Below are 53,634 nucleotides of genomic sequence, written 5' to 3' on the forward strand. Positions count from 1 at the left end.
TTACTTCTCCATTTTATGAAAAAAAAAGAAAGCACAAAATAAGCAACAATTGAGTCGTTGAATTGTCCAGAAGTGTTGGTACAATCTGTAAACCTTTCAAATAAAAACTTAGTAAAAAGTAAAAGCTGAGACATTCTTATAACCCGCCTACATACAGTTTTGTCCCGCAAAAAAATCAAGAAGAATTTTTTTAAGATCATGCTTTCCTCATACGACAAATTCAGCTTCGGAGTTATGACCCCTATGATACATATCGAAAGCCCCAAATATACCACCTTTACATCAAGTTGTAAAGAAAAGTTGGACTTGAGAAAAAGGAGGTCATGTCCTTATTTTGTTAGCTTCTGATAAGAAATGAGTAAAATCATTTTCCCCCTAAAGAAATAAAAAAACAATGCGTATTTAATCACCGTTAGTTGGAAAAGGTCGGACCTGACCATTAAGTTACTTACGTTTTTGTTCTTTCCCGAAAAGTGGACTCCATTTTGTAAGGATTGCGATGGAAATTTGACGTGGTTATAAATATAGTTACTGTAGCTTTGTATTTCGACAAAAAAATATACCTTCATAATAATCATTACATGCTTGAATAGTTAACTAATATGTTCCCTGTTGAACAGATTTAAATGGACTATATATTTAAACATAAGATTTTAAAACATTTCCTTCTTTATCATTGTTTAAATACAAGAATATTTCTTTGGGATCGCCATCAGTGGGCAGGGACTATTGAAATTGACAAGAGAGGCCTCGTGTATTTTAAATATATTAGTCTACATTTGTAAATTATAAATCTAAATTTTTTTCACAATGAAATGGAAATACAGGATAAGGAGTCACTGTCTAGTTAGTAGAGTATGCTAGGGACATCAACGTTAGTTTCCTACTATTGTTTATGTCCCTAGCATAATCTACCAACTAGACAGTAATTCCTTAAATAGTTATATACAATACAAAATGTCATTTAAAGTACCACGAAACAGAATGCTGTGTATTGTTTGAATGATGCAGGATAACCTCGTCGGTCTCGAAAGGTTGTTTGAAATACATATAAGAGCCTCGATTTTAAATTTCAAACAACATTTCTGCAACTTTCACAAAAACGTGGACTTTACGAGGGTTGATTCAAAAGCTCGCGGAATATCTTCATATTTTATTTATATTTCAGTGAAAATGGCTGAAAATTAGAAATAAGAATATAGACATTTGTTAATTTTTTTAAATGAAAAAATTTAATTACCTAGCTATTCATGATAGAATCTTTATGGCAGTTACCATAGAAACGGGTGTTTGAAAATCCAGAGGAGATATCTACTCGTTCATTATCATTTTTATTATTAATACCTGAAATGAGAAAAAATCGCGCTAAGTGGCATATGAAACGAAAATAATGTAATTATTACGATTGCTTGACCTCTTCTGAATCTATGTGTGAGAGTTTTCACGATTTAAATGGAAATTTAGTTTATTAGTTGATGATTTATTGATTATATTTAAATTGTTAGACAACGTCAGATTTCAATGAAGTTATGTTTTGTGAAAATCTTGTGAACACTGACTTACACGCGTATATACTACTAATACAGGCTGAAGAAAAATGCATTAGGCAACTGGTTTTCCAATAGCGTGAGAAATTTAAGAAAAAAAAAAAGAAAAATATAACTTCCATGAAGTTGATTAAAGGTTTCTCAACAACTGATACCATATATGTTTCACATACAATGATTACCAGACAATGAATCGTAGAGGTGGAAGACTATAATGCTGTTTTATAGATTGTAAAAAAGAGCATTTGATTTTATAGATAGGAGAAGCTTAAATTTTGGTTAAGTTAGTAAAACAGAGCATTGAAGGAAAACTATTAAAAACAATAAAAGTACTATATACCATTGTTAAATCATGTATTAAGTCAAATGGTGTATTTTCTGATTTTTTTGAAAATAGAATTGGTCTACTACAAGGTGAGATCTTATCACCAATATTGTTTTCTCTTTTTGTTAATGATTGTAAATTACTTTTTATAAGGAACAACTAAACATGTTCTTGCTTATGGATACTAATGACTGAATCTGCTGATGTACATGTACTGCAGAAATTGTTAGACTCTTTACTGTTATATAATCAAAAATGGAAGTTGAAATTTAACACTGAAAAAAAAATTGTTGTGTTTAGAAATCAAGGAAATGTAAAGATATCTGAAAAAATTATGTACGAGGGTAAAGAACTGGGAATTGTTAATGACTTTAATTACCTATGTATGCTGTTTAATTTCAGTGGGAAATTCAGTATCACTCAGAAGCAGATCGCCGATCAAGGTCGGAAAGCATTTTTTGCAATTAACTCAAGAATGAATAATTACTACCTAAATATTGAAACAAAGTGTGCAGGTTTTGATACATATGTGACAAGTGTTTTGTCATATGGAGCTAAGATATGTGGTTTTCACGTGCACAAGGCCAAAGATTGTTGAACAAATTTATAGTAACTTTTGTAAGAGGGTCTTATAGGCCAGGGTGTGCAATTATGCATCCCAAACGATATAGTGTATTATAAATTAGGCAAATTACCTCTGCATCTTTCAAAGAAACTTCAAATTTTGAAATATTGGCTTAAAGTTTTAAAAATACAAAAAACTGTATATTAAAAGCATGTTATGAAAATTCTATTTTTAGTAGCCAAAAGCAATATATTTTCGTCATTTTTTTAAACAAAGAAGACATTGTCTTTAAAGTGCAGATCTACACAATGTATAAAATTCCATCAGAATCGGGCAAGAAAACTGATGAGATACTAGTATATCACTGAAATCCGACTCCCTGTATATATGAGCCGTATAAACTCTGTATAAGAGTGCATATAGTGCGGATCGAAGTGACTGACAATGTGATTATAATTAGATTGCAGTTATTGATTTACGAGTTTTCCTTCCATCTGTTAATTTGTTACATTTCTCTATCTCTGAGTTACGCCTAAGTCATCAAACCATATAAGTTTGTGCGTCTTTGGACAAAGGTGTGTGTTGATACTTAGCTACACTCCTTTGGGGGAGAGGTTTTCTCTTGACAATTAGAGACAACTTTCATTCATTCAAACCTAGTAAGCTTGAGGCATCTTCAGAAATAGGCCTATATAAAAGATATCTCAAATTCAGGATACAGCATACTGTAAAATCACTTATTTTCTCGGGATCAAATTTTCCTGGTTTGAGGAAAAATTTGGACTTGTGTGGATGTAATATTGTGGATGAAGAATTGTTGAGTAGTTATGTATGTGATCATGAAATTTTGCATTTCGTGGTGGACGTAAATTCAGGGGTTTCTTCATAACTCAAAACCAATGAAAATTAAACCCACATGAAAACTGGTGATTTCACAGTTAGTGCCTCTGTGATGCAGTTTGAGAGCTGAAAATATGTGTATGTATTCATAGATCTTGTAGTATACAATTTTTCAAACATAGAGGTGGACATAAGTATATACACTCAGCTTTTAATATTTATAAACCTTGACTAAAACCATTTCCCTCAAAACTGATAACAAATTGCATACAGTTATTGCCATTTTATTTTTAAACAAAACCCGTATCTCTAACATGAAATAACTCTACACATTTTGATGTGATCACTAACTTAAAATTGTTGATGCAACATAAAAACAAGAAAAAAAATGGCATTATTCAGATCATTCCATCACATTAATCATTTGTATACAGTAAAGAAGTATTTTAATACTTCTTGTCAATGAGTGAAACATGATGATTTTTACAACTTTCAAACACATAATGTTGATGCAACCATTCAAAACAAATAAAAACATGTATGTACTTCTCTTTTCAACGTCCATCAATTTACATGTAACATGGCCTCTGAAATATTGACATATACATCTTTGAGGCAGATTTTTTTTTTTTCATTTCCTTCCCAATTAAAATAATTCACCATTAAAATAATTCACCATTTTTTTCTTTTAAACTCTTACAACAGAACACACATCAGCTCATACATTCTAACTGGGATATGCTTTAGATCAACGCTCACTCTAGTCACTACATGTGTCAACAACTTGGACAGAAGATGGTAAAAGATACAATCTTCACACACATCTGACATATATTTTCAGCAGAATGCCTTTTACAACAGTTCTGTTATTGACTCTTCCAACAACATTTTCAGTTCTTCACTCAACCCTTGAGTCACAAGGGGGATAACCCAATTCCTTTGTAGCAGCATTGGATTCATCTCTATAATCACAAGTCTGGCTGGCTTCCAAGAGACCTTTGTGAAAGCACACTGTGAAAGGAGTTATCTTCCCTTTCTTTTTTTTTTTAGGTTTAATACTCTAAATAGGTTGTATCACAGTTCATCACAAATGTAAAATAATTCTTGATGAGGTAAGCCCATTTCTTTGAGTAAACCATAACCACATGAGTAAATGTAATATCTAGTCCTTCAGTCAGTTTTTGTCTTTGGTTGAATTTCATCATACTGTAAAATAAAAAAATATATATATATATGTTTTCAAACTAAATATGACAATGTTCAATACATAAATTCAAATCATCTTTCTATTCAGTAATGGCAATTCTTTTTTTACAGTTTCGGATCAGTCTACATTTTGAGCAAAAATAAAAAAAAAAATGATATGTGCCATCATAAATACTAAAAATTTAGCAGTAGGGAAAAATCTGCTTTATGTTCCAATAAATACAACTTGTTTATATCAAAGTGAATATGTTTTAAAAATTCAACATCTATTTATATCTTTATGGTCTCTGAACAAAAAACAATGAGACATATTTTTCAGAGCTCGTTAAGTCAGATGACAATTTGATATATTTGAAAAATGGTTTTTGTTGCAAAAAAAGCAGGAAATAGTCAGTGGATGTATATACATGTATAACAAATTTACCAGAGCCAGCTGCCTGCCTATATTTCCCATGGTCACTCCACCAGAAAAAAAGATACAAGGCAGCCATGATCTTACAAACAGGAACTCAGCTTTAGAGTAACTGAAAGAAAATATCAGAACAAAGGTTAATCATATGCATATTTCACGAAAAACATGTAAAATAAATTTCCCTCCATCACATGATCATACAAAATTCTTAATAAGCTGTAGAAATAGCCATAACACTGTACTTTTTTAGGGAATGAAAACTAAGACACACATACATGTATACAATACTGTTAAAATTTACTTTTTCAGATAGCTACAGTTCTGCAGCTTCTATTATGTCTATAGAAAAGGTTTTGTTATTTATCAGTGATTGGTCATTTTCATTTAGCATTTTTTCTCTCTATCATCATTTGATCTTCCAACAAGAGGCTAAAAATCAAAATTTTTGAAAAAGTAAAATGGAGGGTAAATGTTATCGATCAAGGAAACATTCCTTTAATATTTGTGAGAAAATTTCGCTATTCATGATCAACAGTCCTCTAGAAATTTTTTTTTCTCATGTTTTGAAATCTTTTAAATACTGTAAACCAACTTTTATTCACGTGCGACAAATTTTCGCGATGTTCACGAGAGCCTCGTCATCGCGAATATTTCTCGCCGCGAACCGGTTCTTAAAGTCTATGTCTCTATTAAAAGAAACCTAAATAGGCTTTATCACGAAAATTAACTGTCACGAACTGGTTTACCCCCGGCAAATCGCGAAATAAAGTCGTGAATAAAAGTTGGTTTACAGTACTTAATTGTTCCACAATATAACTGAGGAATCTACTGTACAATAATGTTTTGTAGAAAGATATTTTTTTTTCTTTTTAACTTACTTGTATACACCATAAAAGACTAAAAGTTGTGTGACTAGAGTTGCTAGGACGGCGATCCCCACCCCCAGGCCGAATCCACAGGGGGACCGGTCAAACAGCCACCACAGACCTATAGACATGGCAGCTAGGGTCATAGAGAGCTGCATATTGTCCACAAAGTCCAGTTTCTTTTATTGTGGTTAAGGATCATTCAAAGCAACATTTTCCCACAATTCTTAATTCTTGTACTAAATGTATTGGCATTTCAAACCCAATCTAATCAAAATTAGATTGCTTCAAACCATGCCTTTTCTGGACATTTTGACTAAAACACCTATTGTATCTGACTATTTTGTCCATATTTAACACACCTTATCAAAGTAACAAACAAGAATTACTAATAGTATTCTGAACATTCTGTGCTTTCTGTTTACCTGTTAGATTAAATTACAGGTGGTGCAGGTGAAATGATTTGTGTACAGGGTAACATAGGTCCTAAGCTTAGATGTATATGATAAATACTGACATTATCAAGATTTTACATTAAACATTCGTACTAATCTGTCTTGGTTAACTGAGCTAAAAATATCCATAGCAGGTACTGATAGTTGATAATCTGGAATGATCGTTATCATAAGTCATAACCTACTGTAAACAAAAATAAATACTATTACATGCATTGCATGTACAAATAAGTCTCTCTTGTATCATCCCGTTTCATTTTTGTAACATACATGGTTGGGCATGTTACAAATGGGTATGTGCTATTTCAGTCCGACGAAAATCAAACCTTCTACTAGCTAGCTCCTTTGATGGTCATGTGGAAAAATGCGACCATCAAAATAAAGGAGCTACTCCAAGCTAGTAGAAAGTTTGATTTTAATGAGACTGGTGCCATTTTCAATAAAATACAGGTCTGCCCTGGTAACAGTGGTACATGTATTACAATATAAACATGTTTGTGTGTGAAGGATACAGCACTGGCATGGTTGATGCCCACAAATACAGCTATACATCTCATGACTTTGGACCACTCCCCCTTCCTGGACTCTGGGTCACTGATCTGTAAATGTCGATCTAGACATGGGTATAGAAGGCCTATCATTGCTGAAAAACAGAGAAAATGCTTATTAGATACATCTCTACATTGGGGATGGATTAAAGCAATATGAGCTGCATTTTTGAAAAATTTATTTTGCTGTTGAAATGTGTCATTATGATTAATTTGTATGTAACTTAAACCTTTATGATCAATTAGACTAAAACAAAGCAGAAGAAAGACTTATATATACAATCCAATATACAGTTTTATATAAGATATCATTATTGTACAGGACGACAATAATGTAATTGTGATTCAATCGAAGCTTATAAATAGGTTTTTTCATCACAAATATGAACAACATAATTTTATAAACGCTATTTTTCTATCACTGAAACAGTTATTTACAATTCGGCAACAAAAAATTCCGACATCAAAGTTGCAGCTATTATTGCTTTAAATGCCCAGGAACCCCATACAATTTTGGTATCTGGAAAATAGATAGATCTAATATACCATAGGTGTGTTTACTTTTCATCACTAGTCAGCTGCATACTAGTATATATCTATTTGACCAGTCACCTCTCAAATTTTCTTTATAATTATCTTTATACTGCTAATTTGCTATAAACTTAAGAAACTGTTTAAAGAGTCAGTATTATTATTCATTTTAGTCTTTGTAAGGCTCTGAATCTAAGTTCCGATTTACCAAGTAAACATGAATGTAACATTCACATGTTAACCTGCTGAGCTCTCAATTTACAATATGTTAATTGTACATAAGGACAGAGCTCAAGACTTCATAGATAACCCAGATATTTCATAATATCTAGGTCACTTCTGTTTATAGACCCAGTCTGATTCAGTTTTCAGGTGACCGTCCCTATCTGCTACTTAGACATGTAGATATATACAAGTAGGACACAAGTACCTGGATAATTATACCTACTCACACAAATACTGACACATGCAGACACGTATTCAAATTGTTGCAGACAATATGTAAACAAGAGAGCTTAACTGGCAATCTGACAAGTATTTTATCAATGACATGGGTTATTATGTGTGTTTAGCTTTATATGCATGGGAATTAGCCACTTTGTTACTAGGAGAAACATTTAATCTTCATGTAAAGTATCCACTGTGTTACATGTAAATAGCAGAAATATTAAGTCTTCATCATGTAAAGATTAGGTAATTTTCTTGGAAGGTGGTTTTTGTAAATGTCTGTAATTTGCAAATTGCATTATGTACAGTCACATTATCTTCTCTGCAGTGCATACAAAACATGTCATTAAATATTGTCTGCATGACTTTATCATTTCTTCTTCAACTATTTAAACAATACATGCAAGTCCATCCATTTTGAAAAAAAAACCCATCAAATATCATAACTGTGTTTCTAAAATATGAGAAATGCATGTCAAAGTCAAACTTTATATTAAAAATCTGGAATAAACCTGGAATATATGTTCATTTGGTGTATTTACAACACTGAGAGTCATTTAAATGAAGAAAAAACCTGAAGGAAAAACAGTGGCATTTCAAATCTACAAAACCCTATTAAGAGCCAGTCCACGAGAAAACCATGCAGAACTGTCCAAATCGAAGGTTGTCATATCTTAATGAAATTTGGTGGGTAGTTAGACTTTATAATATGTTATTAAAAAATGACCAAAAAAATTCCCATCATTCAACATGGCAGCCGTAGGCAGCGCCACCTCCTTTTTGCACATTTAAGTGCAAATGCACTTAAAAAATTCAAGAAAAATGGTAAAATTCACATTTGATTTATTTTACTCAAAATTAAACTTGCATTTGCATTAAGGTATTTTGAATAACATAATACTATGTTCTTTCAAAATTGACATTTATCATAATCAAATATGCAATATATCAAAGGGCAGACAACTCTTGAAAATTGGCATTATGCCAATTTTCAAGAATTGCCAAAAGTATTACAAATTTAATGCCCAAAATCTTCCAAGACCAATCTTTGAAATTAATTTTTTTGATTTTATTGTACAAATATAACTCTAAACATTATCTTTGCCAAATATTGAGCTTGGGAAATAATAAATAATTGAGATATGGGGATTTACAAATTGCCAATTTTCGAAAAAAAATTGCTCAAACTCAAATGGGTTACAAAGTCAAATATGGTACTTTAAATTATAAACAATTGTTTGTTAGATATTGAAACATGTAAAAATTTTCTTTGAAATAATAATTAAGAGTGGAAAATATTAAAATTAAAAATTAAATAAAACTAAATTGTCAGAAAATACCCCTAATATGAGGATTAGCATTTTGCCAATTGTTTAGAAATGAAAAAAAAACATAATAAATTGTATTGGCTTACTTGCAATTTTTCAACAATCATATGAATATATATGTTCCTTACATTTTTAAGTTAGTTTCTTTATAATTAATAAAAGGGAAATTACAAGTATTTAAATTCAAACGGACTCAGTATCATTCATATAAATTTTGAGACTTGAACATATAATATTTGAGCCTTCAGTAAGTTGTTTGCTAGCTGCAAAACTGTAGCTTTCCGAAAAAATATATATTGATAGACCGGAGGGCTACAGTTCCACCTGTATATTTATTGCGCATAAAAAATGTACTTGGTTCTGGATTAATTCTTCCAAATTCTTACCTCAATTGCAAAAACGGCTAGATTTAAATAAAGTCCTTACTCCTTTATCGATTAACGACATGGTTTACATCACAGGTGCTTGAGGACAGGACCCCCCCCCCCCCTCCCCAATATAGACCCCGGGCCTGTTAGACTTTTTTCACATAAATTATGTATGGATGACACATTTGTGATATAATCTATCCTATCAATTCAGAAAATTTGCTTAAACTTACATTTTATAAAAATATCTACTCTCTCTATATGATTTTTATATAGAGAATGTTGGGTAGATTTAATAAAACGTTTGTTTTAGGTAATTTTTCGATTTGCTGGTATAGAACTTATCACAAATATGAAAGATAATTTTTGAGAAACAATTGAAAAAGCCTAGGGGTCTATATCGAAGGGGGGGGGTCCTGTTCTCAAGCACCTGTGAAATTTGAGATGACAGTTTTAAGAACACGGAGAAATAAATCGAGAAACAGCGCATTTTTTATGCGCAATAAATATACAGTTTTTTTCAATGGGTGACACTGTAGCTCTCTGGTCTATCAATATATGTTTTTTTCGGAGAGCTGCAGTTCTGCAGCTAGTTGTTTGCTTTCTGCCAATTTTAAAATGGTACAATCTTATATAAATACTGACAGGGGATATTATACAAAAAGCTCCATAAAGGAGTTTAAGAAAATGAAAGATGCTGGAGTTTACTCTTATCCCACCTCCCGATTCCCGAATCGAACAATTGCCTTCTTTTTTCGCTTGGCAAATTCTTTTCAGGTAAGTTTAATTTTAACCCCCCCCCCCTCCCGACCCTTTCAAAATCGTTTCTACACCACTGCTATGACTGCAATTTTTGTGAATAAGAGATTTTATGAACATGAATAAATCAACTTTATTCAAATAATGGGGGATTGAATTTCTAAAATATATATTGTTTATAAATTTGTTTGTTAAAGGTGATTTAATCTAAAATAAAAAAAAATATAATACATTTTCCGTTCCTCGTTTTAGCAACACCCCTCTAGAACCCTTATCATTTTTCATTATTTTATCCATTTCAATATTAGTATGTAAATTGTGGAGAGGTGGATGGGGTTAAACGATTGGGAACTAGATACACTCGTATATTTAATATCCTGACCTTGATCGACTGACACGCCCCCTCCCCCAACTGTTTTCAGTGGATACATATAACATTTAAAAAAACAATTTATCTCTGTCTGCAATGGTACATGTACCCCCCCCCCCCCAATTTGAATGAATATGAATCCAGTTGTAACGTGAAGCAGTCACCCATCCAAGGGTTAAACAGGTTCGCCGTTGCTTAACTTGCCTGATATAGAGGGAGACTCTACCGCATCACCAGAAAGGCTAGCTCACTGGCGAGACAGTATACGTTCCCTATATACTAACTGTCCGCTACACTTCCCCCGCTCAGGGAAGCTTCGACCCGAAGCTTAGCAGGAGTTCTCTATGAGTATTTGGGCCTCTTCAGCTACGGCAACCAATGCCGTTCCTGGACACGAAGTCCGTACCTGGACACAAAGTCCTAGTCTTAGAGCTTCCTGAAGCAGATCGGAATCTGACTTCAAATACGGCAGCCCCTGTCGTCCACAGACACGAAGTCTGTATATGGACACCAAGTCCTAACTCTAAGACTTCCTGAAGCAGGACACCAGACACCCAGAGTCAGTACGCTGCCACCAAGCGGTCACCCATCCAAGGGTTAAACAGGCTCGCCGTTGCTTACAGGCACGTAGCATCGTTTTTGAAAGTCTAACTTACCTGAAAAAGTTGACAAGCAAAAAAAAAACAAAGTTGAAAAACCTATTTCGTGGGGGTGGGGGGGGGGGGGGGTGGGGGCAGCTTTTTCAAAGCTTTTTCAAAGGCAAGTTACTTTCACTTCCAATTTTTTCCCTACATTTCCCTGATATTATTATACCCTGGTAAAAAGTGTGGGGGCCAAGCAATCTTTCAATGTATATTTACTATAGTAAAGGTAATGTTGGGGAAAAAAGTAGGGGGGGCAGGCCCCCCTGCCCCCCCCCCCCGCCCCGATTGCTACGTCCCTGCCTTAACTTGCCTGGAGGGAGACTCTACCGCATCATCAGAAAAGCTAGCTCACTGGCGAGGCAGTATAAGTTCCCTATATACTGTCCGCTACACAGAGTTTTATCATGTGTATAGCCAGTTTTAAATTTTTACCACTTTGTACTGCAAACTAGCAAAGTTTTGGCTGCAGTAACGACTCATATTTTCTTTGGTGGGGGAGGGGGGTAGTACCCTCCCCCAAATAATTTTGCCAATATTTATCGTGGAGGGTCCTATATCGGTGGGTTACCTAAATTGTTGGCATCTCCTTTTGAGCTGATGATTTTTAATGTGAGGTCTGACTTTATCAATATATGAATGTTACATAACACAGTAGTTTAAAGTATGTAATGTAAAATTAAAAATATTCCTAGGAATGACGGTGTTTGGTTAACTCAAAAACACACTAAATTTATGAAACCTAAACATTTTACATGTAGATTGAAATTACAAATTATTTCTCAATTTGTTTAGAGTATGCAATCGAATACCTGTTTGCATTCTTATATTTTCTCAAATGATGACAAAACAAGTTGCTAAGAAACTAAGAAAACTCCGTGCGTTTATATTGAAAATATATGATTTTAGTTAGTCATTCCTCCATGATTTTTCTATCCCTCGCTTAATTATTTCATTACATTGTATTACATGTTTCATATGTGTTTTTCTTTTCCTATTCCTTTTCTATTCTGATTATGTATATCATATACTTGTCCTCTGACCTGAATTTATATGTTGTAAATATTCTTCATTGTCCTCATGTACCTGAAATGGTTTGAGTGAATAAAATGATCTTCAACTTGAACGGGTCGAGGTGCCTTAAACAAAATATCAAATGTATATTTTGATTAAAAATATGTTATTATTTGATTAATTCCTATTCAATTGTACTTGTTAGGGAAAAAAAAATTGTATCTGTTAATTACCATGAAATAAATGTAGATTCGAATTCCCCGAGGACAGAACCCTATAGAATAGAAAACATACCTACTACATGTATATGCCCCAAATAAAAAACAACTGATGAACTTTTATGTTTTATTTTTACTTTCTATGGAATTCTTGGTATTTTTTTTTATAGTTGATAATGTAGGTTGTCCCCCCTCCCCCACACTGAAATTGCTTCCTATGGGCCTGTTACATGTATTTGTTTATTCAAGCTAAATTGTTCTTTTTTACATTCAAATATCTTAAAATAAGTTTTCCCTCTTTCATAGTGCAATAATGCTCCACAACAACTCCCTAGGTGAAGAAAAAATGATCATACATGACTTTCTTCTTTATTGACATACCTGTCACTTTTTACCCAATAATACAAAAGAGTTCCAACAAGGGGAGATAACAATTTAACTCCAGCAAATTGGTAACAAGGGGGTAAAATAAGCAAAAGAAAGTTATATGAAGTGTCCAAATCAGTTATTCCTCTTCTACAAAATATATTAGATTAAGAATCTTCTCTTTTTCTTTAAATATCATAGAAATAATCCAAAAATATAGTAAAAGACTGTTATTTAAAATATGTGAAATTGTAGCAAAATATGGTATTTCAAAGTTAATTTACAGCATGTAGATGTTATTTCCCAAGCTCGATATTTTAATACAGAGTAGACCTTAGATCATTCTTAAAGTAAGAATTAATTTGATTTAATTTCAACCTTGGTCTTAAGAGAAACGAGCATCTAAAAATGGCTAAAAAATCATACTCATTTATTTAGGATCTATAAATAGATGTGTAAAAAATAAAATATTCATTTGAATTAAGTTTTTCCTCATTAATTGTGTTCAATGGACCATGACTTTGAAAATAAAACAAAATTTGAAAATAAACTGATGACAAAAGGTAACTTTTTGACTTGATCAATTTGTATACATTTTCCATTAAATTTTGTGTGATTTTCGACAAATATGCAAATGAGCTGTTACTAAAAATAGATGCAGGGTTCGACATTTTTTTGTGGATATTCTGACTTCTACCTTTATGTAGAAAATTTTAAGCCACTAAAAATTCCCAAGTTGCAACCTTCCATTTGGACGATTTTTTGAATTTTGCATGGTTTTCTCGCGGACTGGCTCTTAAATGTGGTAATGTGGGGTATAAATGTGGTAAGCTACAATAACTTGTCAAAATGCGTACTAAGTTCTAGCAAGACCCTGTAAAGAACATAAATTGTACGATTTACTAAAGATTTTGTTTAAAATTATACCTGCAGCGGCTCCACACATGGGCGGCACCCACCACTCTTTCAGAAAAAGGTTCTCCAGCAGTTCTGGGGGTAGTTTCACCGAGACGTCACCCTGCCTGTTGATCTGTAGGAGGTTCATGAAGACCGCAAAGAAATTGCCGATCAGAAAGAGAACTGTACCTCGAAGTAACAGACCCATCTTGGGAATACCTACATATGAGAAAATGGGAATACCTACATATGAGAAAATGTTGGTCAGATTTTCTATAAAATTAGCATACAAAGAACTTCACTCAACATTTTTTAACACAGTCAGTCTAAGGCAGACTTATAAACAGCTGTTTTGGCCTATGAAACAAAAATGGACTGCATAAAACGTTGCAAATTCAGTGTGCTTATAATGCAGGCAAGATGTACGCTAATAAATGATTTTGGAAATACAAAAACTGATAAACTACCGTTATATACAACGCACTGACCACCTGCAGTTTACACTAGCTGTGGCAAAAATGTAAACAAAGTTCCTAGGAATAATTTTCCAGCATTCTTCTCTACAATTTTATGTTTTGACACATTAGAAATAAAACCTGAATCTTACCTGAGTGTAACTGTTGTTTACAAATTTTTCTGTCTGTTGATAACGGTTACTTTTCCTATATATACACTGATTTCTGGTGACCGGTGAGTGTTATGAATTCTGACGCCTGATGGTCGTACCATAAAGAAATCTCGGATGATATACAATGAGCCAATCAAAATCAAGGAATTCTTGAATGATTAAAATAATCAACCAATCAATATTTAGATTTTTCTCCCGCCATGACTGTCAAGAAACTGATCGTGGGAAATTCTTCCGGTTCATCTATTTATAATGTAGATCATGTGACTTTCAAAATGGCGTTGAAGGGGAGTGTGTTTGCGACGAGAGCTCGTGCTGGGTCATCGAAATTGGCCACACAGTACGATGCAGACGGCAATGAAATAGAGGTATCTATAGCCATTGCAGATATCCATAATTAATGCGTTTTTCCAAACATAAAGTGAAATTTTGCAAAAGAAACATAAAAAATAGCATTTGCCATTTGGATAGGCCAAAACCAGAAAATTTGGGGGTGTTTGTTTTACGCCCCTACGAGAATTTTCGCTCACATTGAGATACCACCACTTGCTTGTTGAGGAATGCAAATGCAAATAAGGCCGTTGAACCGAGAGGGATTTTTTTTTGTCTCAGCACTAGAGCAAAACATTAGATCTAATGCTTTAACCACTGCACCACACTTGTGACTAAGTCAGCTGGTAAACATAAGCTTATCCATTACAGTATACAGTGGAGTCGCCAATTCCGGGTCGTCTCCAAATTCCGGGTCACTCATTGTATTTTATGCCATATTGTTAAAATGAAAGCGCAAAAAACTTAATGAATACGCTGGTATTGAAGAACTGGTCTTTCTGTGTATGATTAATAAAAAAAATTGAATATCAACCATAAGAGAGCATGCGACATCGAAATTCTGAAATGCACGCATTTAAGACTTGAATGTTTCTGCTGCGGTGATGGCTACTTTCGTTTTTGTTCGCTGCAGAAAGGCTGATATACATGTAAAAGTTCTAGATAAATAATAAGAGCTCGAAAGTATGGCAAATGCATTTAGTTTTAACTCAGAAATAAATCATAATGATCGCTGCTCAAATAAAATTAAAATGATTATTAAATCGAACTGTAGTAGTTTCTCCAATTGCGGGTCACGTACATCATGTACATCTCGTGGCATGAACATGTCAAAATTCTATGTACAAAACCAATCGACAGCCATGTATTTACCTTGATTATCAAAAGTATTCTAACTGGAAAATATTTTTTCTAAAAATTAAAATCGAGTTAACCCTTCAAATATATTTTTTTAAATAAATGAAATTAATTGTATTATTTTTAATCCTAATACATTTTTTTAAATTCTGCATACTGCAATTTCTTTTGTTGTAATTATCAAACATATATCTGTGGTTGTTTTACCTGTTTTCCAAGCTGCATGAATTGTTTTATGTTTAAACATAATAAAAATCGTGTTCCGAAACGTTCCATGAATATTACACGACCGTAAAGTCACATGACCCGGAAACGGAGAAAATGATTCGTAACTGGGGAAGCTAGGCTTTGTTGAAATACCCCTGTAAATATTGTTCCCGTGTAGCTATACTTTGAAAACGAAAAGGTGTTTGGATAACTCACAATTTGTTCTTTGAATACATATATTGCATAAAATATAAATTGAACAGATTTGCAAAATATCAACGAAACACCCTGATGTGACCCGGAATTGGCGACTTCACTGTAGTATTATGTGTTTCATTAATAAAGAAATAATTGTGAAATTGTGCATTTTTGGAAGATCAGCACAAAATTTCAAGTTCAATCAAAGGCACTCGTCACAACATCTTAAATAATGCTATATTATAAGGGCTGATACAGTACAAACCCATTGTGGCCCAATTAAAAAAATATATTTTCACTGCAATTATTATTCCCTTTTTTTAAAAACTATTTTGTAAAAGTTGTTGTTTAGTACCGGTAACTGTTGAATTCATCTTTGCAGTTTGATGTGAGGGAAGATGAAGAGCAGAATGTTAAACTGGGACAAACTATTGACTTGTTGTTGGCTGCTGGATACTTCAGGGCCAGAATCAAGGGACTCTCACCATTCGATAAAGTATTCTATTGTTCTTCTTATCTACATGTATTAATAACATAATGCAGACTTTAGTTAATACAGTGAAACTTCAGATTTTGTGCATTCTGAAATCTTGTCTTATTTGGCGCAAACACAAGTTGGAATGCATTGGCACAAATAAATTTTAGCACTTGAACTTGTCAGTAATATATATAAATGTGATATTTTGTTTTTTTATCCACACCGGTATTTGACTTTTTGGTTAGTCAAGCATGGAAACACATTAGTACTCCCGTATATCAGTAAACATTTGTTACCTTTTCCGCGGTACGTGTAGCTATCATATGGACGTTGTACAATGTTAAAATTTATTTCTATTTTCAATTAAAAGAAATCATTCAAATCACGTTTAAACAATGCATGCATCGACAGAAAATTACTTAGATAAAATGGTAATCCTAATCAGGTATTGTCTGCAACCTCAATCGCCATGCTTGATTGCATTGTTTACCTCGAGGCGATAGATGATTGACACACCGAGAAGCCAAACTTTGAAGGTGCTAATGATAATAATCGGGTAACAACTACCTGGGTAACGATGGTTTAATTAATTTATAATGTGGCAGAATTTTCTGTCTTCCGAACATGTGCAGTGCTAGTGTGTATATAAAATTCCAATGACCCTTCGACATTACATAATCGCGCGTTCTGGTTTACATGTACTTACGTCAAAGATTTGAACACACACAAAAAATGATATTTAGAAATCCTTAAGCGCACAATAATTTTAGCGCTCAGGGGCTCTTGCGCCAAACGCGCTAAAATTAGTAGTGCGCCAAATATTCTCGTTTTACAGTATATTGTAAACTTTAAGTCCCTTTCAGTGAATTCAATAATTTTAAAGAATGCCTAGTTATCCTGCCAATTTCTGCCCAGATTAGACAATTACTATATTCATTAATGACTCAAAAAGGTACCTTTTTAATACTGTAAAATCACAAATTTTCGTGGGGATTTGAATTTGTGGATGAATTTAAGAATTGTTGAGTTGTTATGTATATAACATTTTAAAATTCTTTACATTTTGTTGTGGACATGAATTCATGTGTCTCTTCATACCTTGAAAACAATGAAAATTAAACCCTGGCACAAAAATTTGTGATTTCGCAGTACATGTACTAAAATTTTCCAGTAATTATACGTCTTTGCATCCACTACTCTACAGGTGGTAGGTGGAATGACTTGGTGTATCACTACCTGTAATATAGACATTGATGTCGACCTCTTGTTCCAAGAAAATTCAACCATTGGACAGAAAATGTAAGTAGATCTGCTTAGTCCAGCTTTTGACTTAATGCCAAGAATTATTTGAACTCATGTATTGGTTTGCATAAAATCTGCAGCTAAATGTACAATTTGGAGTGGTTCAATATTACATGTATATAATAATACTGCATGGTAGTTAGCAATATTTATCTCTTTGTCTTGAATTCCAAATTGCATTTCAATAGGTTTAGTGTTAGATGAGCACATATGCTTTATAAACCTTATGAATTGTTTTTCTGAATCAATAATTAGGGCCCCGCAAGAATTTGCGGGTGCCCTATAGTAATCACTCTGTCTGTCCGTCCGTCTGTCCAGCTGTCTGTCTGTCTGTCCGTCTGTCACTCTTCTGTCCACAAATTTTCTGTTTTTTTCTAATAACTTTTTTTATGGTTGCCCAATTATGTTCAAATTTGGTATGTTAGTTCAGTAGGCAGAAATACTTATTTTGATGCTAAGTTTGGTTCTCTATGTCTTCTGGTTTGGAGCTGGGGTGGTGGGGTAGATTCCTTTACTATGCATAAAAATGAATGGACAACATTTTTTATGGTTGCCCAATCAAGTACAAATTTGGTATGGTAGTTCAGTAGGCAGAAATACATATTTTGATGCTAAGTTTGGTTCTCTATGTCCCCTGGATTGGAGCTGGGGTGGTGGGGTAGATTCCTTTATATACCAAAGCATTGGCAAAGAGAGATAACTGCTCAAGATGTTCCCATTGTAAATTGAATGCTGCTATGAGTCCTTTGGGATTAATTAGCTTTCCTCCTGAAGAAAATCCAGAGCATTATCTTTATCTTTCAAATTGAGATGAATTACCACCTCTGTCTACAAATAAGTTTGTTTTGAAGTAAAGTCAATTTGGAATGCTATGAACACTCTGAAATGTGGATTTAAATTTTTATAATTTATTTTTGTTTAATAGTTATGATTTCATTGAATTCTAATAACAAAAAATAGATTAAAGAAGATTTTTTTAATTTGCTTTTTTCACTTTTTGTTAATTTAATTTTTAGGATAGTTGTATAAAAAAACACATTCTATCATTAATACGGAAAAAGTTCTTATTGTAACTTTAGAAGAAAATGATGAGAGAGGTAGTCAATTAATCCCTTGGGATTAATTATCTAGTCTGCTGCAGAAAATTTAGAAGGCTTTCCTTTATCTGTCTTAGATTAATGAAAACCTTTGTCTGCAACTGCTGTTTGTTTGAAGTTAAGGTCAAGCCTTCATGATATCTGCAGTCATTGAAGGCTGGCATTTTATATAACACAAGCTTCATAATTGTTTAAATATACATTCAATGTTAAGTTGCTCTTTACTGTCTAATGTAAATACAAGGATATTATTTTCAGGTTTTTGAATATTCAAGAATTATCTTGAAATTTTAAGAATACAGTTGCTGTTGCTTATTCTTGTACATTTTTTAATCATTCCGTAAGCTGCGACCTATTAATTCTACCCCATGGCGGGGCCCTTGCTGACTGGTCAGTTTTCTAGTTTTAATTTAAGATGAGTATGTAAATCCTATAAATGAATGCTGTATACATTTGCTTCGTATTTTTTTTTTAACAGTGCCTTAACTGAGCGAATCGTGGCAGTCCTTCCTAAGATGAAATGCCCTCACAGAATTGAGCCCCATCAGATTCAGGGGTTAGATTTCATTCACATCTACCCCGTAGTTCAGGTGAGAATGTATAAAGTGTTAAAGCTACTGTATATGCTAGGAAGAGAGTTTTCTTAACTTCCATATTTTATATAGTTACATAACATTTCAGCATTTTGAATTTAGTATTTTAACAGTATTATCAGTATACTCATGTGTATGAATTTACATGTAGTGAAAGCCTGCATTTACCAAAGACTTTATTCCCAAGTACATGTTTAATATGTTTCTCAAAATTCAAAATAATATTATCGACACAATGTATATGTTATCAAACTTATGAAAGTACTTTGGTCATCAAATCTTTTTTCTAAAGAATTTTATAATACATTTAGTTACTGTACATGTACATGTATATGACAGTTTGAAGAAACATTTTGATTAATATTTAAGCATGATATTAAATAATGAGCTGTGATTCCTTTGCTCCAGTGGTTGGTGAAGAAAGCTATTGAGACAAGGGAAGAGATGGGAGATTTTATTCGAGCTTTCTCAATATCTCAGTTCAGCAAAACTCACAAGACTCCGGAGGTTTGACCTTTGTATTTTTTCACACAGATTGTTTATTTATTTTTATGACTAGTTTTTACATGAGGTCATGAGTTGATTATGAAAAGATTACTATAACTTATTGTTAATCAAATGTAGCATATTTATTTTGATCTTTTGATATTGCAAATTTTGGGCTAAAAGTTAAGTCATAAGTCTGGAACATATTTTGATGAGGTCAAAAAATCATAATTTAATTTAGTTGTAATAATTAAACCTGGATTATATAACTAAGTTATATTTCTTTTGCAGGATGTTGTATTTGAAGAATTAAAAGAAAAGTCTACAGCCTCTCTGGCTGATGTTAAGGTTTGTTTACTGAGATACAAATAGCCCTTATACCCTATTTCTCATTTTTCCCATTCCCCACCCTCTTGTTTTTTTAACATCAGATTGCACAAAAACATTTTCTTTCTATTTTTAGTTTACATGTGTGTTTGACTGAAATTAAACTGTTAATTTCAGGGGAAAAAGTTTTCAGCTCACCTGAGCCGAAGGCTCAAGTGAGCTTTTCTGATCACATTTTGTCCAGCGTTTTACATAGACATATATAGGAAAATTCTTTAAAAATTTTCTTCTCAAGAATAGCAGACATGATAGGTCATGGGACTTCGCCTGAATTTAAACTTTTCAATAATAAACCAATATCTACTTTTTCTAGCCACAATGCTCAGGTGAGCGATGTGGCCCATGGGCCTCTTTTTCTCTGTTGAAATTTTTCAGCATTACGTACATGTATTTAACAAAGTCATATTGATTTAAGAAATGAATTTAATTTTTGAAGATTCATGAGGGTATGAACTACGACGCTTCACGCCGGCATATTTCATGAAGCGCGTTAGCGCTTCATGATAAATATGCCGGCGTGAAGCGTTGTAGTTCATATACCTCATGAATCTTCAAAAAATTAAATTCATTTCTTATATTTACATTATTTTTCTGATGACTTGCCATAAATTTACGCCGTTCAATTGTCATTTTTAAAACAAAACAGTGTGCACTATATTTTTTGACTTTTTGACGTCAAGAGCTGTATTATGACGTAACAATGGAGATATTCATGCTTATTCGTGATACATACCTAATTTAGTTCATGAGAAAATATACTGCATTTTATTTTGTAAAGAATCATAGGGGAAATTTATCGGAAATGTAAATATTTATAATTACACAGGATGTTTACAAGCCCCAAAGACGGTACAAAAGACAAAATGTGGATCAACTGAAGGATGAAGAAACTCGAGTTCATTCCACGCTACTGGAATACGGAAGGTCTGATAAAGCTGATGTCTTTGAAATTTAGAATTTTTAAGAAATGGGTAAAAATTAATAGATTTGTGTTAAATTTAAGGACCTTTTTTTTTTTTTATTTCCTCTCAATGAAAAATTCCTCATGTTTATATTCCTAATCTATTTTGCAGGAGATACGGTTTGAGCAAGTCTGACACATCTGAACAGGTAAAGCTAACATTTTATTGCACTGTTAGGTGCTGTAATTCACATTGCATACATATGTATTAGGTGTATAAGTTAATTAGAGCTGTAAACTAATTCACCATATGTTATTATCTAAACTGTAAAGTTCATGAAGTTACAAGTACTGTACATGCAATATATTATAAAATAATTCTGTAATTTATAGTTCTTTTAATCAGGGTACTGAATCTTAACCACTGACACTTCTTTTTGGAGAGTGAATGAAAAGAAATAAGGGACTGTGGTTTGAGAAAGAGTGGGGAGTTTCACTTAGTCTGGAAAAAAAAGAGATACATAAAAAAGTCAGAGAACAAGATAGGAAGAACAGGAGGGAAGTAAGGGAAATGATTGGAAGGAAATAAAAAGAAATGTTGGGTGGGGTTGGGAGAATTGGCATTTCAGGGGAAAAGTTACAATTTATTACATATCAATGTATTACTGAATATTTCAGGATGCTGACAAGAGTGCCAGAAAGAAGGCAGCAGCCAGCAGCTTGGGAGGTCAGAAGGAAATGACCCCAGAGGAACTACAGGCAGAAGAAGAGGTCAGGGTCATCACAGTTTCATCCGGAACACCTCAGGCCTTATCACAGAAAAACACTTTAAAATTTTACTTAAAAGGCCCGAGATGTTCCAGATGATCACAGTTAACTATACAATCAAGCCTTGCTAATATTATTTCAAAGTTTATATAAAAAAAAAGAATATTGACAAGTATTAAATAAGAAATTTATTGTTCATTGAGATTTCTCATTCAAAATGTGAATTTAATATTGGCACATGAAATCAGCAATGAATATTGCATTGAGAATTATCTATCAATTAATTTAATTGTTTATTTATCAATTAAAAAGTGTCTACTTTTTCTGTAGAAGAAAATCCAGAAGCTGATGTCAGGGATGTCTGGATTTCAGGAGGTGAGTTATAATTTATTGTGCAATATGTTTGCCTCAGAACAGCATGGACAGAGTGTCGCATCTTGAATCTTCCTATTGCAAAATTTTAAATGTGGCTACATGTGAAAACTATAGAAAAAGATTCACAATCTATTTTTTAAATTAAAATACATTTAATATTCATGTTCTCCACAAATTTTGTAAAATTTGATTTTGTCACTATAGAGAAATCAAGTAGCAAGAAAGTTTCAGATATTTTGAATACATGTGTGTTAATTTGCAATTAAATGTACATCTACGATACATTTATGTTTCTAAACACTAAAAAGTGAGTATGGTGGTTATCATATAGTCGCTCCCCCTAATTAGGGCCCCGCAAGGATTTGCGGGTGCCCTATAGTAATCACTCTGTCTGTCCGTCTGTCTGTCTGTCTGTCTGTCTGTCCGTCTGTCACTCTTCCGTCCACAAATTTTCTGTTTTTTTCTAATAACTTTTTTTATGGTTGCCCAATCAAGTTCAAATTTGGTATGGTAGTTCAGTAGGCAGAAATACATATTTTGATGCTAAGTTTGGTTCTCTATGTGCCCTGGTTTGGAGCAGGGGTGGTAGGGTAGATTCCCTAACTTTTTATACGAAAGCATTGGCAAAGAGAGATAACTGCTGAAGATGTTCCCATTGTAAAATGAATGCTGCTATGAGTCCCTTGGGATTAATTAGCTTTCCTCCTGAAGAAAATCCAGAGCATTATCTTTATCTGTCAAATTGAGATGAATTACCACCTCTGTCTGCAAATGAAGTTTGTTTTGAAGTTAAGTCAATTTGGAATGCTATGAACACTCTGAAATGTGGATTTAAATATAAATTTTTATAATTTATTTTTGTTTAATAGTTATGATTTCATTGAATTCTAATAACAAGAAATAGATTAAAGAAGATTTTTTGATTTACTTTTTACACTATATGTTAATTCAAGAATATTATTAATTTTTAGGATAGTTGTATAAAAACCCCATTCTATCATTAATACTGAAAAATTTCTTATTGTATCTTAAGAAGAAATTGATGAGAGAGGTACAATTTATCCCTTGGGATTAATTATCTAGCCTGCTGCAGAAAATTTAGTAGGCTTTTCTTTATCTGTCACTTTAAGATTAATGAAAACCTTTGTCTGCAACTGCTGTTTGTTTGAAGTTAAGGTCAAGCCTTCATGATATTTGCATTCATTGAAGGCTGGCATTTTATATAACACAAGCTTCATAATTGTTTAAATATACATTCAATATTAAGTTGTTCTTTACTGCCTAATGTAAATACAAGGATATTATTTTCAGGTTTTTGAATATTCAGGAATTATCTTGAAATTTTAAGAATACAGTTGCTGTTACTTATTCTTCGTACATTTTTTAATCATTCCGTAAGCTGCACCCTTATAATTCTACCCCATGGCGGGGCCCTTGCTGACTGGTCAGTTTTCTAGTTTTAAATGGTATTAAAGATTAATAAAAAATATTTTATGCCCCTCTTTGAGGAAGGGAGGTCAAGTTGCTTTCAAATTGGTGCTTTTGGTTGGTTGGTCCACCAATAGTCTCTGTTCATTATCTTTGCAGTGAATGCACATATTGAAATGAAATTTTGTGTACAGATTAATCATAAGAATATGTAAGTCAAGTTTTGTTTTGGGAACGATCGAGCAATTTTTGACAGATTTATGCCCCTTGGATGTAGACATTTTTTTTTTTTTGCGGTTTGTGTTCATTCTCTTCGCAGAGGTTGCACATACTGTCAACTGAAATGAAATTTGGTATACAGTTTTGTGAATGATTGAATGATTTTTGACAGAGTTATGCTCCAAAGACTTGGAAAACTTTTAGTTATTTGGGGGATGGGACATAAGTGTTTCACAAAGATCTCATGTTTCAAATTGAGTTCTTTTGACGTCTACCAATATGTAGTTTGATAAAATAGAGTGGTCATATTCAGAGTTGTTTTTGAAATTCTTACTACTGAGTGCAATATTGCTAGAATATAATTTTTTTTTTTTTTGGTAATATTTTAATCAAGAGTGGAAAAAGACTGGTAATATTGTTGACCACATATTTTTTTCACTAGAAGCTTGTTCAGCTCAGCAGATTTCCACAAGCACTCATCTCGAGCACCTAAGGATTTTGTAGGGTATATTAATGAGTGCTTATGGGTGCCTGCTCTGCAGAACAGGAGTCAGGTTTTCTATGTTTGTGTTGTAGCATTTTTTTATCCCTCTCTTCAATCTTGAATGATAATAATTTTCCCAAAGAAATCTCAATAATGAATGAAATATGAACAATTTGACTAACTACTGTAAACCAACTTTTATTCTCGTTTGAGAAATTTTCACGAGGTTCGCGAGGTTTGTCTATTAACAATTAGTCGTCATGAACTAGTTTGTCTCCGGTAAATTGCGAAATAAAGTCTACATGAATTAAAGTTGGTTTTCAGTATCTGTGTTGTGATGCAAAATTTGACAATGAATCAAGTAAATTCTAAATATGAAATTTGAGGCCGAGTTATCACTCTTATCAGAGACTCATTAAACATTAAGACTCTTTAAACATTAAGACTGGGTAAAAATGAAGTTTGTTAGTCTTTCCTGCCTGAATTCACAATTAATGAAGGCCAACATTTGTACCATTTATTTTTGTTTGTCAGAGTTTTAGAATTTTGTGTTTGTTGCACAACACTGCATCTTCACACTTTCTAATTTGATTGAATCTTTTTATTTCAGCTTTGAATTGCTTAATAACTTTATATTTTGTAAAAGTATTGAATTGCATACATTGTACTTTTATGTTGCATCATAGTGATTTATTTTGTTTGTTTGTTTGTTTGTGTATGGGTTTGATGTTATTGTTGAGCTATATTACATGCATGCAGGATAAACTAACAGCTAGTGCTGTTGGATCTATAGTGGGCATGCAGTCAGAGGAGATCCAACAAATCGCCTCCCACTACGAAGGAAAAGTAAGTCACATTATAATTCAAGTCAGATATTTAACTTATTTTAATGGAGAATTTTTCTTTCTCTTCTTAGTAATAACATTATGGTGTTTAATAAATAAAACTGAAGAAAATCTTTCAATCTTTTGACAATGATAGCAGAGAAACCTTGGATATTATCTTTAATAAATTATTTATTCAACATTATTTTTTTTAATCTCCACATGAAATACATTGCAAATATTTGCCAAAAGGATAATTTGTGAAAGCGGACAACAAATATCCTTGGACCCAGGGTGGATTCATATATATTTTGAGTGGTTGTGTTGAGGTGCCCTGTCCATGAGCATATGTGTATTTAATTAAGAATGCACAACTGATTTTTTCATTACAGAAATCTGAGATAGAGCAGATAGAAAAATCAGAGAGGGTTGGCGGAACACAACAACACAAGAGAATGACTGCTGCTCTGAATAAACAAATACAACAAAGAACAGACAACTTACAACAGGTAAATACATATAACAGAGAGACAGACATATAGACAAACTATAAAAGGTAAACATTTATAAAAACAGACAAGCTAGGTAAAAAGATACATCAGACAAACCAAATGACTGCAGATACACAGATAAACATCATACAAGCTGTAACAGATGAACAAATACCAGTACATCAGACAAGCAAACTACAATAGGATTGTGCCTGCTACTGTCTTATTTCATCATAATTGTTTCTTTTTCAAAGGTTCAAGCCAAGCATGATGAACTTCATAAAGTCTACCTCGAAACTCAGGAAAAGCTCAAGCAGGTAGGGAGAGTTTATATTTAACAAAAGTTAGATTGAATTCAAACTGGAGAGAGTAGAGCTTGTGTTTAGACATAGTTTTTGTAAGTCAGCTAGCTGTTAACATATTCAGTTCCAAAAGGTTAAGGTCCCTCTGTTCATTCATATAATTTAATACTTTTAGCTGTATACAGGCCAAAAGAAGTCTTATTTAAAATACACAAAATATCAGTATTGTAACTCTTTAGAGCAAAGTTGGACAGAAGTTACCTGTAATTTAAAGTTTCCAAATTAACAAAGGAATAAAAATCATTTATGCAAGTAGGAGTTATCTCTCTTATCAGAGAGTGCAGGAACCTTAAAGATTAATGTTTTACCTGGCTTGATTATCATCTCAGGTGAGAAATCGGAGTGAGAGAATTGACGAGGAGATGGTGAAACTGACCGAGATTGAGACGGAAGACAACCAAGGGTGAGACAAAAGTTTCTCTTTATTCAAGCATTCTGAAACTAGAGTGTAGGATGAAATATTCAGCAGGCATTTATTCGTATTAGATATTTCAGAGTAGGATGTAGAGAATAAGAATTTAATTTTGGTTTTAAATATTGTACATGTGTAATAATGTATCTTACTGTTGAAACAGAAATATGTACCTGATATGTGAAAAATAGAAATTGCTTTACTGTACATGTATTTGTTTTCAAAAATAAATTTTAATATGCCATTTTTGGTTTAGATTTTAAAAAATTTGAATTAAATTTAAAAAATTTTAAAAATGAATTGGATTGGGTCCTTGTAAGTTTTGTTTTGTTTTCTAGAGTTTTACAGACACTGCGGTCCTTGGTGGCTATGAATGAAAACTTGAAGAAGCAGGAACAAGATTTTAAGGCTCACTGTAAGGAAGAGATGTCACGTCTGAAGGCGCAGATTGAGGAATTAAAGGCAGGAACTGAGGAGGAAGACTCTGAAGACAAGGTTAGGGGAGGAGTTAGTCTGGGATCAGCAGAATATGTTTTATTTCCTATCTAGCTTGTAACACAAGATTTGATTGGTTAGCAAACCGGGTGTAAGTTTTTGTACACCCGACTTAAAGTAAATGACATGACATCACTGCAGAGTTTCTTTATCACAAATTGCAAATAACATGATTTTTATCCATTTTATATTTTAAAAAAGCTATTAGAGTCTAGAAAGAATTTTTTTTATGATGCTTCATTCCGATTTTCAGAATTGTTATTAATTACCGATAGATATTTTGCATGAAAATTTGATTTAATTTAATACCTAGATGTGATATATTTTTGTGTTTTGACAGACCCGAGCTAGTCTGATTGACAAGCAGTATGAGGCAGACAGAGAGAAACTCCACAAGATAAGACTGCTCCTGGTAAGAAGAAAAAAGACTAAACTGAACCAGTGTCCTAAGATGTTCAAATTCTATCATTCTGCAGCCATCCTTATTAATCTATTAAAACAACTTTTCGTCACTTTAAATTCTATTATTTTGAAACTTTGAATGAAAAATGAAAATGTATTTGGTTAAAATTATTCATTTTACTTCCACCATAAAACATGACTTTATTTGTTGTCTTCAAAATTTTCGACAATTTTTTTTTTCTATCTGTCCATGAAAAAAAACTTACAGTGTACTTGTATACTTATTATTTAAAAAAATTCGCCTAATGTAGATTTTGATAAAACACACGTAAACTTTGTTGAATTCAGGCGAGGAAGACTCGGGAGATTGCTGTCCTCCAGAGGAAGATTGATGAAGTGCCATCTAGAGCGGAATTAAGTCAGTACCAGCGACGCTTTATAGAGCTCTATGATCAAGGTAGATAACTCCAGCAGAACTTAGTCAGTACCTACAGCAGTTTATTAAAAAGCTGCATGAATAAGAATAATTAAGCAAGCAAGTGAAAAACACATTTTCTGACTTTTTGAAAAAAAAGTATCTACCATCAACAAAGAATCCTGATTTTGCGGGGGCATTTAAATGAGGCGGGGGGCAATTCCAAAACAAACAATAATTTTATTTTGGCCTGAATTCATGTAGTTAACCATTATCAGGGGTCTTCCAGAATTAACATATTTATTTAGAAAATAAAATAATGTTGATGTTTAAAATGTAGCTGGATAATCACCAGCCAATAAATTGTCTACAAAACTTCCTCAGTACAATGAATTCGCAAAAAAAGCAGACCCCTAACGAATCACAAATAGCCACTCCTGGCATTTTCTTTTAATCATGTACTGTATCATTGACATTTAAAGCTTTAATTAGCAGCTTGCCTTCCTTAAGAGAAAAATTAAAGGGAATGAATATTTTTTGCATATCTGATTACAGCATTTTTTATTTGTGCGTGGGTTCTAGTGCTTATTATACATGTATTATGTTGTGAACATTGTTGATATGAGAGATACTTTCCTCATATTAAGGTTCATAAACCCTCTGCTCACTCATAAAATTTTGCTTGAACTGTAATGATTTTCCAAAAGATATGTGTTTTAAAAGTAAAATACAAACAATTATAGCATAGATTTTGGGGCAAAATTGGACAAAAAAGACACTTCACCTTGGCAAATATATAAAAGAATAACAGGCATTGATGTCATTTAGAGTATCTCTCTTATCAGAGTATCAATGTACATGTACCTTAAAAGCCTTTTTCTGCTCAGTAAAAGTCTACATGATACATGTAACTCACACAGATGGTGTAATTTTCTAGTGGCTGCCACTCATAAAGAAACCAAACAGTTCTATACATTGTACAACACACTGGACGACACGAAACTGTATCTGAACAAAGAGATCAGCCTCCTTAACTCAATCCACGATAACTTCAGGCAGTAAGTACATGTGTACCTAACCAAATAACTCAATCCACGATAACTTCAGGCAGTAAGTACATGTGTACCTAACCAAATAAGTCAATCCAGATAACTTCAGGCAGTAAGTACATGTGTACCGACCTTAATCACTCAATTTATGATAGCTTTAGGCAGTGAGTACATTTTTTGTACAATGTACTAACACTCTTAAAAACTCAATTCATTAGAACTTCAGGTAGTAAGTACATATGTACTGACTTTAAAAAACTCAATCCACCATAGCTAAGGCATATAGTACTGACCTCATGGTTACATGCCAATTTTCAATATCTGTACATATAATTATTAATAAACAATAAAATAGACCTGAAGAAAGTATCTGTAAATTAATAAAACTCAATATCTAAACTGTGGTTGAATTAGATTTAATATATATATATTTTTTTAAATGTTTTAATCTATAGTGTATATTAAAGAACTCACTTATGAACAGTAGTTTTAGTTGAAAAGACAGTATTAAAGCTGGCATATGTGACAGGAGATGTTTATCTTTCTGTTTTTGTTTTAGAGCCATGGCCAGCCCAGCCTCCAGGGACCAGTTCCTGAAACAGTTTGAGAACATAGTGGAGGGAATCAAACAGAACAAGGCAAAGGTCAGGGGTCAATGTGTAGTTATTCATAGAATGTAGTATTGTATAACTATCCAAAATCAAGGCAAGCAGTGTTTTTGATGGTCTCAATTTTAGTAGGAGGGCTATAATAGCAATTGTTTATGGAATATGTTTTGGTATGGAAGTACTGTAGTAAAACAATTATGTCAGGAACACTCTGCTTGTAATATTTTGAAGAAAGCAGCTTAAGTATAAAAAAAATAATATTATAAATTTTAAAAAATGACCCTTTTTTGTGCACAATGAATAATCACTTTTCAGAGGGTGGCGCTGTAGTTGTCTAGTGGTTCCATCCCTCATTATTTCAGACCAGGAAGCTTCAGACCTGCAGCTAGCATTTCTTAAGTCCATTGGTTGTCGGGAACCTGACCCTGCAAAAAACAAAGGGGTCCTTAACTGAAGTCTTTGGGCAGTCCATTGTGTAACCCTAAATGCCAAGCACTGGCAGTCCAAACCCTTCATTTTAAATACTGTATGCAGAGGAAATTTTATCCCTGTTTTATTTTCACCCATTTTATTTTGCCCCTTTGCCCTACTCACAGGTGGGCGAATTTAAAACTCGGCAACATTATTTGCAAGCTTGAAAGAGGGAAAATGACACAGGCGCAAAATTAACCCTGAATACAGTGCCCACTCTTCAATTTTTTCTCTGACAGGCAGACTGATTAATAGTTCCTTGTTTTTCTTTGTTTTTGTATAGCTTGAAAAGCGTAAACAGGAAGAGAAGATGAAGAGAGACCAGTTGAATGATCAGTATTTAGACTTGGTGGAAAAACAGCGACTATACTTCAAAACAGTCAAGGACTTTAAGGAGGTACGTCTCAGTAATCAACAGTGTTTACAGTCCCAGCATGAATAATAACAATGTCAAAGTTAGATTACTTTTGGTTTTGAACAGATTTTATTGACAACTTGTCAAAGGGATTGGACACAAGTTCCTAAAACTTACCATATATACTCGCCTATAAGTCGGTCCTCCTATAAGTCGGTCATATTTTTGAAGCTTATGTTAAAAAGATTGATCTTCTAAAATACCAATCTTTTTATATCTCACCTGTAAGTCGGACATAGGGTTTTGGACCAAAGTTTAACTCCCAAAAAGCCGACTTATAGGCGAGTATATACGGTAGATAGTCCTCTCCCATGATTACAAAGCCCCAGCCATTAATTACCAAGGAATTTTCTAGGCCCTACCTTGATCACACTTGCGTGGATGATGCATCTAGGGATGTAAACTACCAGACGTGCTGCAGATGTTGCATCTGACCAACATTTTTCAGATATGTTACCCTCTCTAGGTTTTTTGGAACAGGTATATTCCGAAGTAACTATAGGCCCTATCTGGATCAAACATGCATGGATGATGCATCTAGGGATGTAAACTACCAGACTTGTTTTGGATGCTGCATCTAACCTACATTTTTGAGATGTGTTACCCTGTCTAGGTTTTTGGAGCAGGTCCATTCCCAAGGACCTATTTAAACTTCCTACACCAAACATATATGGATGATGCATTGTAAAATCACATACTTTCGTGGGGTCAAATTTTCGAGGTTAAGGAAAAAATATTGTTTTGGGGGATTTGATTTCGTGGTTGGAGAATGTTTAATAAGTACTGCAAATGATATTTTACATTTCGTGGTGGTCATAAATTTGTGGGTCTCTCAATACCTCAAAACCAACAAAAACTCAACCCCCACAAAAATTTGTGATTTCACAGCTGTATTTAAAGATGGACACTACCAAATTTGCTTCAGATGCTAGCGCTAACCTACAATTAGTCCTGCAAAAGACCAAGAACTTCCTCTTTTTTCCGTATAGATGCTATATACCAAAACAGGTTTTAAAAAATACACTGAAAGAAAAACCTAGTGAATTTAACTAGTGTGCCTCGTAAAGTGTTGGTCGTGATTAGTAAACTTTCATTTTACTGGTTAAGATAGTGAGTTGTGGAGCGGGGGTCGTATAGATACTTAGATACCTAGTGAAAGTTATATCAATTCTTAATTTACTAATCTTATCTAGTAAATATACCGATATCTGGTAAAACTACTTTTAAGGTAGTGATTGTATGGACAGTAAATTTACTAGTTTTCTTCGTGACTTTAACTAGTTATTTTTTTACAGTGTAAGTTGAAAATGTTTACAGATATTGCATAATGCATAGCATTTAATGAAAAGAAGAAAGCACTGAGTTCTTTGAGTGACCTAAAAAATTAAAAAATTAATCAATTCGTGATGTAAAATACCAATGTATACCAAATTGTACAAATTGTATGTTAACAAGTAAAAGTGTTATTAAATATTTGTTTACTGCATTTTATTGTTTTCCTTAAGTTTTTAAATTAGAACTTTAGACCAGAAAGACTGTTATTTTTAGAGAGAATTGGTTGACTTTTAAATACCAATTTTTTTTTTCAGGAATGTCGAAAGAATGAAATGCTGCTGAGTAAATTAAGGAAGTGATAATGAGATTAGAAGAATACTCACAGGATCAAAATGAACTGTTAAATGTGTTGGTCAGCTTAAAACAATTAAGATTGAATTCCAGCTATAGACTGTATAAAACTTGATATTGACTGATTATTACAATATTTATTCTTGGTGATATAAATGCTTAATGTGCAATTTTATAGAACTTCAGTAAAAGGTACTGAAACACTACAAAATGTTCTTCTTGTAATTAGGCACTAAAATCAGGGTTAGCCCCCCCCCCCCCCCCCCCGGAACCCACCCACACCCACCCACGCACACACCTCAAAAACACACCACTCTTTTCATCAAAAAGAGGACATAGAGTTTTTTTTGCATGCCCAATTTTTTTTATGTAGCTTTTCAATGTCAACAGGTCAAATAATTAATATCCCCGTCCCTCTTTTCTCAGAAAAATGATTCTTGGTGCCTATTTATGCAAATATTTAATATTATATTTATCCTGATACGCTGTGATCCAAAATTCCTCGCTTCTAAAGACAAATGTAATAGAAATTTCGATTTTCTTCTTGTCTATACCATCCATGATCAGTGAAATCTGAGATATACCCGCGTAACACGTTGAAACTTCATTATACCTGTAACTGATTTAAGGAATAACCATCTTCTTATTTCTTATTTGCGACCGCTAATGCTGATACGTATTCATTGGGTGCAACGTCAAAAAGATTACCAATGTTGACATTAAAAATTATATACATTCGGCATGGACTACATGTACGAATGGACATCAGCATTCATGACATTGAAATATTTGGTATAAACTTTACCTAAGTATCTATTATAATTTTGACGAAATACCGGGAGGCAAAATTGCACAATACACTAATCCGATGTAAAACAAAAATAGGTAGACAACATATTTTAAATATCCTAAAAATAAAAAAATAAAAAAAGACACAGCCCCATTAGTGTTCTTTCCACACGTTTACATTGTATATCTATCAATTATTTTTCATTTGCTTTTTTTTTTCCCGCCGGATTTTTGACAGGCGATTTCTCAAAGACCTTTCGACTGATTTTTATGAAACTTTCAGGTTAGATACCTTGTATTTACACCTATTTACATCTGCTTTCAATTTTTTGATACATGCCTTACTTTGTGAGTTATTGCCCTTTAATTGATAATTTTGATGTCTCGTGTCCACTAATAATCTCAAGAACGACATATGATAATTACATGAAAGTTGGAGAACTTGTAGCCAATACATTGTAGATGTGCATAACGATAAAATTATAAGCGGATTTCTTAAAGATCGGAAGCTATGTGACGGCAATTTCTAGTAATTTTTTTTTCATGAAATTTTGCTTCTTTTTGTATAATAACTTTTGAACCGAGAATAATTTGGTAAGAAATATATAACAAAAGTTGTGCATAATTACAAGAGCTTTCATATAAGATCAAGGAAAAGGGGCTGGCCCCTATAATTAGGGGTTAATAGCTCATACACGTTTTTTTCTGATAGCTAAAAATATTGGTATATTATGAAAAAGTTTGACTGAAATAATTTCGAACTGATTAAATCTTGTCGTTTGATATAAAGAGAAATAAACTTCAAGCTATATTTAATAGTTTTTTTATAAAACAAATATGTGAGAAACCTTACAGGAACAAGTTGTCTACTATAAGCCAAGCCTTTACTGGGCCTCTTGCATAGTTTTAGTTGATGCATCTGAAAGATATTGTTTTGATTCGGTGTTTCTCTGTTTTCTTTTTATTCAAATAATTAATATAATGTGATGATGTACACAGCAATAAGTAAAATCAAAATATTTCTGCATTAGTTTAGAGGAAGTCTTTTCGGGGCCTCTTGTTTGTAAACAACGCGCGGCATTGTGGGAAATGGGAAGGTACTAAAGACCTGATATACTAAAAACCTTATTTGACCTGATTCAAAATCGTCAGTAAATATTCCAAACAAACGAATTTTTGTATAGCATTATGCATCATAGTCATAAAGTATTTAAATAAGTCATTTGAAGTACTCAATATTGTCATTTAATCTAAAATAAAAACATCAGGTAAATATCAGGTCTTTCGTATATCCGGTTATTAGTGTGTCCCAAAAGTCGGACACATGTTTACAAACTGAAAGTTGGAAATCATGTGAAGTTGTCATACAGGAGGGGTGAAGTCTGCATACGAAGTACTTTATCAATTTTTGGAGCATTTCTTGATATACTGCACATTTATAAACAATCTTACCAATATGAGCCATATTATAATGTACCATCATGTTGAAAGACATTTAAAATTTTAATTGAATTTTTTTTCATCCATTAATCAAGAAATAAAGTCTAAAATTATAAATTCCAATCTGTAATTTTAAATTAATTAAATGAGATTATTATTACATTTTTCATTAATGAATTAGTAATTTTTCTCAATTCTAATTTTAAATTGTTTTAATGTTTTTATAAATGAATTTTATAGAGAAAAAAATATACTCATTGATATGAGAAAGCAACATGTATCCATTACAAAAAAACGTCGAAATAAAAAACTGATAAAAAATAATAAAAATGTGCATCATATGTGAATCCTTGTAAGTTGGCAGTAACACGTTTCACACCTGCTAGCTCTGTTGTTTTGTACTGGGATAGACAGGGCAAACAGCTGTTGATATAGTTTGGTCAACTTGATAATAAACAATAAGTTGACCAAATGGCAGGGCATGTTTGTATATACATTGAACCTTTGCGTCATTGTAAGTTATGCTTTACAAACACGTAGCACACACATAAGGAAAATATGAATTTTGATAATTTTGATAATTGATTATTCATGACAAATTAATATAGACCTTTCAAAAGTAATAACTGAAAATATGCATCATGTTCACCTAACACAACAGTATATTAAGAGAGTCAGATTTTAAGATGATACAGGACATTTTTCATAGTTAAAATTAATCAAAATTCAGTTCTTTTATTTTGTTGTGTGATTTTTTTTCTTCTGTTTTTTAATTAAATATTAAATTTATATGTGAACACTGATGTTAAGAAAAGAACATAAAAAAGTTATTTGAAATAAAATTTATATATTTGAAATTGGTATATTATTTTAATTTACAATTTCAGGTTTCAGTATTTTCATCTTTTGAATTGATTTTATAAGTAATATTATTTTTATTTTTAATTATTATTGTTGTTTTGAACCTTTGAATTTCAAATTTTTATATCCCTACATTTGTAAAATCAAAAATAAATTCAGTATTTTCATTTTTTTTGGTTATTAGTGTGTGGCACTAAAATTTAACATGATAATATGAATAATAATTAATACACAAATTCATAAAAATGGCTAACGTCCTTACATTTTTTGTTAATTACTTATTACATAATTAATATTTTACTATTATCACTGTAAAACAAATATAATTGTGGAAATTATTATGAATTATTTTAATATTATCTATACAATTATATTTACAAACAGCTCGCTTGAATTTAGGTGGTGTACGGTAAACTCGTAATGGCGCCCGATTTCCGTCGATTCTGAGGTAAAATTGTACGGATGTCAATATCATTCAATTAAACATCACCTTGCCAATTGCGTTCAATTTTATAAGTTTCGTTTTTCAGTCAACGAAATCATGTGAAGTTGAAAATTTCTTACCACACAAGCCACAGGCCGTATGTAGACATGCACGCACATTTAATCTGCAGCTACGAAGTACTTTATCAATCCTCTGGAGCATTATTTTCAGCAGAATTATCCGATTTATAAATTTTTGTGTGAATTGTTTACGAGGAAATTCCGACTGTTACATTAACAAGCTGAGCACTCTTGACTCTGGTTCGTGGTTCCCAGTGATAAATGTATCGAGTGATGAAAGAGTCGACGGTGACATTTTAAAGTTTGATTGGCGTGGACAATCGGAATGAAGGTTAGAAATTTATTTTACCTAAAATTTAAATTACTATGGCAGCTTAGAGCATTGATATTTTTAGAAATACACAGACACACCGATACATTATCTGTTTTAAGGCTCAGACGCTTTCTGTTAGCCTTTTAAAATCCCAACAGCTTTTTATTTTTTATTTAAATATATGTGAGCATTTAATTTCAACAAGACTCACTTTCAAAACAAAAAATTCAACACTCCACTATCCATCATAGTGATACTCTTATAGACCGTTTCACGGTAACTGCGGTACTGCTCTTTTGCAGGGCAAAATGATATAGTTTGGTGAAATATGACATATAAGTAATTGTTAAATATACGTCATTTAATTATCTCTCAACAAAAACTTTGCCAAACGTTATTATTTTGCCCTGCAAAAGAGCAATACCGCAGTAACAATGGAGGGGTAATTCACACTACACTTATTATTTGTTGAATTTACACCGTAACAATATGTTGACGGTGTGACTGTTAGGGTGAGGGCAGATACTTATTCAGTTTTAATTTAGATCGGGCTTGTCAAACCGCACTTGATATTTGGTGCAATTTATCGATGCTCTGTTCACACGGGGAGTTTAATTCAAATTAGTTTTATTAATTCGAATTAATTTACTGCGAATTAAATTACTTTGCATTAGCTCCATGTGAACACAAAGGGAAGCTTATTCGAATTAAATTTTGAGGCATGTGTAATGGCAAAATTAATTCAAATGCTACATGTTGGTGGTCAGCTTTAAGTACTTAATTGTGCTATTTTTGAGTGGATAGCCTTACTGACACTTGACTGTAGAAGTAAAATTTTTATTCGCATTTGTTTAATTCGCATTAGCTGTCATGTTAACACAGTTTGATTCCCATTAGTTTGATTCGCATTAGTTTACTTTGCAATCATTTACTGCGAATTAAACTCTCCATGTGAACAGGGCACTAGACTTTGAAGTCACACGATGTCGTGGTGTAAGTTAGGCCTACATTACCAGTCTAAATCTTGAATAGTGCTGACTTTAATGAAGAATTTTTTCCCCCACTATTTATCTGCAATTTATCCATTAAATCAAGGTGAATTTATTTTTTGGAAACTTTTGATCAATTCTTGCAAGAATGTAGCTTAAAGAATCAAAGCACTGTGGGTCCAAAGTTACTGCAGAAAAGAAATTGTGTGGATCAATAAGCAAGTGATAATTTTCTCTTCGCCAAGGCGTTGTCATGAGAGCTTGCACTATGAGCAGCGCTTCGTGCTGCTGTCTGTAATTGCTATAAATAGCTGTTCAAACAAAGTCTTTAGTATCAAAATTTATTGACAAAAAATTGCACAATTGTTGCTCAGTTAAATCTCAAAAGAAATTTGTAAAAACAATTGTAATAATAGAAAGTTTGCTTATTTTTAGATGACTGCAGGAATGGTTTGTTTGATTATTGGCCTATCAAACATTTTCCAGTCATTTGATGATACCACCACTTGGGATAGTAAGCTGCAAATATAGACTTGTACTCAGCACTTATTGCCTTTGAGAAGTAAGGGATCCTTTTGACACTGAATTTCGGTGTATGCGGACACTGAATCTCGGTGTATGCGGTCTCATTGGAGTAACCCGTCTGAAGCATTTAGCAATGGGATTGGAACCTGTGATGTAAGAATCAGCTTCTTATTGGTACTTTGATTGGTAATGTTATTTGAGAATTTTCACTCCTTCACTCATTTAGAGGTGTTAATATATACCTGTGAATAGTTTTTATTTAGACCTTTATTTGGAACTCAGTGACATTGTCCTAACATGTACTATGAGGTTTTTAAGGTCTCATTCACTTCAAATGCTGGGTGCATGGTTAAGTAACATTACTGCATCATGTTTTTGTCTTAGGTTTGATGCAGTGAATAATCAAAGTACTCAGAAGTACTGAAAGCTGGGCTCATTTACAGGGTAATGAACAAAGACTGTGATGAGAGTTTAAAAACAAATTCAGACTTGAGTGGATATGTTATCCACAAAAATATCTCTATGGCATATATGTAGTATTAAAAAGTTTTAAAATTAAATAAAATTATTATAGAATTTAACAGCATAAAATATTCATCACATGTATCGTTTGAGGCGGTTTCGGGGATTTATATACCAACAGAAGTAAATAAACACTAATGCAGCAAGATTAATTAAGGTCAAACGATTATGCACTGATGTGTCCTCAGCTGAGAATTTGCATCAAAGCGTACATCAAGTAATTAATGATGTTTACCGCATTTGTGTTAGACTGACAATACAACCTTTATTTATAGAATATGGCGCACACATCGATACCTGATGAAAACCTTTTGCATATTTTAAACAAATAATCAATGGAAGAAGATGGTAGATAGTAATTATTATAATTATTTTTTGACAATTTCAGATAACTTTGAAAATTTAATTCTGTAATCAGTGTTTGTATTGCCTCAAATTTGATTGCGCAAATGTACTATATTTTAACGTGTAAATTTGATTAAGCATCAGTGATGAAGCAGCATTTCCTGTTGAACTTCGTAGCAATGAGCCCGGCTAGAAATCAAGCTAAACTTCAGGATTATATAAAGGGAATGCCCTACCACTAGGCTACCATAAAGACAAAGATGTATTTTGGTTATATAGGAAAAAATGCTTTGGCAAACACTTATAATGAATAGAAGCTTATAGAAAATTGAATTTTATTCCTTGTCTTTTTAAAACATATGGAAATCTAAATGAAAAAAATGATTTACATGTACCCTGGTACATGTACTTTTACAAAAAAACATGGCTAGTTGGTTATGAAAATTATGGTGTCCAGATAAGGCTAATTGTAAAAGTGCTTCAGCATGTTTAGGAACAATGTGCTAACACAGTGTTCACAACACTGTCAGGCTAAGGCAACTTAAAATAACATGCAGTTGTGCTGACACAAAATATGCTGCCATGCCAACACAGCTTTACACAATCTATTACATGTAATCTTGACTGTGTGGTGTAAAAGCCTGCTGCAACATTGTTACAATTCACAAGTACATTGTCATTGTGTTGTCATAAACACACTAGACCATCGTCATAAGTGTTGTAGCACATTTTTACTTCATGCTACCTTGTAAGTGTCTTAAACTGGCCAGAATGTTGTCATAAACTTACTAGCATGGTGTTATAAATGAGCTAGAGCCACATTGTTACTTTGCGCTAGCTCTTTGTTCCTTATGCAATAGCGTTTTGTCACTTCATTAGCGCATTGTTCTTAATTGCTGTAACACCTTTACGAATGGTCTTATCCTGACACATAAAAAAATCATAACTGGATACCATCTTTTTGGCTAATTAGTCGGTTAACAACTGTTAACCATTACCATTCCTAATAAATTTTGATATGAACAAGTAATGTACATTTTCTTTATTTGAAATCATGAAAAACTAATATGTTATTTTATAACATCCTCAAATGACTGCCTGTAAACCTATATTTTTAAATAATTATAGACTACCGGAAAATGTGACAGTATCTTTGAACTCAGTTTGATGGTTTATCTTATCTTATAACAGTGTATAAGTTGCACTTTTTAAAAAAAATTCAATAAAAAATTTCAATTTCTTTTTGATAGGTGTGACTGTCATCAGAGTACTGAAATTTGATTCCAAGCACGATCATGATTTGCCAGAAGAGCATCTGTTGGGGGATGACAAGGAATAAACAGCATAATGAAATTGAAACATTCATGTGAAACAGTCTTAGTTTATGATATTGACTTTAAATATTCATATTTAAATTTTGATTTGAGAAACAGACATAAATCCACAAATATGAACAAATCAATTGCTTTCAGTTTTTCAAGAGAAATAGATTTTGTTACAGAGTCTATCTTTAGTTTGGAATAAATATTCTTTTTAAGTATGTGTCAGATCTTGCATGTTAACATCTGTATTGAGGTCTTCCGTTTCCAAGAGAAGACATACCAGTTCTAATAGTTAAGGTTATAAATGTGTGTAAATATCTGTATTTTTACAGTATAATTGATTGATTGATTGTTTACTGTTTAACGTCCCTCTCCAGAATATTTCACTTATATGGAGACGTCACCATTGCCGGTGAAGGGCTGCAAATTTAGGCCTATGCTTGGCACTTATGGCCTTTGAGCAGGGAGGGATCTTTATTGTGCAACACCTGCTGTGACACGGGGCCTCGGTTTATACGGTCTCATCCGAAGAACCGCCCCATTTAGTCGCCTTTTACGACAAGCAAGAGGGTACTGAGGACCTATTCTAACCCGGAAAGGTTTTTGCTATTTGAGTCAAAGAAATAAAGAATGGTAGCAAAGTTGACAATTGAAACATTTCACTTTCTGCTTATCGCTAAGAAGGAAGACCCACTCGTTGCTTTGCATTATAAGTATATATTAGAAGCATAGACAAAATGACATGGTCAAAAAAGTAAGATCTCACGCGCATGAACGTGTGCTTGGCTCTGATTGGCTGAAATTAAATTCTCAATATCTTTCTTGTTTCTTGTCATAATCCTTTGAAATTTTGAACACAGACTCATATTATGAAGATCTACAGCATGATATATAAGAATTTTCATGAAAGCATGTGCATGCCCGCTTGCTGCAATCTGATTGGCTGAAACATTAAATGGCGATATCTCCTTTGTTTTTTGACGAAATGCTTTGAAATTTAAAACATAGTCATGCATTAGGATATCCTACAATATGATAAAGAAAAAAATCATGAAATCACACGCATGCACGTGTGCTGCAATCTGATTGGCTTAAACTTGAAATGGCTATAACTCCCTTGTTTTTCAACCAAAGAGGATGGGATTTAGAATATAGATAGATATTAGGGACTGCTACAAGAAGGTATGGTCATCATGCACGTGCACGCACGTGCGTGCATTTGGAACGAGTGAAATGAAAAATACACTTGAAAGAGTGATTTTTCTTACTTTTTGACTGAATGCTTTAATATATTGTATATTAAAATTTGTAGATAGTGTAGACAAGATGATGTGATCATAACGCACATACATTCATATGCGCACGGGTGCAATGCTAAAATTTGAGTATAATTGGTATTCTTCTGATAAAACGTTGTTAAAGTTAAAAATGCACAGAGTTTGTCTTATTTAATGAAGCTTACAGGGAATATGGCACCAAAAAGGAGTTGGGGAGCGTTTGGGGAACATCTGTAACGGTCCCCGTTACAATTAGCACTAGTTTTACTATAAAATTGCTATTATAGAATTACTTCTTGCAAAATTAAATCTGAATTAAAAGCAAAAATCCCTAATTTTGCGTCTCGCTAAAATTTGCACACATGCAGAATTATATTCTAGTATATACATGATATATGAATATCTTTATAAGTGTGAAGGGTACTTTGTATTAATGGCCGCCTAAGCTCCATTTTGATGTACGCTCACTTTAGGATACATTTTATGTTTAGTAAATCTGAATTTATATCCCGTTTGATTCAAGAATACACCAAAAGAAAGGCAGGTGAAATTTGAGCGTTTTTTCTACAACTGTACATGAAACTATAAAAAGTATTCTAAAAGGGGAAATGCTAACTTAAAACATAGTGCATTTTGAGTTTCAAATGAAGGATGGATAAATACCGTTCCTACACTGTTCTTCGGAGCAAAGAATTACTGAGTTCTTCATTGAGCACTGAGCTTTGATCCGCCCCCAGAGAGTTCTTTGACCGGTGGCAGATCTCATTTTACGGTCACTTCTCTCGACTGCTCCGCAAATCATCAACGCATCATTATAGGGGCAAGTTTCTATTTGTTTTGAAAAATTGGGGAACATGCATGTCGTTTGTTTTCTGATGGTTCGGAAGGCTGTTGCTACCACCAGTAATGCGCTCTTCAATCGAAAATTTGCACGGCGTTAATTTTTTTTCTCTTAATTGAAACTCTGAAAGACGACTTTTGGAAATCAGTTTATTTGATTTTGTTGATTTTATTTTCCAAGTCAAACTTTTCTTTGTTAAAGAACGGCAAGAAATACAACAAATGAATTCAACGGAAACGCAATTGTATATTTTTTAATGCTTCAAGTCCCACTTGCATTACCGATTTTAGATTTTACAGAATTTTTTGCTCCAAATAGATTACTAGTATAACATTTGGCGCGATATTTGCACAATTTTTGGTCCTCTGAATGAAACTAAAAAAGAATGTAAATTTTTTTGTAATTGTAACGTCATTTTAATCACGCCATCCCGTTGCCTTGACGACGACATTTGAAGCATCATAATCTCTTAGTGCCCCTCCTATTAAATGCGACCTTTACTCGACAGACAGACAGAAAAAAGGCCGCCGTAATTATCCTTCGTGATGACTTTAGCAGATCGAAATAATACCAGCTTGAAGCCGCCTAGCTGTTGGATATTACGGAAGGTTTCGGGGTTTATCGCTACATTAAAGCATATTTGGGATGTACATGGCGTGAAATTGCATATCCATATGTAATTCCATTCTTGCCGAGGTTCCAATGCAAGTTCTAAGGTCTTAAAACATTAAATAGATTTTTCATCGATGCGGGCTTAATGAAACTTAGAAATTATTTTGATATGTGTTTTGATGCCGTGGCCTAATATGAGGTAAATGAACGCAACGTCATAGTGACGCAATGCGACGAGGTCCAAGCGGAGAGGATTTACATCTTTCAGACGAAAACGATAGCTGTGGTTCAACTGAGGACAACCAAACTTCTGGAATCCGGAAAAGAAAATCCCGAAATTATTCTGACGGAGAGGACAAAACGTGTAGCTTTAACTTTGACGGAACCCCCGTCCCAAAGCAGCGGATGGCTGCTAACGCTCGTGAAAGGGACAGGACGCATAGCGTCAACACGGCGTTCGTGACGCTTAGGACGCTTATTCCTACAGAACCTGCTGACCGGAAATTGTCAAAAATTGAGACTTTGAGACTAGCCACGAGCTACATAGCTCACTTAAATACGGTGCTGATGGTGGGATCGGATTGTGTCGACCAACCGTGTATAAAGCATCAGGCCATGATTAGAGGCGGGGTGGACAATGTACCCAAACCTGTGTGCACATTTTGTCTGAGCGCCTCCAAAACGAGACCGGTAAGGCATCACGTGACTTTTTGAGGTAATATTTGTATTAAATCTAAAGTATCTACATTGTATAAATTATTCACTGATATTAATTAGGTTTTTAGTAGGTATAATTCGTTTTCAATAAGAATTTTACATTAATCTCCATCTAATTGCATTGCATTTGTTCACACCTTGTTCTTTCATTTTTTTTTATTTCGTACGTGCCATAAATATTTTAGCTTTTTAACATTATACTTTTCAAGAACTTTGTCTAACAACGCTGGAGCAAGTAGATTTTTTTCCATTAACATTTTGCACTTTTTCATTCATAAATATTCTAGGATTCTCATACATGTAAGTAGATTAGAATTATTTTGTGTAAAGAATTTTACATTAATGGTTGAAATTCTTTTGAAAATCGTTTCATACAAAAATTCGTATTTACACATTTCATTTTTAAAAGTTTTTCCCCCGAAGTCTGTCTTAAAGGAAACATTTATTTTCGAATTTATTAATGATTCTTTTTAATTAATGTTTATATTTGAGTACTACATGTATTATGTGTTTCGTTTATGTCAGATGCTTTTCAAAATTATTGATGAGCTTTAAGAAGAATACATATTCTAATCTCAGAACTGAAGGCGAATTGTAGAATATCTATTTCGATCGATAAACATTTATAAAATGACGATAATACAATTCATTACATGAAGCTATTAACCGGAAAAGTATTGATAAAAGTTACATATATTTACAATGAATATACATTGTCTTCTACAAACATGTAAGCTATATATATAATATGATACATTTACATGCTAATCTGGTATTGAGCTGCTACAAGCACTGGCGGATTTAGAGGAGGCCTGGACCCCTTCTTTCATGTCCAAAATATACATAAGATTAAACAAATCAATTTTTTGGTGTGGCTGTGGGCCCCTTCCCCGATCCAAAACTGGTCTTCCCCCGCCCTCCTTTTTAACATTCCTGGATCCGCCAGTGACAATGAATAAATGTACCGAATGTAAGAATGTGCATCGTCGCAAGCCACGGGAAATAGAATGGACACAAAACCCGTGTGTGGTGCACTAAGACCGGGTCCGACCTGCATGCACGTTTTGTAATTAGAGATGAAGACTAATTAGATTCTCCAGATGACCGAGGGTCATTAAGCGATGTTAAAATAATAAGCCATTTTTGATGGAAGCTTCATTGTGAATATTTTATTTGTCCATGCAATCCCTAATGGGAATTTTTCTGACGATGTACTCCACTTTCGTTCATTGATATGTACAAAAGATTATTTTCTCTTGGAATTATATGTAACAAAAAAAAAAAAAAAAAAAAAAAGAAAGAAAAAAAAACCTAACCATTTTTAAAGATGAAAAAATGTTTCCTAAAACATGACTCAAAATTATTTCATTATTTTCTGAAAAAGTTCTTGACCTCACGAAGAAAGTTTAAGTAAACAGTTTAGAGGCGGAGATGGACACTAAATCTGTCATCATTGGGTCAGAGGGAAAAATGATACGAGTTTGTGCATGGAATTCAGAGGAAATTAGCTGTTAAAATTAATCATAATATTTATTAGAACAAATATTATATTGTTCATATACTATATATAAATCGTGTTAAATATTCAAAAAATATTATCAGTCATAGATTCACAAAGACATAAATGAAGCATTAGGAAATTGTTGTGTGTGTATTTTTTTTAATTTAATTTGTATATATCCATCTAACATTATTCATAAGGATAAGAACATTATTTTTATCCATGTATTAAACTAACTTAAATTCAGAAAAAACGAAAGTACATTGGCAGATTTTGCAGGGGGCCTGGGTCCTCCTTTTGTGTCAAAAATATTTACATAAGAGTTAATAAATCTACATGTTTTTATTTTGGTGTGGGTGTGGGCCCCTACCCTGAACCCCCACCCCACCACACCCTTCCCCCTAACAGATTCCCAGATCCACCACTGGAGTATGAACTTTCACAAGACCGTAGAGTCGTCCCAGAAACAAATACGTGCAGCTGTTTGTAAGAGCTTTGAACATTAATTTATCTGATCATGTTTTGTGGGAAACAGATAAATGGATTCTAGAGCGAAGCCCTAACATCCATAGTAATAAAATTATCCCGGTAGTTAAAAGAATAATTATATGCTTTATTTGTTTAGATATTACATTTTATAGCATAAAAAAATTAATAGTTACATTTTAGAATAGTATTTAAACGTTTATAACAATTATTAAATATTTGCCTTTGCTTAATACCACGTCTCTAACATTATACCGTGTATTCGCTGTTAGTCAAACATCGTAATACCGTATTTATTTACTGTATTAATATTTGATGTAAATATATTGTTGAAGAATTTAAAGGCACATCCTAAAAGTATAATTTTCTTTTATAAAGTTTCTTTTTTGATCTTTTAGCTTAAATTCAAAAACTTACCAGTAATTCTATCAACTGTCCTGACAAATTCATATATATTTACACAGATATTTCTTTTATAAATTAGTTACGGTAATTAATATCTTTATATTGTGTTGGGGGGTTCGTTACAGCTGGTTTATGTAATGATATGTACATTATTATATATTGGAGATCAGTACTATTTAATTTATACAGTAATATGTACGATCATACCATTTGTTTGACGAGTGAACATTAAATGCTTCGCAAAAGGTTTTGGAAAGGCTGAATACTTTTTCTGGAGATAAATCTATGATTATATGCGACGTATCAAAATGTGTTGAATTCATCTCAAACTATACAGCTATATTCATACAATCTACTTTTGCAGAGTTGTCATTCTTTTCTCTCTCTCTTACACATCTGCAGTGGTCTTGCATCAAGATTTTTGACTTGAGTAAACATGCACATATGATATTCCAGGAATTATTTCAAATTGAAATAAAATTTCTGAATCTTCTTACATATTTTAAGACCGCGGAACATTAACTGGCAAAATTGGAAATATACAGCTTACGTCATTTCTATCTGTTACAATCAAAACATTCAGTGATAGACAGCGTAATGGGCGGGTAAAATTCGACGCGGACGTTTGGAAAACATCGGATTGAAATTGCAGATCGAAATTCATTTTCAATCCACCTCAGCTACGCTAAGACCGCGGAACATTAACTGGCAAAATTGGAAATATACAGCTTGCGTCATTTCGATCTGTTACAATAAAAACATTCAGTGATAGACAATGAAATGGGCGGGTATAATTCGACGCGGACGTGGGGAAAACATCGGATTGAAATTGCATATCGAAATTCATTTTCAATCCACCTGAACTGTTCAAAGCAAAGAGTGAATATATGATCCAAAAATCAACTAATTTCAACTCCCGAATACATATTGTTTGAAGTTCACATTAATACGAGTTTTAGCTTATAATTTTAAGGACGCGAAAGATCATAGAAAACAAAGATTATTAAATTTTTTCAGGAGATATTTGATTCTAGATGGGAGGGGGGGGGGGGGTAAAAATTGTCGAGTCAGGTCATGGCTTAACACGACAATATATTTTATTTCTAGGATTATTAGAGTGCATGAGTTTTATGCTTATTCTCACTGAAAAATGTTGGACAACTTTATCTAAAATTGTTAAGCCCCCCTCCCCCAACACAAACATATATTTACAAAACAGAAATGAAATTGTCCCTTTATATTTATTTAAAACACTGGACAAAATAATTCAAACTGTACCAAAATTGAAATTATTTGTCTTCTGGATCAGTCAGTAACACTGTGGCTTCTAGTGTAGTTGAGGTGGATTAAAAATGAATTTCGATCTGCAATTTCAATCCGATGTTTTCCCCACGTCCGCGTCGAATTGTACCCGCCCATTTCATTGTCTATCACTGAATGTTTTGATTGTAACAGATAGAAATGACGTAAGCTGTATATTTCTAATTTTGCCAGTTAATGTTCTGCGGTCTTATGTATCTACCACAAAGGACAAAATTAGTGCATGCATTTAATAATAATGAAATTATAATAGATCCACTAGTTAGGCCACAACAATTTAATTTTTAGTTCATCGGACCTGCGCACTCTTAATATTTAACAAAATTATGAAATAATACAAATGATATTAGTTTAAAATTCCCCCATCTAGGAAATTCTCTGATAATTTCTAGTCAAAATTTTATTCAATTTTTGCGTATTTTAAGACTGCTTTCTTTTTTTAATCGAAAAAAAAAAAGTCGGAAAATGTTATTGTCTGCTTCATCCCCCTCCATTTTCTGTCTTTTAACTTTGCTTGCATAAAAAAATAATATGATTTTACTATTTAACCACTCGCCTGCTCGTAATAACACGTATTTTTATCAGATGTTGAACGAATAATAAATTAAATTGGTGTGGCCTTACGCACTATTTCGCGTGCTTAACTGTATCAATTTGTATTACAATGTAGTACTCAAACCAACGTACATGTATGAGCCGACGGTATAGTGAAATTCATATATTTCAGAAATTAGAAAAAACCTGATTAGCATGCCATGTTCACTTGTTGTTCTAAAGTAGTAGTAAAGTTCACAAGAATCTTTTTTCTAAATTTTAATAAAAGTAATTAATCATTCCTTCATGGTTTTTTTTTTCAGATTCGTGGAGATAGCTGTATGTACAAGGAGGCTAGAAACACCAACAACTGCCGCCGGTAGACGGGAGCAGTCATTATTTATTTGTAAATTTCTTCATAGTTGTTAAATAAATTAAGAATGCTGTCTTTTACTCTTCTGAAATTTTTAATTTAGAAAATAAAGCAGAAAAGAAGGTAGCTGTTTGTGTAACATTGTTACGACATATGGCAGCCTATGCGAAGGTTTGTTTGTTTGTTGTTTAACGTCCCTCTCGAGAAATTTTCACTCATATGAAGACGCCACCACTTGCTGGTGAAGAGCTGCAAATTTTGTCCTATTCTCGGCACTTTTCGGCCATTGAACAGTGAGGGATTTTTTCATGTCATCACTTACTGCGACACGGGACTTCGGTTTATATATGTTGCCATCTGAAGAACCGGTCAGTGGGATTCGAACCCGTGACGTAAGCCGGGATCAACACCTTACTTTACGACTCTAGAGCAGACACTTTTACCACTGAAGGTAAATACTTCTCAAATGCAATTGAACTCCAAGGTCAAGCGATCAAAAATTTTGTTACCAAAAGAAAGCATTTCATGGCTTAATGATATACCTCTCAATAAAAGTACATGTGGAATATGAAAACCATATCGCCAACTGTTCAAAAGTTAAAGATTTTCAAAAGTAAGTCAAACTGGAAGTTCAGGGTCAAAAGTCAAAACTGTCTGTATCCATAAGAAGGCGTCGTCACAGGAAATACACCGATGAAATTTATAAAAAGCTACAGAACTAACACCCTGCTCAAGTATTATTGCCAAAGTTATCGTTTTTTTAAAGTGGGTCAAACTCTAGGGTTAGGTCAAAATACATGTACTTAGGGAAAAGTCTGTCACAATAAATAAACATAAAAAATATGTCTGTCCTACATGTAGCCCCAACTGTGTAAAAGTTATTGTCAAGATAATGTTTTTTTTTTGTGGCGAATGTGTGTCAAATTCCAAGGTGAAGAAGTCAAATATGTTGAGACCCAAAGAAAGTCTTGTCACAAGGAATATAGACACGTAAAATACGAAAACCATAGCTACTACAAATCAAACGTTATGGGAAAGTTTTTTGCAGAAAAACAGGTAAACTCAGCTGTTTTTCAAGGTATGTATGTATTTGAAGATTGGAGATTTGTAAATATCCTGAAGCATCTCAACCGGAAGAGGAACGGTGCAACAAAAAAGAGTCATTGGTGTTCTACATGGAAGAGGCGTGAAATCATTGTCCTGTGGATCCGTCTGTCTGTTTGTTCGCAAAAAACTTAAACCTTGCCCATTACTTTTGAATGGGTGGTGCTATGACTTTCATATTTCGCAGGTGTATTCCTTTTGACAAGATCGTTGTTAGAATAAGACGGACAGACAGGACAAAGATTTGTTTTATTATTAGGTTTTATGAAATCAGTCATTGGTTTTTAATCTTCACTTTTTTTTCATTGTTGCATATCATAAAATTATCATAGAATGTATCATAAAATTGAATGTAATATTGTGTATTATTGTTCCATTTAACAAAAATCGGTAATGGTAAGAAAATTAAAAAAGTCTTTAATGGCAAGCCAAATTCACAAGAATGAGCTAAACATAGTTTCACAGTTGAAATACTAAGTTTATCGACTGTAAACTATAGTTTACAAACCATGAACTATAGTTAACAATTCGTTAACTATAGTTTTCCTCTGTAAAACTATATTTAACGGTTGTTAACTATAGTTTTCGAATGCTAATCTAAGTTTATCTGTAATAAAACGTTAACAATAGATTTTGTTGATAAACATACGAGATTCATGTCTGTAAACTATAATTTACAATCGTTAAGAGTTATAATCATAGTAAGTTTCACAAATCGTGAAACTATATTTTTCAGATCGTTAACTATAGTAAAGGGTTGTAAACCATAGTTTACAAATCGTGAAACTGTATTTATCAGATAATTATGGCACGCCGATTGGTTCAAAATTATTTTCTGCACAACGATCAAGATTTTATACACGAGCTAGATGAAAAATATACACGAGTAAAATAAAAATGCACGTATAGGTAAAAATTGCACATAGTTTGAAAGATTTTAACACAAACATAACGAAAAATACACGAATCCGAAATTTTTTACACGATTAAGGGGTATAATATGCACAAACAAAAAATCAAAAATTGCACGAGCAGAGGAAACTAAAAATTACACAAACAATTTTACTGCGCATACAGCTGCGCATATCATTATTATGCACATAGAATATTCAATGTGTTCTTGGTTTTCTGTACTCTTTATCTCTTCAGTCATGTATACTTAGCTGGATGTAATCGAGAATGGAAATTAAATGGCGTTGACGATGACATGTGCTTTACTTTGCTTTTTTATTTCTTTGCTAAACCTCGATCCGATTTCTAGCTAATGCCAATCGAACAAATGAAGTGTTTCCATGTGATCTATCTGTGAGAATACTTCAAAGTTTTTCAAAATATTATGCTTTTTCTTGTATTGACCGAGATCCTAACTAATATATGGAGGTATTATTTGATGACAAAAATTGTGACAAGAAGGAATCGTATAATGCGAGGTAAAAAAAACAAAAAAAAAACAAAACAACAACAACAACATTGCATATGATGCTCTTGACTCCGAACGAAAAGAACCAAACGATAAATATTGCGACTGACTAGGATTTTGATTTTCTATCAAAAAAAATTGTTAGAATTATTATTTTTTTGTTTTTTATTTAAATAAACTCTCTATAACTTTTGAAAATTTCTAATTTATAGATACAACTTTAACGGAAAATACTTGTATACATATAAAATTAACACTTGCATAATCAAACGATTAATAAAGTTGATTGTTCATGACATTGGCAGAATTATTGCTGATTATAATCATTAAGCTGTAGAATTAATTTTGGTACTCTTCATTTGTACCTATTTTATTTTCTTTACCACTCGGAATAGGAAATTACTCGTATATATACCTTTATTCATTTTATTGAATATATATTTTTTTGAACTTAAAAAGCTTGGTATTACCTTAGATGTACACAGCATGTATTTAGATCTAATGTCAAACATAAAAAATGTTTTATTCTAATAACACATGTAATCATACTTATAAAATATCAGGACATCAGTTTTGGTTGGAGATCTTTAGCATACTTTGTTATGAAATCCTTCCATGAAATCTCATATTTTCAGTTATAAGCTACTCAATAAAAATAAGACATTTCTTGTAAGCGTTACCCTCATTCGTAATGGCGATTGCATGATATATGTTTTCATTTTAATAAAAAGGACCAGATAAAAGGAGAATATATATATATATATATATATATATATATATATATATATATATATATATATATATATATATATATATATATATTCTATGTGCTTTATGTACATGCGCTTTTGTGTTTTGTTACTTTAAAAACATTGTGATTACTAAGTACATCTATGCGTACAATGTTACAAATAGGAAGCAATAAAAAAATTAGAATGGATAAAGCAGTGTAATAGAACGTGTTTTATCACTCTTGAAAAATGCAAATAATTTTTGTTCTTTATGGACTCGATGTGTGGCAACTATTTTCCAAGACAACAAATTCTGTTTACATTTCAAATTCGACTTCATGATTTTTAAAATTATTTTCCAAACACTACGTTTATTGTAAGATTATTTTTTAACCCAAATACATGTAAATGGCCATTATGAAAAAAAGAACATGATTATACATATACTTGTATTATTATGAAACGAACTAATCGTCAATCAGGCCTGTAGACCCCCCACCCCATTCCCCCTCATTTTCGAGTACATGTATTGATTTTGCTATAGTAAATTTTCCTTTACATGCTGATTGACCCCAACCCCAAATTTTTCACTGTTGTTAGGTCGAGCGCAGGCAAATCCCAGGATATCGTACCCTTAAATTCTTAAAAATATATTCAGGCACGTAGCATTAGAAGGGACCTCCCCCCCCTCGTTTTTTTTTGTTTTTATTTATTTATTTTTTTTTTGCAAACAGAACCTACTTCCACTGTAAAATGTCCACTGAAAAGCCCCCTTTTTGTTGCTGGATTGGAGTTGAAGGTGCCTCGATCACTACCTCAACGAAATAGGATTTTCGAGATTGGACGCTTTACCTTTTTTCTGCTTGTTAATTAGAATGTTTAGGTCTAATTTGCCCCCACCCCTCCTCACTTTATAAAGCGATACTAAATGTGTATGAGCATAGTATGATTTTAAATTTTAAACTCCTTTATATGCATTTTACCTATTTAAAATAATCTACACTAGAAAAACAGAAATTCACATATAAGTAAAACACTGTATAATTTTACTACGAGTTATTTAAAAAAAAATTATGGATTCGTTTAGTATTAAAATTAAAGTTGCGCAATTATGTGTTCGTTTTTTTTTTTACTGTTTACTTCTAAAAATGTATCGGACAAATTCCACATCCCAGATGGCAGCAACATTGCTTCAAAATCTCTGAATGAATTGCTAGTAACCTTCAATCAAAAGGTATTATTGATGTGTCAAATAACTATAAATCGATTAGCGTACAGGTGTCTTTCATTCCAGCACCAGCAGGGAGCCAGGAATCTCTCGATATGAAAAGGTCACACATCCACAACCTTAATTATTACCAAAGTACAAACAGTGGGTGGTGGAGGAAAAGAGTTTCATTTGTTGTTAGTTAACTTTCCTGTATTACCTCACGCTGTTTTTATTTATTTACCTTTACTATGATATTATCATTGTTTTGAACTTTCAAAAGATATTGCTATATAGAGGAATGACATAAAAAAAATCTAACAATCAAACACGTTACTGATAATATATATGCCCCCCCCCCCCTTTACGTTTTCTATACATGACTGTGTAGAATGTTTTAAATAGAGGGGTGTTAATTTATATGCATATTGTAGTCATTGTATAAAACACAATGTGCGTATTCTTGAGAGTCTAGCGTAATTCTGAAAGACTGAATCCTTTTTAAAAGATTGAATAAATATTGTTAACACATTATTCATCCTCTTGTTTTATAACGTTTCAAGCATCTGAGCCACACTGAGCTCTAATGAATATTAATGAAATGTGCGCAATGATGATGCGCCATATATTATGTCGATGTTGTATTCTCACTTGTGCAGTTTTCGTTTTTACGTTTGTGTAATTTTCTCATTATATCGTGTAAATATTTTCTTGATTGTGTAGTTTTTGTATAGTTTGTGTAAATTTCAATAACTTTGTGTGTATTTCCCGCACTTTGTGTAAGTTTTGACTTGCTCGTGTAATTTTTGTTTAAGCTAGGTCGTGCAGAAAATATTTTTGAACCAATCGGCGTGCCATAGATAATCTATGTTTTGCAATTGCAAATAATTGTTTTCAGTGTTAAGTATAGTTTACGGTTAACTATGGTTTACAGATGTAAAATATAGATTTAACGTTGTTAACTATAGTCTACAGTCCGTAAACTATAGTTTACAACCGATAAACCTAGTTTATCTACTGTGAAACTACGTTTAAGATCATTTTTGTGAATTTGGCGTGCCATAGTCTTTAATGAAAAAAATATCTTGAATTTTCTTAACTAAATGAATCTCGACTGTTTTATATTCATACGCAAATAACCATCATCTGTATATTATTTTGATACTGTTGATGACCTGTTGGTGACCTAAATACACATGTAGTCTAATCGATTGTTTTTCTACCTGAAGACATGTTCTCTTCAATTTCATGGTAAAACATTACCAGTTCCCTGTCAATGTTCAGTGTAGGCTCCATACAAACCAGTTTCTCTCTGTATAAAACTTCCTCTACATGTAGTAGTGAATTAAGTTACTACAGGGTACTTTAAAAGTAAATATACTTTTCTTTTACTTTTAGATTTCCAGGCTGCTGCCTGTCTTTGTCAAACAGGACCGGATTTCTTACTTCCAGTGCGTAAATATGGAACAGTATAAGAAAGTTTG

At 32.9% G+C, this 53,634-nt stretch overlaps 3 protein-coding genes and 1 long non-coding RNA gene across 5 annotated transcripts; 3 read left to right on the plus strand and 1 right to left on the minus strand.

The window, feature by feature from the left end:
- Nucleotides 1–3,545: 3,545 nt before the first annotated feature.
- LOC134235390 (insulin-induced gene 2 protein-like) lies at nucleotides 3,546–14,446 on the minus strand. Its single transcript, XM_062717524.1, has 6 exons — nucleotides 14,311–14,446; nucleotides 13,734–13,922; nucleotides 6,729–6,859; nucleotides 5,774–5,940; nucleotides 4,908–5,007; nucleotides 3,546–4,483 (listed from the first exon to the last, which is right to left on the minus strand). The coding sequence occupies exons 2-6, from the start codon at nucleotides 13,909–13,911 to the stop codon at nucleotides 4,448–4,450; spliced, it is 612 nt and encodes a 203-aa protein (XP_062573508.1). The 5' UTR covers nucleotides 13,912–13,922; nucleotides 14,311–14,446; the 3' UTR covers nucleotides 3,546–4,447.
- Nucleotides 14,447–14,600: 154 nt separating this feature from the next.
- LOC134235391 (coiled-coil domain-containing protein 93-like) lies at nucleotides 14,601–32,223 on the plus strand. 2 transcript variants are annotated; one of them, XM_062717525.1, is made up of 21 exons: nucleotides 14,601–14,699; nucleotides 16,307–16,420; nucleotides 17,607–17,701; nucleotides 19,280–19,391; nucleotides 19,803–19,901; nucleotides 20,172–20,228; nucleotides 21,094–21,191; nucleotides 21,341–21,377; nucleotides 21,847–21,939; nucleotides 22,267–22,311; nucleotides 25,202–25,288; nucleotides 25,659–25,775; nucleotides 26,012–26,074; nucleotides 26,449–26,522; nucleotides 26,870–27,026; nucleotides 27,367–27,438; nucleotides 27,777–27,885; nucleotides 28,781–28,901; nucleotides 29,452–29,536; nucleotides 30,255–30,368; nucleotides 31,976–32,223. In XM_062717525.1, the coding sequence occupies exons 1-21, from the start codon at nucleotides 14,607–14,609 to the stop codon at nucleotides 32,018–32,020; spliced, it is 1,887 nt and encodes a 628-aa protein (XP_062573509.1). In that variant the 5' UTR covers nucleotides 14,601–14,606; the 3' UTR covers nucleotides 32,021–32,223. The 2 variants fall into 2 exon arrangements, with proteins under 2 accessions (XP_062573509.1, XP_062573510.1); XM_062717526.1 differs by lacking the exon at nucleotides 25,202–25,288.
- Nucleotides 32,224–35,663: 3,440 nt separating this feature from the next.
- LOC134235393 (uncharacterized) lies at nucleotides 35,664–40,316 on the plus strand. The gene is made up of 3 exons (XR_009985398.1): nucleotides 35,664–35,937; nucleotides 37,344–37,586; nucleotides 39,551–40,316. It is a non-coding gene; the product is annotated as an uncharacterized LOC134235393 (long non-coding RNA).
- A 1,960-nt stretch (nucleotides 40,317–42,276) lies between these two features.
- Nucleotides 42,277–47,763, plus strand: LOC134235394 (transcription factor 15-like). The gene is made up of 2 exons (XM_062717527.1): nucleotides 42,277–43,042; nucleotides 47,639–47,763. The coding sequence occupies exons 1-2, from the start codon at nucleotides 42,581–42,583 to the stop codon at nucleotides 47,696–47,698; spliced, it is 522 nt and encodes a 173-aa protein (XP_062573511.1). The 5' UTR covers nucleotides 42,277–42,580; the 3' UTR covers nucleotides 47,699–47,763.
- The last annotated feature ends 5,871 nt before the right edge of the window (nucleotides 47,764–53,634 follow it).

Source organism: Saccostrea cucullata, unplaced genomic scaffold, assembly GCF_032062105.1.
Source record: "Saccostrea cucullata isolate Sc308-1 unplaced genomic scaffold, CSIRO_AGI_Scuc_v1 ctg3249, whole genome shotgun sequence".
Lineage (NCBI taxonomy): Eukaryota > Metazoa > Mollusca > Bivalvia > Ostreida > Ostreidae > Saccostrea > Saccostrea cuccullata.

What these genes read in the sequence shown, in the direction of transcription:
- LOC134235390 (XM_062717524.1), bottom strand. Translation starts at nt 13,911, where the DNA reads ATGGGTCTGTTACTTCGAGGTACAGTTCTCTTTCTGATCGGCAATTTC. An exon ending in GCATCAACCATGCCAGTGCT is followed by an intron (nt 5,941 to 6,728) that starts GTATCCTTCACA and finishes CCACAATAAAAG; the next exon opens with AAACTGGACTTTGTGGACAA. An exon ending in GTCTTTTATGGTGTATACAA is followed by an intron (nt 5,008 to 5,773) that starts GTAAGTTAAAAA and finishes ATTTTCTTTCAG; the next exon opens with TTACTCTAAAGCTGAGTTCC.
- LOC134235391 (XM_062717525.1), top strand. Translation starts at nt 14,607, where the DNA reads ATGGCGTTGAAGGGGAGTGTGTTTGCGACGAGAGCTCGTGCTGGGTCA. An exon ending in CAGACGGCAATGAAATAGAG is followed by an intron (nt 14,700 to 16,306) that starts GTATCTATAGCC and finishes TCATCTTTGCAG; the next exon opens with TTTGATGTGAGGGAAGATGA. An exon ending in AAACTCACAAGACTCCGGAG is followed by an intron (nt 19,902 to 20,171) that starts GTTTGACCTTTG and finishes TTTCTTTTGCAG; the next exon opens with GATGTTGTATTTGAAGAATT.
- LOC134235394 (XM_062717527.1), top strand. Translation starts at nt 42,581, where the DNA reads ATGCGACGAGGTCCAAGCGGAGAGGATTTACATCTTTCAGACGAAAAC. An exon ending in GCGCCTCCAAAACGAGACCG is followed by an intron (nt 43,043 to 47,638) that starts GTAAGGCATCAC and finishes TTTTTTTTTCAG; the next exon opens with ATTCGTGGAGATAGCTGTAT.